The 72,089-nt window shown below is 39.2% G+C and overlaps 1 protein-coding gene and 1 non-coding gene across 2 annotated transcripts; both read left to right on the top strand.

Moving 5' to 3' along the window:
• The first annotated feature begins 48,656 nt into the window (after positions 1–48,656).
• On the top strand, positions 48,657–49,382 carry LOC145557537 (uncharacterized). The gene has a single exon (XM_081618711.1). It carries the CDS (start codon positions 48,657–48,659, stop codon positions 49,380–49,382), a length of 726 nt encoding a protein of 241 aa, XP_081474837.1.
• Positions 49,383–61,366: 11,984 nt separating this feature from the next.
• LOC145561058 (small nucleolar RNA R71) lies at positions 61,367–61,473 on the top strand. The gene has a single exon (XR_014093642.1). It is a non-coding gene; the product is annotated as a small nucleolar RNA R71 (small nucleolar RNA).
• The last annotated feature ends 10,616 nt before the right edge of the window (positions 61,474–72,089 follow it).

The raw sequence follows: 72,089 nt of genomic DNA, 5'->3' as shown, positions 1-72,089 counted from the left end.
ATTTTAATTAAAACTCTGAAAAGTCAACAAAAGTCAATTTTATCAATGCTAATTGAATTAGGAATGAAAAGAACCTTCTAGAAGAATCTAGAAGACTAAAACCATTCCTAATTGCATTAGGAATGATAAATCATATTAAGCCCTCCCCTAGATCATTGGGCCGCATATAAGGCTCAAACCGGGCTCAGTTTAGTAAATTGGCCATAACTTCCTCAATATTCATCGGAATTGGGCTTATAATATATCGTTGGAAAGCTCTTGTCAGGCCCCATCCAACTACACTACTATTGGACCCATATCATGGACCAACCAAACTGGGTTGGCTATTTTATTAAAATAAGTTTTCAAAAATAGAGAGAAGAGGAAAGAAATTAAAACTATCCGCAACACTAGACTTTCCACACTTTCACTTCATTCGATTATGATTCGACGTGAAAGGTACTCATCACCGGGTTTGGTTTTGGGGAGACACAAATGGGTGTCTACAAATACGGCGGTACTTAAAAAGTATTATGTGTAAGTAGTGTAAAATCATTTTGTAAACAATGAAACTGACATTAGTAAGAACAATATCAATGATGAATATTAGAAAGTTATCAGTCTGAAATTGTGTCATCGAAAAAGGCATTCTCTACTTAACAGATCGCCGTTAAGTGGGACGAACAGCTAAAAACTGCTTCCGTGAAGTTAATGCGCTTACAACCTGATCAATTGTGATCATTAGCTCGCGAGGTTGCTGGTTCAAAATATATTATTGGTAGAATCAATTCAAGTATATGCCAACAAGAGGCATAGCGTTTATAATGATCACCGAGAGGGTGCCTAATTGACTATGAAATAAGTGCAATAGGTGACCGATATTGTACTCTGAACAAGCAAAAGAAATTCCGACCTAGTGCATATAATTGTCTAACAAATATATACACTAAGGGGGCAGGAGATAACATATTATCCTTGTTTTAATTGAAAATCTAAGGCTAGAAAAAGCAACAGTTGATAAGCTTGTGTGTAAAATTGAGTTAGGGCATTAAATCCAGTAAGTTATGACCTTGTAAAATTAATTTGATAAGTTGAAGTGCAAAACGTTAAAATTTTTTATGCGATAATTTGAGTATAAAATTTGTGATGGAAGGCAAGAATTGCAGATAACTAAGATACAGGTAATTGATCGTTATGATACTGAGGCAGCATGAGCTATTAAAATTTAAAAACACTACATGTTTACAATAGTAAAAGATGACAATCGACAGGCACCACCACAAAAAGGGTATATGCCGATAAAAGAGCATTGTCAAAAAACAGTTCAACAAAAACAAATGATAAAACATTTCACATTAAAGCTGATAAGGCCCAATTACACAAGACCCACAAGAAGATGTCGGTGATGACTGTCCGCCCCTTCAAGCTTGTCTATTCTCAAGCACTGGAGAATTTAGGACGCTAAGATCTTAGGGGCCGTCATCGACGGTCTGCTCATAGTTAAAGATATCTTCTTCAGCAAATTGCTGCTGCTCAAAGCCAGAAAGTATTTTGTAGGCTTCATTGTTAAAAGCTTCCTCAACCTTAACCCAGTCCTCTTTTTTCCAGCTGGCAGCATGGGAAATACATCTCTGAGCAGCTGTCCAACCCCCGTCAAAACGATCTTGGAGTCGTGTATAGAATTCTTTGGAAGCCAGGTAACAACCAACAACCCTTTGCCGAATGCCAAGCTTGTCAGCCTCCATCTTCTGAACCTTTTCTTCAAGGTTTTGAATTTTGGCCTTGACATCATTGAGATCTTTCTCAAGGGAAGGAAGACGCTCAAGGGCAAGGTTCTTCTCAGCAATTTGATCCTTTAACTGCTGAACTTCCCTCTCGAGTCCCTCAAGTTTGACAGCTTTGTCCTTGAGAGTTGCCATCTCTAAGTCATCTCTCTTTTTAGCCTCTTTCAGCAAATTTAGATCCCTATCAGCATTGTCTAAGGCTGTTTGCAAAGCATTCTGGCTGGAAGAGGCTTGATGATGTTTCTCTTGGTAATAGCGGTACATCTCAATAAGCTCAGTACCAGACATAATAACCTGCATAAAAGAATAATCCAATTATAAGGGCATAAACGATAACATAAATGAAACACAACATGCCTGTAAAAGATGAATAGAAAACAACATTTATAAAAAGATGTAACGATAATGATAGAAGGAGTAAGTAAAATACAGATCAAGTACCTTCATCATGTTGTGCATATGAACGACAGCAAGAGGGTCGATTTCACCAACAGGCCTGTCCATGGGGGGAGCCAGGTTGCACAGAAGATGGTAACCGAGATTCCCGACTTGCATGGGATCATCGGTGAAGAGTGACTCATTTCGGTACACATCAAGATCGGGCCACCATCGATCTCAAGAATGGCCAGGGGGGACAGAGAACCCTCTTAAAACTACTTCAGGAAACCTCCCTTCAGGGCGCTCAATCCATTGATTAGACCGGTATATGAGCCCAGGGGCGCTGGTGTCAGAACCGCCAGCAGTGGTGGGGCCGCTTTGACCAATTGGTTGGCCGGTTGCATTAGGTTGAGGAGGGCAAGATTCAGGAATATGAGTGAGATTTTCAATCTCCACTCCTTCAGTCATCTTTTTGGTAATTGGCTCAGAACTCTGAACCACTGTCTTGTCTTCAACTTCAGTTGTCTTTGAAGACGGAGAAGAACGCTTGGCCTGGTTGTCATCCTCCCTTGATTTCTTCTCAGCCCGGGTGTCGGACTGTCTAGGGTTGACAACTCCGACATTCCCACCCCGGTAATTTCTCTGTGCAGTCAGTTTTCTCTTCTTTGATTGATCATCAGCCATTGTTTCGGCTTTCCTTTTAGGATTGACCGGGGAAGCGCGGCTACAATAAGAAGCGAGTGTGTCGTAACTGGAGCTGAGAGCTCTGGGACACCTCCAAATAAATCTCTTCCCGTCAGAAGACAACCCAAGCTGTTTATTGTCTGATTTGTCAGCACCTGGTATGAGCAAAGAAATGAACCATAAAAAGATGATTAAAATTTTGAAAGACAATAATGCTGATATATAAGACGGCGGAAAATATAAAAATTAAATAATGATGGTGGATTAATACCATAACAATCAGTCCAGCACAGACCAATATGTGATAAAGGGGCATTGCCGAGAATGTACCCCACATTAGGTACCCACACCTTTGGAGCAAGGCGGGATCTACCCTCATCGTCCTTGGATTCGACGATGTCAAAATGGCTGACAGCCCTAAGTTCATGACGGCCAAGTTCTCTCTCAGGAATTGTGTCGAATCGAAGGTGAGGCCGATAAAAAGTTCTTCGAATAGGAAAATCATCAGGAACAGATAGATAAAAAGAAAAACTTATCCTGCCACCCATTACAGCTAGACAATTTGGGATGAACTTTATATTTCCGAGAAGTAGTATATAAGGACCACCACCCCCCTGATTGACCATCTCTCTTTAGGGTCATAAGCTTCTGAAAAGCGTTAAGTGTCAAAGGAAAATTTCTATACAGCATAACCCACACAAGGGCAATAACGGCACGAATAATAGGGTGGTTATCTAAACTAAGCACACGTTCCAGGCCCTTAAAATTTTTGCCACAAACTGGTGAAGAGGAAACCGTAACCCAAAATCAAAATGCTTGGCATATACGGCGACATGGCCAGCAGGACAATCCAACACAGAAGATCTAGCGGCTGGAAGATGAAGGTCATAACCATCAGGCAGATTGTAAAATCGCTTAGCTCGACGGCAATAATCTTTCTCTATTGCAGTTTTCCTGAACTTGTTGTTTATTATAGCTTTCGCCACTTTAATGTTCCCTCGTAAAACAAGCGGCTGCCGAAAGTCAGCATCATCGGTCTTGGAATTATACTCCTCATCCAAGCTCTCCTCTTGAATTACCTCTGCCGTTAAATCAACAACATCGTCCCTGCTCTCGGCATTAATACTATCACCAGTCTCATCGTCCTCATCCCCAAGAACCTAGTTCACTGCAGATTTGTGAACAGGAGATGACCGCTTCTCTCGCCGAATTGGGGGACGCTCCTCATTACCAGAGTCAGAAGAGCTAGGGCTCACAACTTGGCCTTGCGCATGCTTTTTACTTGACTCCGCAACTTCTCTAGCGGTAACGTCGGGCTGATAACTAGTTTGCTTCATCCTCGGCATAGAAGTAGTACTCAACGTTTGAACCGATTGATCAAAACGGGTATTAGCAAAACTTCTCAGATGATAACGGACATTAACTGGTTCAATATCAAGAATTTCAGCGTCTCCCGGAATGCTAGGATTAGTGGGACGAGTAGCCTTCTCACAATCGGCTAGTAATTTATGACGATAAAAGGCTTTCTTTTGTTCCTCTAAAGATAACGGCTAAAATGGATCGTCAATATTGTCAGAAAGGGAAGAGGCAGTCCCCCCAGTTTGGCCTAGATCCTTCCCTAACGATTGTCTAATAAGGCGACACCTAACAATGCAAAGGGTGGGTTGTTCTTCCTCAATACTACTATTGGAAATCTAATATCTTAACCTAGAAACTTGAAGAAAAAACAAACGAAATACAAAACATGCAAATTCTTTAAGAATATATATATACATATATATATATATATACATATATATATATGTATATATATATATATATGTATATATATATATATATATGTATATATATATATATATATGTATATATATATATATATATGTATATATATATATATATATGTATATATATATATATATATGTATATATATATATATATATATATACATATATATATATATATATATATACATATATATATATATATATACATATATATATATATATATATATATATATATTAAGATATTAGATGTCCAATAGTAGTATTGAGGAAGAACAACCCATATATATATATATATATATATATATATATATATATATATATATTAATTACAGTTTATAAATAGCTTAAAGCTATTCGCCAACAGTGCAGGACTTCAGTAACTCGATTGTGCTTTAGGAATAAACTGAAAGACCAACGATTGCTCATATATGACAGTAATGGAAGTTTAGATGAAAATCCCTTTTCTCTAAAATTCCCTCTTTTAAACCGTTTTTTCTCTTATTTGTAAATGAGAGTGAAATGTAAAAATGAAGGGGAAGGTATTTACAAAAGGAGACGATTGATGTGACGATTGAGTCAAAAATCCAACGGCTAGGGAAATTTTAAAAATTAAAATGTAAAACCATTAGATTAGCAACACGTGTCTCACCCCAATCCATATATCCCGCTCTTTCTATTAAAACATAATAAATGTTCCATCTCCTAAACGACTGCGTTTTCAAAGTAGACCTTGTGTCCTATCCGCACATAAGGTCACTTGGGGAGGGAAAACGGAGTTTTTTTGCTCCCAGTTCATTTGTTAAGTAGACCTTGTGTCCTATCGGCACACAAGGTCACTTGGGGAGGGAAAACGGAGTTTTTTCGCTCCCAGTTCATTTGTTAAGTAGACCTTGTGTCCTATCGGCACACAAGGTCACTTGGGGGGGGGAACGGAGTTTTTTTGCTCCCAGTTCATTTCTTAAGTAGACCTTGTGTCCTACCAGCACACAAGGTCACTTGGGGGGAAAAACGGAGTTTTTTCGCTCCTAGTTAATTTGTTAAGTAGACCTTGTGTCATATCGGCACACAAGGTCACTTGGGGGGAAAGGAGTTTTTTTCGCTCCCAGTTCATTTATTAAGTAGACCTTGTGTCCTATCGGCACACAGGGTCACTTTGGGGGGAAAACGGAGTTTTTTCGCTCCAGTTCATTTGTTAAGTAGACCTTGTGTGCTATCGGCACACAAGGTCACTGGGGGTGTAGGCGTCGTTCGAAGTGCGCCTACGTTAAAGCATGTGTGAATATGCTTGGCACTCATAGGAAGTGGGAATTAACATATACGATTAGGGACAAGGAAAGTAGGGAGCCTCCAACAAGATTTTTAGGAACATGTAAACTGTTCACGGATCATAAAAGGCAACCACGATAAGGGACAACGATAGGCAACAACGATTACCCGTGAAGGTTACACCCCATTCATAATCCATGAGATTACTAACTCCATATGGTTCGGAACCACGAAAGAAGGATCGGGGATGATGGTACGAACTGAGTCATGGAGTCACATTCGCCCGTATTGGCCTCTACTCGATTCTTATAGCGAAAAATGATTCATGCGATCTCAAAGGCTTACAAATAGAGATTCAATTTGCTCCAAACTATTATTAAGCTAAATTGGTTGAATATTAATGCAACATATAATTCTAAAATATTTGTGATCACTTGAATTAATAACATGATTAAAAAGGAATCTAAACCGGTTGTCCAAATTATCTTATTAGGCGTGATTTTCAATTACATATTCCCTTTAAACATGCAATATAGTGATCAATAATAACAATAGAATAAACATTAATATTGAAAGCAATTTAATAATAATAATAGAGTTAGTCAAATCAAATATAAAATAACCCTAATCATGATACTAGCAATATTAAAATAAAATAAGAGTAATTAAATTAATTAATTACTCACATTCCGCACGTTCCTTCAAATTGCTACATCATGAATAAACTGTTAATAACTTCAATAAAAAAAATATAAATTAAATTAAAATTAAATTAAATTAAATAAAAAGTAAAGTTGATTTGGTCCAAACCCTCAGTTATTTGTACCTTTCACGCCTTGGTTTAAGGACGGAACCTCGGGTTAAGTATAGACTCCTTGGAGTGCTTAGGGGAATTATTATGGAAGAATAAGGAGGCTAGAAATTAGGTTAAAGAGGGAGAAGAGAATGATTTTTGGTGTAAGGTGAGAGAGAATGATTATTGATGCCCCGAACTGCAGAAAGGGGGGTTCTATTTATAGGGAAAATGAGCAGAGTGAACACGCGGAACCTTAAAAAATAACACCGTGTCACGGCAAAGAGCACTGTGACACGGTGCCGAGCACCGTCAGATGTGGGAAGATCCCGTGACGCGGGAGAAAACTGAGTGACGCGGGAAATAATTAGGTTACGGGAAGTGAAAACGCGTTTAGGGAGTAAGCGGAGAAAACACAGAGCAATCCCGTGTCACGGGATGTGCACCGTGACACGGGAAGAAATGTCGTGACACGACATTGTCCACCGTGGCATAATGCAGTATGCCATGTCACGGTGTAAAAAGTACACGGAAATTACACGGAATATCCCCGTGTCACGGAATGGGCACCGCGACACGGGAATTTTGCACCGTGACACGGGAGAAAACTGTGCAGAATTACACCAAAGGGCACAGTGTCACGGGAATAAGCCTCGTGACACGTCAGCATTTGCCGCGTCGCGGCGTTTTAGCTGCTGTGCGGTAATTTTAGTTTTTTACCCGTTTTTAAAATAATCATAACTTTTGATCCAAAACTCGGAATAAGGCATATAATATTCCATTGGAAATATTATCAAGTATACTTTCCAACCCAATTAGAATCATGTCAAAATGATTTGTAGATTTCAAGATATGGTCGTTTTAGTGGAAGGGTGTTGGTTTTTGGCCAAGTTTAGTGTTTTGCTCAAATCTTTTTTGTTATAGCTCGGAATTGGGCTTATGATATATGGTTGGAAAGCTTATTTAAAGTCCTGTCCAACAAAATAATAATTGGATCAAAATTGTATAGCCATAAAATCAGTTTCTCTCGGTTTTGCGATGTGGACACGAAAAGTGGAAAATAGGTTATGGTTTAGGGAAATGATCTAGAAATTGGATTGGTTCATGAAATATATTGGATAGAACATGGATTTAAGCACTCCAAAGATTAAATACTCAATCCGACCAATAATGGCGGTGAAAGGTGTTCATCAACGGGTTTGGTTTTGGGGAGACATTTTTAGGTGTCTATAGAAGCCCCCACTTTGACTGAGTTTGTAGAAACGTCAGTTTCGAAAACGATAGTCAAAGTAGTCTATAGGGATGGAGAATGCTTTAAGACGTTCTGCGATCCTAAATCACTCTGTGTACGCCGATACCTGCAGAAAAATGTTAGTTCTACAGATAAAAGAGTAAAGGGACAGAATGTTTATCTAACACCAGTGTATCGGTGGAAAATGAGCTTGGTAGCTTCCTATGCTTGAAGGAATCCACCGAATGACGTTCTGTTGAAATACTTTCCATGCCTGAGGAAAGCCAACTGACGAGTTTGTTAGCTTTCTATGCTTGAAGAAATCTACCAGATGATACTTTCCATGCTTGAGGAAAGCCGACATATGAATTTGGCGGTTTTCTATGCTTGAAGAAATCCACCAGATAATACTTTCCATGCTTGAGGAAAGTCGACAGATGATGAGATTGCAAGTCTCTGTGTATCGAGAACCTTGCGTTGTGAAATGATGGTGGTCCGATTGTCCCCGAACGTGGGCTGTAGTTGGTTCGCTTGTCCCCGAACGTGGGCTGTAGATGGTCCGCCTGTCCCCGGACGTGGGCTGTAGATGGTCCGCTTGTCCCCGGACGTGGGCTGGTTGTAAATGATCCGCTTGTCCCCGGACGTGAGCTGTAAATGGTCCGCTTGTCCCCGGACGTGGGCTGTAGATGGTCCGCTTGTCCCTGGACGTGGGCTGTAGATGGTCCGCTTGTCCCCGGACGTGGGCTGTAATTGAGACCTACAAAATAAAATCTGCCAGGGGACTCGTATAGACTATGATTTACTTGACCAACTGACTTGACCAAGTTTGACTTGACACGACATGACATGACATGAGTATTACTTGTGATTGTGTTTGTATAGTTTGAGTGTGTGTGTGCAGACACAAGCAACAGAAGATGCAAAAGCAAAACTTTTCCATCATTTTTGTCATGAGACGAGTGGAGGGTACAGACTTTCTTCCGAAAAATAAAGACATGAAAAATGAAATTTTATTTTCGAACTTCCCTCGATAAAAATTTTGAAAAAGTTTTTGAACTTCCCCAAAATAAAATAACGAAAAAGGGAAGAAGTTTTGAACTTCCTCCTTGAGCAAGACGAAATGAATCGTATAGATTGAATTGCTTGTCCTGAAAATAATGTATGCATGATGCATGTTCTTAGGCCAGGAGGCTAAGGACAATTACATCATGTGACACGATAGATGAATGAACTTAAGTCATGGAGCTAAGTATCATATATGGTGTAAAGAAGCGATCTTGAACGTCACTTAGGTCTGGAAGCTACGAACGTATATAGATGAAGTGATTATGAACGTTGCTTAGGTTAAGGAGCTAAGAACGATATGCTTTGTATTATTACAAATCATTGATATAGAAATGTTACTCAGCACATTATGCGATGCATGAAACAATGAACATTGCTCAGGTCAAGAAGCAAAGCAAGTATACAACGATTCTTCTGATGAATGTTGTCTTGAAAGATGATGAAGCATGCGCGGTAGGGAAACAAGATTTCATGATAAAGGGTTCCTAACGGAAAGATGATATGGATATGTATATGTGAAAGAAGTGTGTGAAAGTGATACTAAGGTGAGGCTGCAAAAAATATGGTGATGGAAATATATGTGTGAAAAGTCAAAGATGATGACTCTTTAGGCTGGGTAAGCTAATGTGATGTGGGTTTAAGCCCCCAAGTCTAGCTCTAAATAGGTAGGGATATAGATATAAGCATTGAATATTCTTTGACTCGATCATGCATAGATATGAATATGAATGTGGCCGCACCTCAATGTGAGGTTTCCTACGTATCCGTTAGGAATCAGGTCGAACGTAGCTCTAACCGAACTTTTCACAAGTGTATGTACACCTCAAAGAGGTCTTTCAGGGGTTGTAATATGGTTAAGTTAATGGTTTAAGGAAGAAAGGGGTAAAAGGTTCAAGACCCGAGAGAAGCCCCCAAGATGTGTAATTGTGAATTTGAAAATTGTGAATTTTGCAAGTTTATTTTCAACATTTTTTTTTTGCTTTGATTTTTTTTTTTAATTCTTTTGAATCAATGTAGGAAATATTCGATCATGCGGTCCATCACTCACTTAGCATTCTTGTTTCTCAGGCACGGTCCCGAGCACTCGATGAGAGACGCAATTTGAGGCGTGTTCATATCAAAGACATTGGAACACTTGCCTTTAGACATTGTTTTATTGTTGCTTTGCTACTTTCTTTTTTTTTTTACTTGCTTTTTGAATGTTATAAAATTACACATCTTCCAATCCCAGGGTTAAGTAAATGTGGGTTGAAGAAATGAAGGCCAAACGTTAGACGAGTCTCAAAATGGTTGATGAAGAAATGGAATGTGATTGAACGGTTAACAGGGAACTGACAGGGTTGCAAAGGTGCCTCAAGTCATTGGTGTACCTTGGGTTTAGTTTAGTAATTGATTTTTTTTTATTCTTTGAGAATGAATGATTGAATGAAAAATTCTATGATCGAGATGTAAAGGAAATTTGCTCATTTTATTAATGGAAAAGGTGAACGAAACACATGAAACATATAAAAATTCAAAATGGAAAACCTATGCTAGACATGAATGGGGGAATGGAGGTGAATGATAAAGAAGGAAATCATGAAATCTTGCACGAAGGATCTGTTGTGCGCCTTGTGTTCATTACTTCTTGCCGCCTGGAGGGACAGGAAGTTTGTTTGTATCCACCAAGTCTTGAATGACGTCCTTCAAATTCCAACATTGCTCAGTAGTGTGGCCCCTTCCTTAATGGTACTCGCAATGGGCATTGGGAGTCCATTTGGCGCTCCTTTCTTCAGGTTTTGGCTATGGAAATGGCCCGATAGGTGTGATCAAGCCTAAACCGTAAAGGCGATCAAAGGCCGCATCATAAGTCATTCCTAAAGGAGTGTAAGTTCTTTTCTTCTTGAGCAATGGAGCATCAAGAGCTAACACTTCATTGAGATCAAATTGTCTTATATTGTTGGTAGTATTTTCGTGCTTAGAAGACGAAGAAGAAGGATGGTCGTTCTTCTTATTTTTCCAAGTGTTACTATTGTTACTACCAGCAGTCTTTATTAGCTCATCCTCTATATTGATGTCGATGTCGTATACTGCTTCGAAAGTGTTCAGTGGAAGAAATTTGAGATGTTCCGTATATTTATGAGTCAGATTTTGAATAAAGAGGCGAACCATCTCTCTTTCTTTGGGAGGATATACCAAGAGTGAAGTTGTTTCCCTCCACCTCTTCAGGTAAGCGGTGAAGCCTTCATTCTCATTCTGTTTGAGAATGGAGAGTTCGCGTTCAGAAGTTTTAGTTTGAATGTTACACTTGTAACGATTCATGAAACTGTCGGTGACATCTTGCCAAGTCGCAGTATGCTTGGCATCTAGGGAATAAAACCATTGTTGGCAAGCATGTTCGAAGGAGAGAGGGAACACCGTAGGGAAGAGTGTTACGTCCAATCCCTTAAGAGCCATGGTTCCAGAGAACGTCTTCAAATGGAATATTGGATTGTCAGTAGGCTTGAACTTTGGAATATCAGCAGTGGAGAACTTTTCAAGGAGTCTGTCCTTCACATCCAAAGGAGTGGGAGGTCGTTCCACATAAGTGAAATCCTCATAAATCTTACTCATTTGTTCCTTCAGTTTGTCAAGGGTGGAAACAGTGACCTTGTTTTGTTCCATGGTAGTGACCCTAGAGGTAAGGGTTTTCATCATGGAAGACAGTGCCTCGATGGATTTGTTGATGTTCTCAATCTCTTATTTAGTGGCCATTGAAAGGTGATAAGTAATGTGGAGATGGCAAAGTTCTCTTTGAACGCCTATTAGATTTGAGAGATTGTTGCGGTAATGACTCGAACCGTATTAATCTATCCCTGTTCCTTGACCGAGTACTGTGAAATAAAATAATTCACTTAATTGTTTGACTCATTGCTCAAGATAGGAAAGGAAGGAAAAAATAGACATTTGAAAACAGGTGAGAAAACTCCACTCATTTTTTTATTATGACGAAAAAAGGGTGCATGAACCTACTATACGATCATTAATGACCTGGTGCACGACTCAAGTCGGAACATAAAGAAAGTGTGTGGACTATATTTGACTCGTGAGTGAATAAGTGATGTTATAAGACTCATGGTATGATCGAAGGGCTAGACATGTGAACAATAACCAAAATGACTGACGCGAGGACCAAATTAACACGGAAGACTAAAAAAAACTGACTGGACTTATTTCAAGGGCACCGTGACACGGAAAATTGTAGCGTGTCACTGTACAAGCTGTCGTGACGCGGTGGTTTTTTTTTTTTTTGCTGGAATTCCACCGCGCCACGGTGGAAACTGTCGTGACACGGTGAACTTTCCCGTGGCACGGTGGATGCTGACGTGTCGTGGGAAAGTCCACCGTGGCACGAGATTTTTTTTTTGCGCTAATTACTAAGTGAGTACGGTCCATTGGCAATCGTTAGTCATAAAATAATCCACCATAAACAAAGAAAGATCGTTACGGTTAGGATCAAAACGACCAAACATAAAACACATAGGCACAATGATGCAGCAAATAGTTTGCAACCTAAGGTCAAGTTCTATGTTCGACTATGGTCAGGTTTATTTGGTGTCAATAGGGTACCATGGTTAAGAGTTTGGACGCGTTAGCAAGGAAGCCTCCCTTGAGGGTGTACGCCAACGGGCGGCTCCGTAAGTTCGTGATGAAATCGAACTCAACTCCATGGTTTAGGTGGATTTAATAACTAGGAGGAACCCTTATTGCCATGAGCATTTTTGGGTTGATAGATCTTAAATCCCCCGGGGCTAAGACGCATGTAGAACACACACGTTTTTTCATAAAATTCGAAGGAAGTTGACTGTGAGAAGATTAAACAAGCCACCGGACTGATTTTAGGACTGCCGTGACACGGCAGAGAGCACCGTGCCATGGTGCTGCACACCGTCAGATGGTGTACTGCACCGTGACACAGAAGATTATGTCGTGGCACGGCAGTCAGACAATCTGACTGGTGCCCTGTTTTCCTTCATACGCAATCAAGTTATTCAATTTTTCCTACGGGACAGACCTAAATGCGACGTTAAAACGTCTATGCTTATGCAACAATGCCAAATTAATCACAGGAATATTTTTCAAGAATCTTTTAAGTCTCATCCACTCATCTTAACTAAATACAGATCACTTAAATCGATAAATAACCAAGAATCCTCCCCAGTGGAGTCGCCAAATTGTAGGCGTCATTCGAAGTGCGCCTACGTTAAAGCATGTGTGAATATGATTGGCACTCATAGGAAGTGGGAATTAACATATACGATTAGGGACAAGGAAAGTAGGGAGCCGCCAACAAGTTTTTTAGGAACTTGTAAACCGTTCACGGATCATAAAAGGCAACCACGATAAGGGACAACGATAGGCAACAACGATTAACCCGTGAAGATTACACCCCATTCATAATCCATGAGATTACTAACTCCATATGGTTCGGAACCACGAAAGGAGGATCGGGGATGATGGTACGAAGTGAGTCATGGAGTCACATTCCCTCATATTGGCCTCTACTCGATTCTTATAGCAAAAAATGATTCCTGCGATCTCAAAGGCATACAGATTGAGATTCAATTTACTCCAAACTATTATTAAGCTAAATTGGTTGAATATTAATGCAACATATAATTCTAAAATATTTGTGATCACTTGAATTAATAACATGATTAAAAAGGAATCTAAACCGGTTGTCCAAATTATCTTATTAGGCGTGATTTTCATTTACATATTCCCTTTAAACATGCAATATAGTGATCAATAATAACAATAGAATAAACATTAATATTGGAAGCAATTTAATAATAATAGCGTTAGTCAAATCAAATATAAAATAACCCTAATCATTATACTAGCAATATTAAAATAAAATAAGAATAATTAAATTAATTAATTACTCACATTCCGCACGTTCCTTTAAATTGCTACATCATGAATAAACTGTTAGTAACTTCAATAAAAAATATAAAGTAAATGAAAATTAAATTAAATTAAATAAAAAGTAGAGTTGATTTGGTCCAAACCCTTATTTATTTGTACCTTTCACGCCTTGGTTTAAGGACGGAACCTCGGGTTAAGTATAGACTCCTTGGAGTGCTTATGGGAATTATTATACAAGAAAGAGGCTAGAAATTAGGTTAAAGAGGGAGAAGAGAATGATTTTTGGTGTAAGGTGAGAGAGAATGATTATTGATGCCCCGAACTGCAGAAAGGGGGGTCCTATTTATAGGAAAAAATGAGCAGAGGGAACACGCGGAACCCTAAAAAAAACAACGTGTCATGGAAAAGAGCACTGTGAAACAATGCCAGGCACCGTTAGACGGGGGAAGATCCTGTGATACGGGAGAAAACTGAGTGACGCGGGAAATAATTAGGTCACGGGAAGTGAAAACGCGTTTAGGGAGTAAGCGGAGAACACACGGAGCAATCCCGTGTCACGGGATGTGCACCGTGACACGGGAAGAAATTTCGTGACATGGCATTGTCCACCGTGGCATAATGCAGTATACTCTGTCACGATGTAAAAAGTACGCGGAAATTATACGGAATATCCCCGTGTCACGGAATGGGTACCGTGACACGGGAAATTGCACCGTGCCACGGTGCAAAATCCCATGACACGAGATAAAACTGTGCAGAATTACACCAAAGGGCACCGTGTCACGGGAATAAGCCCCGTGACACGTCAGCATTTGCCGCGTCGCGGCGTTTTAACTGATGCGCGGTAATTTCAGTTTTTCACCTGTTTTTAAAATAATCATAACTTTTGATCTGCAACTTAAAATAAGTTATATAATATAACATTGGAAAGCTTATTAAGTCTAATTTCCAACCCAGTTAGAATCAGGTCAAAATAATTTGTAGATTTTAAGATATGGCCGTTTTAGTGGAAGGGTGTTAGTTTTAGGCCGAGTTTAGTGTTTTGCTCATATCTTTTTCGTTATAGCTTGGAATTGGGCTTATGATATATGTTTGGAAATATTATTTAAAGGCCTATCCAAAAAAATAATAATTGGATCAAAATTGTATATACATAAAATCATTTTCTCTCGGTTTTGCGATGTGGACACGAAAAGTGAAAAATAGGTTATGGTTTAGGGAAATAATCTAGAAATTGGATTGGTTCATGAAATATATTGGATAGAACATGGATTTAAGCAATCCAAATATTAAATAGTCAATCCAACTAATAATGGCGGTGAAAGGTGTTCATCAACGGGTTTGGTTTTTGGGAGACATTTTTAGGTGTCTATAGGGGGGAAACGGAGTATTTTCGCTCCTTTTTCATTTGTTAAGTAGACCTTGTGTCCTATCGGCACACAAGGTCACTTGGGGGGGAAAACGGAGTTTTTTCGCTTCTCCCAAGAATAACATCTTGTGTACACAATACAATGTGCCAGAAGCCATCCTAAATATTCACTAATAAACTAAAAGAAAAATGCTCGACAGAGTGCAAGAAACGTTTAACAATAATAACATTATGTACCTCGAAGTGAGAACGTCGGTATTCAGCGTCCTCACTTGGGGGGCTAGTTGTATGGGAAGATACAGATATTAGGCCGACAAAGAGTTTTTGGGCTGGTTTCTTAGCCGGGTTCGGATTATTTACTTTTTGACATACCGGTATTTGTGAAATCGGCATACATATTGGCTTGTCAGCGAGTGACATGTGTCATCAGTAATTTGACACTTGGCGCAAGGTGGTCTGCATGCCATGCAGCCACCTGTCACAAGGATTATTATAAATAGTAGGTTAAGCTTCATTAATGAGTTTAGCATTTATTACTCTTTCTCTCTCTCTCTCTCTCAACTTTCTCTCTCTTACTTCTCATCTTAAATACATTCTAACTTTATCATCGGAGTGGTTATCCCCGGATCACCCCGGGGCTAGCTAACTTCTGCTCATTGTGTAGATTCTCAGCTTGCCGATAGGAGTATCAAGATCTCGGGCTCGGGTTCTCGGGTAATCGGATCCATACAAAAACAATTTCCACATTTGTTAGTTTTCTCCTTGAAAAACTTATTTGCAGTCGATGGGTCTTTCACTCTTTATGTAAATTAATCAAGTTTCAAACATGATTATCAAACATGGAGTCTATCTTGGATTTTTATGGCCTCTAACCATTATTCGGAATTTGGATTTGTCTTAGCTATCTTACAAGACATTATTCCTTTACTATATAATAGTAAATAGTATGCTTGTAAGTCTTAGGTTTATTTCTAACTTAATAGAAATTTATAAGATTCAATCCAAGGCTTTGGTGAATTCTATACCTATACAGGGAAATCGCATCAACCACTGAGTTTCAAGGCACTTCCAAAGCCCTTTTATTATGTTGATCTTACTCCAACATATGTGATGTTTTATAAGTAATGAATTCTCTTTTAAGGCACTTGTAAAGTCCTTTTGAGTATTCTTGATCAAGCATTCTCACGAATTCCTTTTAAGGATTTTCTGAGATTCTATGTTCTTGTTTGTTGCTAAGCTCGATTGTCATCGAGTTCATTTTCCTCCGACTTGTCGTTTTGGAAACATGTTGCTTTCCAGAAAGACACCACTTAGAGCAACAAACACTATGTTCTCAATTAGGTTGTGGAGGTAATGCCCGTGGTCTCACTTGAATGCTTACAAAGAGACATGTATATTGTCTTTGAGAAAAAGTTCGTTGTAAAACAAACAGTTAGCTCCCACTTGAGCTATCTTATCCTTTAAGGAGCCATTAAGCTCCCACTCAACCATCTAGCTCTTGCTAAGCCGGTGAGCTCCCACTGAGTCACTTAGCTCCCACTAAGCCAGTGAACTCCCACTGCGGCTAAGAGTTTTAGACATATACTTGAAAAGACAGTTAGAAGTTAATTCTATCCATAACTGAATATGGCGTCCTTTCTTAGCTTCGACATTTTGTTTAGTGTAACGTTAGTCCTTCGTGCAAATCTTAAGAAATTTATAGGAAAGGATGTGATCCATCATTGTTCAGGTCATTTTTAAATGGCATTGAGGTCTCCGTGAAGACACACTATGTTCTTTGTGGAGTTATTTATGAAAATTACAATTTCATAACTTTGTGATGGTCACGCTTGGCTCAAGCAAACATCGCTCAATCTAATCTAGACGTTTTGATATCTTGCCAAGTCGATTTTGTACTTCACTAAACTCTTGAACTATTCAAGGTCAAGTTTGTTCACATTTGATGAATACAGCCATATTCTTCAAATTCTTTGTGAAACGTTGAAGTAAATGACTCCTCTTTAGCTTTCGGAGTCAATTGTTTATACCAAGAACAATAGCTCTTTACTTTGTCGGTTTCAACAAGTAAGACTTTGTTGTCTTAGAACGATTTCGAATTGATCAACTATCAAGAGCCTATCTAATAGAGCCTTAAGAATGTTCTTGTCGATGTGACATTGCTAAAGATGTTTGGAACGCAAATCAAGCCCATTACTTGAACTTAATGAGTTTATCATGTTAGGGAAATGTTTGTTTATAATCAAGCATTCTTGAATCAACGCTTGGATAACCATGGCATTGCAACTATTGCTTTTACTTTGAATGTGAGTCTTTCCGTGTGTAAACGGAGCAATTGCTAATTATGGAACATCATAATAACCATTACGTGTTCCAGCCTTTTGCTTAAAAGGTCTTTAAGTAAAGCATACGACCTTACAACTTATGTAGCTCTCCTTGATTCATTCTAAGCTTATAAGTCGATAACTTAGCTTAACTTCAATAGTTTGAGGTCACTTTCAAAGTGGAATACTCAAGAAGTATCCTATACATGTGAAGATAACGAATTGCTAAGTTAACTACAATAACATGAACTCATGGGTTGAAATGGAATCTTATTCCTTCTCTTCGTTCCTTGTTTCCTATATTTCTTATTGTACAATATCTCATAACCTTACTTTAAGAACCATTTCTTTACGTGCCTTAACTTTTACACTTTGTTGGGCATGATCAGGCACCTAGTGCGCCGTAAAACAAAGTTCCATCTTTTCCTTTAATTCACGCTTGAATTACTACATCAATGAGTCCTACTCATCTATGTATTAAGTGAAAAAGATATGTTGGTTGTCAATATTGACAATTTGAGTTTGTAACTCAATACTTCATGTTTTATCAAAACTACCTAGTATTTTGAATACATGATGTACAACCGTCCTTTCGGACTTTGTTATAAAAGTCATTTATGAGAATTGTATTTTTAAAAATGCTTTACTTTTCTTTGAGAACCATTCTCAAAGATTTCCTTTACCAATCATGGAAAGCAATACAGTTTGATTTGGAATTCTATAAATATAAGTGCAAAGTATAACCATTTATCAAATAAATAACATAATAAGTTTGAAAATTAAAAAGTATTCATGCATATTTTCAATCTTTTTTAACGTCTTATCCACGCATTAAAATTGTCCCCATTTGGCGAGAATAAGTCAATTCCAAAATCCAAAGAAACAAAGAGTGGTTACGCATGCTTTGGCTTGTCTGAACACTCAATCTCCTAAAGTAAGCAACGCTTTGCTAATGGCTTTAAGCCACTCTTGGTTGAATAAATCATCGCATCTAATGCTCTCTCAACAATTTATCCACTTTACCACGACATGTTAGGACTCCATCACTCATATCGTTGAGTACAACCAAAACCAACTTGCATACCCGGTATGCCTTACGTTCCTTGGAGAAGTAGTGATGCCTCGCTTTAGCGTAGCCCACCACTACCCTCATTCGGTTGGTAAGTGTTGTTTTGGAATGGCAAGTTTTACTCAATATTTAGGGACCTAGGGTTTCTATGTTGGTTGATTTAAGTGAACTTAATTAATCATCACAACATTCAAAATCCTGAACATGCATCTAACATATAATTCATATACATAAACATATATATATCGAAGACGAAGCCATAAATAGAGATGCATTTGGCAACTAGCATGACCCCTTGAGATCTTCAAATCTTCCAAGACTTCCAAGACGAAGTCTTGGAAGACGAAGCCATAAATAGAGATGCATTTGGCAACTAGCATGACCCCTTGAGATCTTCAAATCTTCAAAAGTTCTTCATTTGCAACTTCATGGCTTCGTCTTCCAAGACTTGACCAAAATAAATGCAACTGCTAGTTTCTACGATTAGGACTAATCTAAATATTAAGGTACAAAAATACTCAACGGTTCGCAGACCGTACTTAGATTTACAAAAATACATCACGGATCAAAGTCCGTATTTTCTATCTTAATTGGGCCCCACTAGTTGCCTTTTCATAAAACCTGTGAGAGGATATAAATTCCATTCATCCATTCACTATCTGTGAATGGCCCATGCATTTTACAATGATAAACAAGTAACAATGCATAAACACGCGATAACTAGTAACTAATCTAGGTGGTTAATCCAATTAACATGCCTAATTAAAACTTGTCGAAGTTGTTTTAACCGATTATGTAAATAGGCACAATGAATATTTGAAGCTCCCACTAAATTCCGCATCCAACTTAATTAATCCAATTAATTAAGCCGATAAAACCCAAAATTTGTCAAAATAAATTTTGCCAATGCCACTCAAAAAACCGAGGCCTAGCCTCCAAAATTTATTAAAATAATTAAAACCAAATTAGATTAATAAAATAATTAAAACGGCAAAATAAGCAAACACGAAGCCAACCGTACTCAAGTGGTTCACGCACTACATACGCGCCACATGAAAGTCAAGGTTGTCTTAACAACCTCGCACTATACGGCTTGGTGCACGTGCCTTCACCACCCCACGTAGCACTAGCTAGGTACACCCTAGTAGCGTTTGCTACGGGTTACAAGGTGCTAGACACAAGGCCACGGCTGCTTTCCTCTTTACACCAAGCACATACACGCACTAAACGCTCGCACACCCCGCGCACATGGCCGCACGCATCGAGCATGCCCTTGGCAGCCACATGCGGGCTGCTATGCAGCCCGGCTAGCCAAGGGAGGCTTTGCCTTGATTTGCGTGCCATAGCCTCGGGATTTTAATCCCAAATTTCGCGTGACAATTTATTAATTCTAAATTAATTTTAGAACTAATTTTCGTGAGCAAAATTGAAAATTTAAACAAGTCTAACTTAAATAAAAATTCATCCAAGTGCATGAACCAAAATTATTTCCAAGAACCATTCTTTAATAAAATTGGTTTAACTTGGTGCAACAAAAATAAGAGGGAAATTACTCACTATCAATTTAATTAATTTAAATTAATCTTGAGTTTTTGACAAAATAAAAGGGAGTTGAAAATTGAACATAAGTTCAATAAAGATTCCAACTTTAATACTTGTGAATTTTTCAATTATTATATCTTGCAATATGAAGATAAACAAATTTCTATCACAAGTTTCAAACTTTATGATTCCAATCAACTAAAAAATTATAAATCAACAAAGTCCAACAAAAATTCATGGAATTTTGTAACTCAAAGTTTCAATCACTTAACATAATTAAATTAAAGATTGAATCTTTAGTACTTAGAAGCCTCAAAGAACAACAATTTCACTCTTAATGCAATTAATTTGCAATTATGTGAAAAATAAAACCAAGCTTTCAAACACAAGTTACCACCAAGTAATCATGTCTAAAGAGGTTTAAAATTGCATATAAAATATGTATTGAACCAATTACATAACCACCATAAATATGCAATTAATTTTCAAGGTTAGAAAGACTTAACATTTTTCGTCAAAACGAAAAATCCCTCGAAAAGTGCATTTTGGGTCGTTTTTTGGCTAAAAACCGAGTCCTATAAGGGTAAAACCATTTCCAGAACGCCTTTTTCACTAAAAATTCCCTATTTTTTGGTCGAAATCTGGGTTCGGGAGCTGAAGTCAGCTCTAATACGAGGTTAAAATAGATCAAACGAGCTACTAATTTAATTAGCAACTTAATACCAAAAAAAATTAAGCCATAAAAACACCTTGAAAAATATGATGATGTTAAAATAAACGAGCGAGGCTCTGATACCGCTGTTGGGGTTTGGTGAGTCTGACTCACCGCGAAAACAAACCCAAATACAACACCGCACTCACAATAATTAAAACCATAAACATAATTAAATTAATCACAAGATTAAGATAAAATGATTACCTTTGGAGCGTGCTTCGCCCAACCGAAAGGGGCTCTTACTTTGAAAGCAAGCCTCGAAATTACGACGGCCTCCAACGATAGTCCACCCACAACTCGACCACCGAAAACGGTCCAATGCCTTGGGGTTAGCAAGGCCCGACCAAAAACCGAGTAATTAATGAGTACAAAGGTTTTCACAATGGTGATGCCTTTTTCAACTCTTACTCAAGTGCTTTTCCCAATACCCCAACTTGGGTATTTATAGGGAAATGCATGAGTGTGAAAAGCTCTCCCATCAATGTGGGAGAATTTGATTTTCCCATTTTATTTTAAAGCTAAAATAAAATTAATAATCAAACTAGTAATAAATCAACAAGTGGCAAGCTCATGTGAGAGGTTATGAGGACCATTTGGAGGAGGGGGGGCCAAACTTTCTCCCCACTATCTCCCTCACCTTGCGCCACTTGGAAACTCCCACTTGGGCACCAAGGCACCCAAGTGGGCTTCCCATTTGCTGCTGCCCTTCTCTCGACCCAGCCATCCTCGCAACACAAAATGCGGGCTACTGCTCGCACTCTCGACCGGCACCCCCATGCACTTGCGTGCGGGCTGCTGCTGCCGAGAGCTACTACTAGCATGCCGCGCACCTAGTGCGGACTGCTAGCTGCAGCATGCCAGCACGCCACACACTAGGTGCGGGAAGCTAGCCGCATCCTCCTAGCAAGCCCTGCAGTTGGTGCGGGCTGCTAGCTTGGCTATATCCCCTAGCACTCGGTGTTCCGATGCTAGGGGTATTTTGGTCTTTGTTGATTTATTATTATTTTCACGTCTCGTCTTTTACTATTTTTCGACTCGACTTCCGACGTTCGGTTTTGACGCTCTAAGCTCAAATTCCTGACGTCTAAATATTAATTACTCGATCGACTTATTAATGAATTCCTAATTAATTCGTCGCTTCGGTTCGTTAGTTTCTTGGGTGTGACCCGAAGGGTTCAGTCAAGATTAAGGTATAATATTAATTATGCATTAATATTACTGATCAGAAGCGGCCTCCACCCAAGCATTCCGATCACTTGACCTTACTGAATATATTAGCTTTCTAATAATTCTGAACCCACTAACGGAATAGTTACACTTGTTCGAAGGACACCATTCCTTTCAACAAGTTCATCATATCATGCTCTAATCCAGTCGACTTCATCTAGTTGGCTTTCCAACGCGATTCGAAGAGAAGGGATTTCGAGCTCTATTGGTTGTACAGCTTCAACTCCATAGACCAAAGAGAAAGGGGTATCCCCTGTTGATGTACGAACAGAGGTTCGATAACCCCAAAGGACGAAATGTAGCTTACTTGGCCAATCTTTGTAATTTTTCGTCATCTTTTCAATGATAGTTTTCACATTTTTGTTGGCCGATTCGACCGCACCATTTATTTGTGGTCTGTAGGGTGATAATCTGTGATGCTTGATATGATATATGTTTAATAGGTATGCGCACTCGGCTTGGAAATGCGTCCCATTATCACTGATCAACTCATAAGGTACCTCATAGCGGCATATGATATTTTTCTCAATGAATTGAGCTACATGTTTTGCTGTTAACTTAGCATATGAGGCAGCTTCGACCCATTTGGTGAAATAGTTGATTGCTACGAGGATGAATTCATGCCCCCCTTGTCTTGGTGGCGTTATTTTTTCAATGATGTCAATACCCCAAGTAGAGCCATGAGGAAATATATGTGTAGAGAAGCGAAGGTGGAACGTGCTGTAAATTTGCATAGACTTGACATTTCATACATTTCTTGAAGTATTCGTGAAAATCTCTCTCCATGGTAGTCCAATAATAACCTTGTCGTTGAATCTTCTGGACTAACATCTTAGCATTCATATGCGTTCCACATATGCCGGCATGAAGTTTTTCCATGGTTTTGTGTGCTTCTTTCTTGGCTATGCATAAGAGATTTCTCCCTTGAGCAGTCCTCTTGTGGAGTTCTCCCCTAATGAGCACATACTGTGAGGCCAGGAGCCTCAAAGCACGGTGTGCCCTTTTAACAGTATTAGGAGGATATTCTCCCTTTGTCACATAAAAAAGGATATCTGTATACCATGGTTCTGCATCTTCTTCTCGTGCTTCTTGTTCATCATCAAGTGCGTGAACATAAGCCGGTTCATATCTTCTTTCTATAGTCAATGGCATTCTAATTGTGTCTGTTGGAATTCGCACCATTGATGCTAATTTAGCCATTGCGTCGGCAAACTGGTTTTCTTCTCTAGAAAAGTACGTATATTCCACTTCATCTAGTTGCTCCGTGAGAGTTTCCAGATGAGCTTGATACGTAGCGAGACTTTCACTTATCACCTTCCATTTCTTAGAGATCTGGTTAATAATTAGTGATGAATCACCAAAGATTTTGAGCTTCTTAATTCCCAAGGCCACAGCTATTTCTAATCCCAAGATGCATGCCTCGTACTCTGCGGCATTGTTGGTGACATCAAAGTCGAGCTTCATGAAAATTGGGATATGCTCTTCATTGGGTGATACGAGCAAGACCCCTACACCTGAACCTTTTTGGTTTGAAGCTCCGTCAAAGTAGAGCATCCAGCTATCATCTTCGGTCATGAGTAAATCTTTGTCAGGGAAATCGTACTCATCTTCTTCTTTCTCAACTTCTTCTAGCGAAAAATTTGCTAAGAAGTCAGAAACCGCAGAACCTTTGATGGCTTTTTGTGGTACAAATTTCAAGTCAAACTGAGCAAGGTTGACTATCCACCTTGATAATGTGGCATTGAGTGTTGCTTTTTCGAACAAGTATTTGAGAGGATCCATCTTGGACACGACATGCACTGTATGAGTGAGCATGTAATCTCTTAATTTTTGTGCGGCCCACACAATTGCGAGACACAACTTTTCAAGCGGTGTGTACCGTGTCTCATATCCTTGAAGCTTCTTGCTCAAATAGTAAATTGCATTTTCCTTGCTTTCGATTTCTTGTGCTAGCATCGCCCCCATCGTTTCTCTTGTGACTGTAAGGTAGAGTCGAAGAGGAAAGTCAGGCATTGCTGGCGCTAGCACGGGTGGGTTTGCCAGGTACTCTTTGATTTTTTCGAAAGCTTTTTGGCAGTCATCATCCCATGTAACTAGGACATTTTTCTTAAGCTTCTGGAATATAGGTTCACATATTGCCGTGAGTTTTGATATGAACCTACTTATATATTGCAGCCTTCCAATGAAGCCTCAAATTTCTTTCTCATTCTTGGGTGGTGGCATGGCCATGATCGCTTTGACTTTTGTGGGATCTATTTAAATCCCTCAAGAACTGATCACAAATCCAAGTAGATTGCCTAACGTGACTCCGAATGCGCACTTTGCTGGATTTAATCTAATGTTATACTTGCTGAGTCTTTCAAAAAACTTGCAAAGTGCAATGATGTGGCCTGGGCGAACTTTTCACTTGACGATCATATCATCAACATAGACCTCCACCTCTTTGTGCATCATATCATGTAACAATGTTGTGGCTGCTCTTTTGTAGGTGGCACCCGCGTTTTTCAACCCGAATGGCATTACCGTATAGCAATATGTACCCCATTGTGTGATGAATGTGGTTTTCTCCATGTCTTCCTCGCCCATTAATACTTGATTATATCCGGCGTAGCCGTCCATGAACGATAGGAGTGCATGGTTTGGTGTGTTATCGACCAGAATGTCAATGTGAGGTAGAGAGAATCCATCTTTCGATCTTGCTTTATTGAGATCCCTGTAATCAACACACATTCTGACCCTTCCATCCTTCTTCAGAACTGGAACCACATTTGCTATCCATTTTGGATACTTGGATTCTTTTATGAAACCTCCAACAAATTGCTTTCTGATTTCTTCTTTGACTTTGAGAGCCACATCCGGTTTCATATGACGCAACTTTTGTTTGACATGCTTCATACCTGGAATGAGCGGTATTGTATGCTGAGCTATATCCCTGTCAATTCCTGGCATATCTTTGTACAATCAAGCAAATACATCAACAAATTCAGAAAGCAAGTTAACTAGCTCTTTGCGTTTGTCTTGACTTAGTGTTAATCAAATTTTTACTTCTTTGATAGTCGTATCATTGGAAATATTAACTGTTTATGTATCTTCAATGATTGTTGTTTTATTTTCGTGTTCTTCCATTGCTTTTATTATTTCTTTGTCATTTTTATCATTAGCAAAGAAATATTGATCAGGGTTAGGGGAATGACACGCATCGTAAGAAAAGGTACTCTTTTCATTGAATTCATGGGTCATTACATCAAGGAGGGCAAGGTCAGCTGCGACCTCGCCGGAATTATTTGGGATAGAAAGAGGAGACTCAGGACTGGACTCTATAGCAGAAAGAGGGTCGGTCTCATATCCTAAAGATTCGTCTACAGACTTAGACTCAGACTCAGACTCGGACCTAGATGACTCAGATTTATCAAACATAGGACCTTCGCCAGCGGTTACTTCCAACTTCTATCCACTTGGCATAGTGATCTTCACCGTCTTGCGCCATCCCTTTGAAATATTATCAGCCTGGACGATTAACTCAGAGGAGTCAAAATCCTTGCTTGATATAACATATTGAATGAGCTCGGAATCGTCATTGCAGACAGGCTTGGATTCATTCTTTTCTAGTCCCAAAAGAAGATTAATGTTCAGATCATCAGAGCTTGGACTAGCTAGTTTCTCAGTTGTGAAGAGTTCATCGCCTTCATTGACGAAGTCACAATCAAGGAACATCTTGAACCCTGGATCACGGTTTCCATCGTGGACGAAAGGCTCAGGGAATTCATAGCATGGGAAGTCTTCCCCATTTTTGATATACTGGCCATTGAGAGTGAATGGATATGGGTCCATGGCCATTTCCGTCTTCATGATTCGAGCATTATTGCGAGCCTTCATTTTCAGGAGAGCTTGTTTCACATCTTCCTTTGTTGGCTTGAATACCAAGCCAAAGGTATCTTTCTTAAGTGCACCAGGATGGCCCCAAAGTTCAGCCATTTTCTTTTTGAGTCCGAGGGTCATTCCAGGGAAATGACCTTGCTTCTTCATAATAGCATTAACATTGGTATTTGAATAAGGACCAAAGTCGAGGTGACACTTCTCCTCTTCTTCGATCATGAAAACATCATCCAGCGAAAACCCTCAGAGATCTTCATCTTCCTCATCATGCTCGACATGGACGATGGGAGTATCGATAACTTGAATGCTCATGGAGGAGGCATCAATGGTGATTGGAACCCCTCAAACTATGGCTTTCACTTTTTGGTGCAACGACGATGGGATCGCCTTTAGCTCGTGAAGCCAAGGACGACCTAACAGTAGATTGAAAGAAGCCTTAATCTCCAACACCTGAAACTTGGTGCGACGTTCAATGGCTCCAGTAGTTATATTTAGCATGATAGTACCCACGGCTTGACGGCGAGTATTATCGTAAGCACAAATCCCTTGAGTAGAGGGAGTCAATTCTTCATTTTTTATGCCCAACTTCTTTGCAGTGTGGAGTGGGCATACATTCATTGTAGAGCCATTATCAACAAGGCTCATAGGAACATTCATCTGCCTACATACCACAGTGAGGTATAAGGCCTTGTTATGTTAGTCCCCTTCCGAGGGCAGATCCTTATTAGAGAAGGAAATCAGATTGCTAGTACTTGGCAATTCAGTAGTGAGAAAGTTGACCAGTCCTTGAGGAGTCATATCATCATCAACTCCTATTTTCACCAGAGCATTCATCACAGCCTTCCGATGCTCGTGAGAGGTGGCCAAAAGCTTCCATGCATTTATTTCCACCTTGATCTTTTGTAATTGTTTAACCACGTCGTTGTTCACAGGGTCGATGAGATCAACTATAGGTTGTGATTGCGGTGGAGGTGGAGGTGGACTAAGCTGTTGCAACTGTCCACTTCTGGTGAGAACCTTGACCTCAAGGTCTCCCCAAACATCCTCACTTTTGCCAAGGGACAAACAGTCTATATCTTTGATATAGAAGTCTTCATCGTCACTATCCCAAATTCCATTCACTTCTTCATAATTCGAGACAAATAAAACTTCCAGTAGTGGTTCATTCACATATTGAATGAGTATTGATGGATCAAAGGAGACTTCATCTCCCATGATAGCCAAAGTATCAAAAAGAGGACTTGTTTGAATATTAAGCTTCTTGCCCCCTAGAGGGACAGGAAGTTGATTAGCATCAATCAGGTCTTAGATCGCATCCTTAACCTCCAACACTTCTCAGTAGTATGACCCTTGCCTTGATGAAACTTGCAATAAGCATTGGGGTCATAGCTAGCAGTTCTATTCTCTGGTCGAGGTTCTAGAAAAGGTCCAATTGGCATAATCAGTCCTTGACTATGCAAGCGATCAAAAGCAGCATCATAAGTCATTCCCAAAGGCGTGTAAACCCTCCTTTGCCTTTGGAATCTTTGAGGGGGAGCATTAAGAGCCAGCACATCATTGATATTGACATTATTAGTAGCATTATTGGGCTTAGAAGACGAAGAAGAAGGAGTGTCGTTCTTCTTGTTTTTCCAAGTGCTATTGTTATTATTTTTGCTACTAGTAGTCTTCATCAGTTCATCTTCGATATTGATTCCAATATCGTACACAGCTTCGAAGGTACTTAAAGGCAGAAACTTCAAGTGTTTCTTGTACTTATGAGTCAAATTTGCAATAAACAGGCGAACCATCTCTTTCTCCTTGGGAGGATCCACCAAGGGCACAGCTGTTTCTCTCCATCTACTTAGGTAAGTAGTGAAGCCTTTATTCTCCTTCTGTTTGAGAATGGAGAGTTCACGTTTGGAAGTCTTGGCCTGGATGTTACACTTGTAACGATTCATAAAGCTTTCATTAACGTCCTCCTAGGTCGCAACATGTTTGGATTCTAGAGAGTAGAACCACTGTTGACAAGCATGCTCCAAGGAAAGAGGGAACACAGTAGGGAAGAGTGTCACGTCTAATCCCTTAAGAGCCATGGTCGCAAAAAAGGCCTTCAAGTGGAAAAGCGGGTTATTAGTAGGCTTGAACTTGGGAATATTAGCAGTGGAAAACTTCTCAGGAAGTTTGTCCCTTATGGACGAAGAGGTGACAGGTTGCTCCACATAAGTGAACTCTTTAGAGATCTTACTCATCTGTTCCTTGATCTTGTCCATTGCAGCAGTAGTGACATTGTTTTGATTGTCTTGCTCTACCGTGTTGACTCTAGTGGTGAGTGTTTGCATCATGTTAGACAACATCTCAATTGTCTTGTTGATGTTCTCGATATCTTCCTTAGTAGATATTGGTTAAAAGTAAACTAGAGATGGATCTTGTGGAGATGATTGTGGTGGTTTCCTTGTACGCCTCTTTGGTATAAGAGGTTATTGAGGTATTGACTCAAACCGTAACAATCTACTCCTGCTTCTTGACCAAGTGCTGTGACACCGAACAAACACACCTTTAATGACCAAACTTAACCTTAACCCATCCGGAAATATAAAATTAAAAAAAAAATATTAAATTTTGAAATTTTCTTTATTTTTTTTTTAAAAAATGGGAGGATACTTTAGGGATTTTTAATTTTGAAATTTGCTTTATTTTTTTTACAAAAAAAAGTATGGGAGGATACCATCCGACTTACTCCGAAAAAAACGACACAAGACCACCCTAAAATACGGTCATGAAATGGTGCACGACTAACAGAAAAGTGTGTGAACACGACATGTGAGTGATTAAGTGAAGGTTATGGACACGTGTTATGACCGTACAACTAGATAAGACACTAAACCAGACATACGAACCACATAAGCATGCACGAAGACCAAAAAAAGTTGACCGGACAAACCTCTTAGGCACCGTGTCACGGTGCTGACTGTCGTGACACGGTACAGAGCACCGTCAGACGGGGCAATGCACCGTGCCATAGCATTGCTCACCGTGGCGCAGCAGACCTGCCGTGACACAGTGCGAAATTCTAGGTCTAAATTTGTGTAATTTCCATATTTTAATCAATTTTTAGTCCGTACTAATTACTATGTGGAAATAAAAACCCTCGGTCATGGGTTAAACCAAAATAGCAAACACATGAGGGTTAGCACCAAATAAACCACGTAGCATTTATTCACGATGAAGTAAAAAGAGTTCGCAACCTAAGGTCAAGATCTATGTTCAACTATTGGTCAAGCTTTGGGTGTCAAAAGGGTACCATGGTTAAGAGTTTGGACGCGTTAGCAAGGCAGCCTCCCTTGAGGGTCTATGCCAACGGGCGGCTCCGAGAGTTCGTGATGAAATCGAACTCAACTCCATGGTTTGGGTGGATTTAATAACTTGTAAGAACCCTTATTGCCATGAGGGTTTTTGGGTTGATAGAGCTTAAATCCCTCAGGGCTAAGACGCATGTAGAACACACACGATTTTTTCAGGAAAAATCGAAGGAAGTTGACTGTGAGAAGAGAAAACAAGCCACCAGACTGATTTTAGGACTGTCGTGACACGGCAGATATAACCGTGCCATGGTGATGCACACCGTCAGACGGTGTACGGCACCGTGACACGACAGATTCTGCCGTGGCACGGCAGTCAGAAAATCTGATTGGTGCCCTGTTTTCCTTCTTACGCAATCAAGTTATTCAATTTTTCCTACAGGACAGACCTAAATGCAACGTTAAAACCTATGTTTATGAAAAAATGCCAAATTAATCACAAGAATATTTTTCAAGAATCTTTCAAGTCTCATCCACTCATCTTAATTAAATACCGATCACTCAAATCGATAAATAACCAAGAATCCTTGCTAGTGGAGTCGCCAAATTGTAGGCTTCGCTCAAAGTGCGCCTACGGTAAAGCATGTGGGAATATGCTTGGCACTCATAGGAAGTGGGAATTGACATTATGATTAGGGACAACGATTATGGACAAAGCAAAGTAGGGAGCCGCCAACAAGTTTTTAGGGAACTTGTAAACCGTTCACGGATCATAAAAGGAAACCACGATTAAGGGACAACGATAGGAAACAACGATTGACCCATGAAGTTTACACCCCATTCATAATCCATGAGATTACTAACTCCATATGGTTCGGAACCACGAAAAGAGGATCGGGGATGATGGTACGAAGTGAGTCATGGAGTCACATAAGCCCGTATTGGCCTATACTCGATTCTTATTGTGAAAAGTGATTCTTGCGATCTCAAAGGCATACAAACAAAGATTCAAATTTCTCCAATCTATTATTATGATAAATTGGTTTAATATTAATGCAACACATAATTCTAAAATATTTGTGATCACTTCGATTATACAACAAGATTAAAAAGGAACCTAAACCGATTGTCCAAATTATCTTATTAGGCGTGATTTTCAATTACATATTTCCTTTAAACATGCAATATAGTGATCATAATAAATATAATAGAATAAACATTAATATTGGAAGCAATTTAACAATAAATCCAACAATATAAAATCGTTAGAAAAATAATGAAAATAAAAGGAACATAATTCTTACTTTGATTATAAGAAAATAACCTTTTCGTAGCGATTATTTTAACCTTTAGTATCAATTGTAATTGCAACAAAAAGCTTTCCCAACGAATGGTGATTGGATACAATATCCCCCGTTGCCTTAGCCTTTAGTAGTGGTTTTAAATATCGCTAGGGTTGGGCTCAATAATCGATACGAAAAACTACATCCAATCATGGTGATTATAGTAGCGATTATAATTGCTATAAATGGTGAACTCATTTTCTTCAAAAAAAAAAAATCATACATATGATCTTTACGAGATTCGAATATGCAACCTCAAACTCTTATATTAAATGTTTCACCAATAAACTATGACATATTTATGTATTCTTTGTCAAACAATATTTATATATCTAGTGTAGAAAAGGCTTTTTGTATCGATTTTTGGGATTTAGTGGCGATTGTAAATGATATGATTTCTCATAATTTTATAAATGTGCAAAATTAGTGTGGATATGTATTATTATGTTTTCCGTATCGATTTTATATGGGAAAACCATGGCGATTGTAAAATGATACGATTTAATTAATTATTTAACAAACATAATTGCATATTGTAGCGAATGTACAATCGCTACAAAATAATCGCTACGAAAAGCCAATTTTCTTGTAGTATTCTGTTTGCTTGCAACTATAAAATAATAAATGAGTTAGTAACTTCAAGGAAATAATAATAATAATAATAATAATAAAACGATAATTAAATTAAATTAAATAGAGTTGATTTGGGGCCAAGCCCTCAAACAATTCTACCTTTCACGCCTTGGCTTAAGGACAGAACCACGAGTAAAATATGGACTCCTTAGAGTTCTTGAAGAAGGAATTTTGAAAGAAGAAGGGTTAGGTTAGAGCATAGAGGAGAGAAAAATAGAGAATTAATTGATGCCCCGTACATCATAAATGAGGGGGTATTTATAGAAAAAATGTGATGAGGGAACACACGGAACCCTAAAAAGATAAAAACCCTAAAAAATTTCACCGCGACACGGCAGAGGGCATCGTGACACGGGGAAACCCACCGTCAGACGGGACAAGTTCCCGTGACACGGTGGATAGCTATGTGGCGCAGGCAATATTTAGAATACGGGGAATAAAACGCGCGAAGGATTTACGCGGAAAGGACACGGAATTGCTCCGTGTCACATCAGGGGCACCGTGTCACCGGAAATCCCACCATCAGACGGAAAACATACCCGTGACACGGTGAACTACTACCGTGACACGAGAGCCTGCAGTCCAATTTTCCGTATAAATTCATTTTAAACCCTAATTTCGTTCAGCATTTTTATGTGTCGATTGATAATTTCGGGCTATTTCTGATTTATTATATAAATAAATAAGTAAATAAAATAAATAAAAGGTTTGAGCCAAAATAAATAATAAAAAGGTTTGGGCTGAAATTTAAAAAGAACTATGCTTTGACAAAACATCAAGACTGATCCATGGACTTTTCAAAAATTGAATTTAACGATTTTTTTAAGCACTCTCGGGATTAAATACTGAACCCGACCAATAAAGGCGGTGAAAGGTTGTTCATCATCGGGTTTGGTTTTGGGGAGACATTTTTAGATGTCTACAGAAGCCCCCACTTTGACTGAGTTTGTAGAAATGTCAGTTTCGAAAACGATAGTCAAAGTAGTCGTTAGGGACGGAGAATGATTTAAGACGTTCTGCAATCCCAAATCACTCTGTATACGCCGATACCTGCAGAAAAATGTTAGTGTCACAGATAAGAGAGTAAAGGGATAGAATACATATTTGGCACCAGTATATTGATGACAAATGATTTTGGTAGCTTCCTATGCTTGAAGGAATCCACCGAATGACGTTCGTTGAAATGCTTTCCATGCCTGAGGAAAGCCGACTGATGAATTTGGTAGCTTTCTAAGCCTGAAGAAACCTACCGGTTGATACTTTCCATGCCTGAGGAAAGTCGACGTATGATTTTGGTGTCATTCTATGCTTGAAGAAATCCACCGATAATGCCTTCCATGCTTGAGGAAATCCGACTTGGCGGTTTTCTATACTTGAAGAAAAATCCACCGATAACACTTTCCATGCTTGAGGAAAACCGACTTGGCGGTTTTCTATACTTGAAGAAAAATCCACCGATAATGTTTTCCATGCCTGAGGAAAACCGACTTGGCGGTTTTCTTTACTTGAAGAAAAATCCACCCATAATGTTTTCCATGCCTGAGGAAAACTGACAACTGATATAATTGCTGAAATTTGCAAGTGCATGATAGTTCGATTTTCCCTGAACGTGGGTCGCAGATGATTTACCTTCAAGTCGACTATCCGACTATATTAGGCGCTTAAAGTGTCGAAAATACAACCCTAATGCTTGTTAGGATAAGTCGCTAATTTTGACACCTTTTAAATACTAATTAAAAAATTTTCGCGCAATCCTGGTGAGAAAATAACTGACCAAAAGTTGCGAAAAATTGCTCCAACTTGGTCAAAGATGCTAGAGTATTTTCCAAAAGATCAAAAGAAGTGTGCAGAAAAAAAAAAAAAGACACCGTGCCACGTGGATGTTCCCCGCGACACGGTGCCTGTCCCCGTCAGACGGTGGGAATTGCCCGTGACGCGGGATTTTCATCTTCTTTTTTTTTGTTTTTGAAATCTTACCATTACCTAGTAACGGGGTACGTGGAACGGGACGGAGGAAGATAACGGCTATTTTTTTTGGCTTTAAATTTGTTGCTTCCTTCTCCATTTTCTCATTTCTTATTCACCATTTTCATTCTTCTGTTCTCATCTTTTCTTCTCAAAATTTTTTTAATTTTTTTTTCATTTCGGCGTCCCCAGCCACCGTGCCACGAAGCCCAGCACCGGCGCACTGTCAACCATCACTGTGACGCAGCTCCAGTCACCGTGACACGGTGCGCAAAAGCTCCTTTTTTTCATCTTCGCTGCTTCTGCCTGAGTTCTACTGCTGCTGTTGCTGCTGCCGGAGCTCCGCCACCGTCCTAGAGTCACCGTGACATGGGAAACGTTCACCTTGCCACGGCTTTTAGCCACCGTGTCACGGTGGTTGCTGCTGCCTTGTTTCGATTTTTTCGAGCTTTTTTAGCTCAAATTTCCACCAAATTCACTCCAATTTTTTGCTAACTTCCTCATTTTTTATTTCTCACAAGGATCTATGTAAGTTTCCTTTGCTTTGTCTCAAAATTTATTGTAAATTCCATATTTGCTTGAAACCCTAAAAAATCAAATTGGGGGTTTTTAATTTTGAGCTTCCATGTCAAAATTCTTGCTATGAATTGACTTGTATATGGATGTATGTGTGTTTATGAGAAATTTGAGACCAAGTATGTGGCTTTTGGTGAGAAATTGAGCAAATCACCATTTTTGGTACTACTTGTGTGAAATGGTGTTCATGTTGTTCTTTTGCACTTAAAATGATGATATATTGGTTGTAGATTTTGTAAAATATGCCATGATGTGCCAATTTATCGTTCTTGTGCAATTTTGAAACATGTTTTGTTTTGTGTATGTACTACATTGTCACGGAGAACATAGTATCATGCAATTAGGAGAACATAGTATTAGTTCGTCATGGAGAAACTAAATACTAGAAATAATTCCATTATTTTGCTAATTTTTAGCCTTGAGGTAAAAATTTTGCGTATAATAGAAAATGCCACTTAAGGTAACTATTAAGCCGCTTTTGAATAAATAACTAAATAACTTAGAAAATGATGTTAAGCATTTAGATTTTTATTTTTGTAATAGCATGCCTAGACAACGGGATCGCGATCTTTCGACTCGTGGCCGCCGTCAGACTTTTCGGGAGGACACTCCCACATTTCTAGAGGGTATGGACGATGATGCCCTAGAGATCGAGCCTCGCCCTTCTTCAAGTAGGGGCAAGTGGGTTCCACCTCCATGGTCGCCAGATGAGTTGGTTTTCTCCCGTGAGAACCACGTTTCTCACCGTCCACTTGCGGGCATAGTCGATGGCACGCTTCGCCATCATAGATCCGAAGCTGGAGATTTGGTTCCTCAACTTCATGGGATTATCACGAGGGATCCTGTTATGAACACCTTGTTGGAATCTGCTAGCTTAGTAGACTTTTATTTGGCGGTCGTAGGCTTTCGCAGCCCCCGGGGTTGTGGCCCGATAGTTGTTTGCGCGTTGTTGGAGTATTTTTGGGATACTACCAACACTTTTCACTTTGCTTAGGGGGAGATGACAGTGACCCCTCTTGATTTTAGCATGATCAGTGGTCTACGCTTCACCGATCGGGTCGTTCGGCAATTTTCTTACCTTAGTTGAGGGGCGGCCAAGGTAGCAGATTTGTTAGGTCAGGTCATTCAGTACATCAGGACTCAATCGGTGCCTCGAGGTGGTCCTAAAAGCGGGCGATCAGAGTTGGCTTCTATTCTGGCCCGTGGCTTTAACATGGATGAGACATCACCTGAGCAGTGAGTGCGGATCTTCATTTTGATTCTCATTTCCATGACTCTTTCTCCTGATAGGAGTTCGCGTACGCGTGCGCTCGTTTGCTACCTTCCTTCTTTTGTCAGGATCAGTTAGATAGGATCCTTTAGTTGGGCCAGCCTTGGATATGTCGATCTTCTCTTGTCGCTACGTCATGGCTGTAGGCAGCTGAATGACCAGGCCCCTGTCACTGCCTACGGTTTATGGAGAGTCGTAGAGGTGACGATCTTTCCTCTTCTTGTTTTATTTTAATCCGTTTGACTCATGTGCATAGGAACTACTATTCATTGCAGCTATGGTTCTATGAGTACTTTTCGGGATTGGCCACTCGACAGCGTTGTGGAGAGGTCCATGACTTCCCTGACGGAGCTAGCTGGCATGACCGAGGCGAGTCACGAGTGGAGTCTGTCCCTATGCTACGCGGGCTGCTACGCCGAGGCACCTCTTCTGTTGGTGTAAGAATTGATTTGCAGCCTGTTATTCTCTACCTTGACATTATTTTCGGCGTTTTATTGCAACTTTTTATGGTTTTCAGGTTCCTATTGATATCCAATATCGGCCTTGGGCTGAGATGACTAATCTTTACGAGGCTTGCAGCTTTCGGCATACCGTACTATTTTTGTTGGTACTGGACGCTTTGTTTGGTATCTTGGTGAATGTGTTGTTCGTCAGCACAGTGATAATTGCTTTGTGGTGCCCTTGCCTTCGCCGGAGTCGATGCTGGACTCACGTATGCTTAGGGAGTTGATAAACAGGGGAGAGCACTACACTTTTCCTTGGTAGGAGCTTGTGCGTATGGAGGGCGATTATTCGCAGGACTTACTTCCCTCTTTGGCTCCTCCACCCCGTCTTCCTGAGGTATGATTTCTTTTGAGAATTTTGTCGCTAGTCTCTGTTTAAACCGTCGAATAACCTAATTATTCGATCGTATTTTCAGACGACTGTTCGCCGTGTGGGGAAGATTGAGGTCCCGCCTCAATCCGTTCGCTACCCGGGGATGATCGGTTTTACTGAGGACCATATTGCTGACGTGCTAGAGGGTTTCATACAGGCGTAGGAGTCTTTGCCTGATGTGTTTGAGCCGGTAAGCTTTTTGACACATTATTCATCCTTTTTAATACCGCTTGTTACTGATTTTTCTTTGCTTTGTTCTCAACCTACTCACCCGGAGATGATGGGATTCATGAAGCTAGTTGACGCTTTGAAGTACTGCATCATCAAGCTTCGGCGTGGTGCGAGTTGTCGGGGTGTTTCTAGCGATGTTCTTAAGGTATGTTCACTTTTGATTTTGTCCATTTGTTTTATCTTGCACCATTGACATATTTTGATTTTGTGTCTTTCAGGAGTGACGGAGGTCTCGCTCGCGCTCAAGGCATAGAGACTCGGACAAGGGGGGGCCTAGTCATGGCAGAGAATCTCCTGAGGTTCGTCGGCATTCTCTGTCTCAGTAGGAGCCTCAGCTTTCTCGGCCGTTTTAGGAGTCTCAGTGGCAGCAGCCTCAGCCTTCCCAGCCATTCCAGCACTTTCAGGGTCAGTGGCAGCGGCATTAATCTTCACAGTCTTCACAACCTGAGTTCAGGCCAATCATTACTCCTGTGGATCAGGGTTTATACTCAGCTCCATTGTCTAGGGCGCTTCCTCCACCGGTTCCTGGCTTGTTTTCAGTTCCGGTGTCTGGGACAATGCCTCCACCAACGCTTCCTACTTGGAGTAAGTCTACGCCGCTCGCCAGTTGGACGGGTCTTACTTTGAGCTTGACTACTACTGGAGCTACAGGGACTAGTAGGGATACTACTCCTCGTACCAGAATGATGGCGGGACTCTTTGGTTCACCGCTCCCGTATTCATAGGCTGGAGATGACACTGATCCTCACTTTTCTAGTTCTACAGATTTTTGACCGAGGGTCTTTATTTGTTCTTTGGTTGATGACAATTGACACTGCTTATGCATCATGATTCACTTTGTACATTATTCACAGTTTATGCATTTATTAGTGTGTATTAGTGTGTGCTTGAGACTCATTGTGTGTGAAAAAAAAAACGTAAGTGGAGGGTATCGACCTTCCCTAAAAGAAAAAAGAAAAAAAAAAGGGGACAAGTTTTACAACTCCTCCAAAAATAAGAAGGAAAAATAAAAATAAGCGTGGAAATGGGACAAATTTTACAACTTCCCCAAAAGAAAAAATAAAATAAGAATAATAGAAATAAGAATAAAGTAATAATAAATAATAAAATAAAATAATAAATAATAAAGATAAATATAAATATAAATAAGAATAAAGTAATAATAATAAAATAAAATAAAAAAATAAAATAAAAAAGATGGAGAATTTTATTAGAAATGTGACACTCCCAAAAAAAAGAATTAAAAGATAAACGGTGAAGACAAAACAATAAAAATCCGGATAAAAAAAGGTAAAGGATAAAAAAAATGAAAACGCGTGGGCACTGCGACACGGCACCATACACCGTGTCACGGAAAAGGCTTCCGTGTCACAGCATAAATTCCCGTGACACGGTGGAAATTCCCGTGTCATGGTGCGCGTATTCTGCAACGGTGTGGTTTGTGCGTATAGAAAGATAGATTTTGAGTATTTCCAAGCGTTTTTTGCTATAAAATAGGACCTGTATATTCGTGATACGCATAATTACGAAGCATAAAATAATTAAAATTTCATATTTCAATAATAATGTCTTAGAATTTTGATAATACATTGCACAACTAGTCTTATTCTTTGACCAATGCTGACAAAAGAGAGCTGGAATTGTTTCATGTCAAAGGCTTATTAGCTTTGAGACATGTAGCGATTGAACATGATTTTCTTAGGGAAGCTTTAGACTATTGGAGTCCAGAAACGCATTGTTTTAAATTTGATTACGATGAAATTTGCCCCCCGCCGGAGCAATTCGGTGCCATCTTTAGGTTTCCTGCCATAAATCTCATTGCCATGCCTACCCTACGTGAGTATTATTACCAGGACTTTGAATGTCATCTTAATCTGACAGGTCCAGATTTAAATAAAATTGTGTGTGGTAATGAGGTAGATTTAGAAAAACTTGCAAATTTGTATTTCAATCGCCCTGTCTTTGAGTCTTATCATGTATACCATAGAAGGGCTTATATTTTTTGCATGTTTAGCAAGATTTTATTTGCAAACGATAGGGTAGGACATGCTTGTTTAGCGTCTATGATTGAACATGTTGAATCTGGGAGATCTCCTATGCCTACGTGCCTAGGAGAAACTTTGTGCGGCCTTGACGAAGCAAAAGCTGACCGGAAAGCCGTCAGCAGGAAGGGCTCTCTAGTACTGTTGCAGGTAAAAACACTCTCTGAGTAGCCCCCGTGAAACAAAACAGGCACCGTGTAACGGTGCACCTATGCCGTGACACGGTGCATTCTGCTGTGTCACGGTGGGTTTCTGCAATTTTTTTAAAAAAAAAATTAAAAATTCTTCGACTGATTTTTTAATTTTGCATATTTGGTTGATGGAGCGTTTAGAACTTTTTGAAGCCCCCGACGATATTGAAAAATATGGTCCCAACGATCTAGTCCGCAGGAAGAAGAATTACTCTGTGAACATGTCGTATGAAGATTGGAAGAATTTCTTTGCAAAGAGAGAATTTTCCATTCGTTGGGTGGTGCCTTGGTGGAGGCTTACTAGGATGGTTGGCACAAATGATACTCCGTATTGTCGCGTTCCTAGTATTTAGAAGCTGACTTTTTATTGTCCTTCTCGATTGATGCGACAATATGGACTTGAACAAGTAGTTCCACGCTATCACGATAGTCCTCATGAAGTATCGTTGCATGAAAGTAACGTTCACAAGTACGAGGCTTATTGGATTAGAAGACCTTTGTTGACCATTTATGCAAGTAACCAAGCTCCTCCTCCCTTATCTAGTGCATACAAGGCATGGTTGAATCCTAGAAGTAGAAGGGATTGAGTCGGATCACGCAACTTTGATGTGAAGGGACGTCTTAGAAGTAAGAAGGCGCCTCCTAAAGATCGTCTAGGTCCGAGAACACAAGGAATTGAGTTTAAGACTCCTATAATGTTTAAAAAGAAGAATTATATGAAAGGAAAGGGTAAGGAGAAAATGGTTTATAGAGAGAAGCAATCAAAGAATTCTAAGAAAGGTGAAAGGGGTGAAAGTTCGACTAGGGGTGTGACGGTTCGGGCTACAAAAGACACATTAATGGTGAAGGCCGACCTAGTTGAAAAGGAGAAGAAGGTTCCTAAAGTGAAGAAGGATTAGATCAATATTGCTTTGCTTATATGATTTTTATTTTTAAAATAAGGCGCATGATGCCAATAATTGTAGTCATATTTATTTCAATAATAATAGCATATTTCTTTTCGCCTTAAATAAAAATTACAATGACTTTTTTTATTTTATTTTATATATCCTAGTCAAGAAGTCGGACGCAATGGAAGAATAACAAACATCGAACAAATAATAGAATTCGCAAAATATGCGCTACGGAACAATTCGCAAAGTCTGATTCCTTTTTTTCTTTTGGAAATCCACCGTGCCACGGTGGAAACTGCCGTGACACGTTGGAACACCCTGTGGCGCGGCAGATTTTTTTTGTTTTTTTTTTGCTGGAATTCCACTGTGCCACGGTGGAAACTTCCGTGACACGGTGGATTTCCTCGTAGCGCGGCAATATTTTTTTTTATGCAATTCCACCGTGGCACGGTGGAAGCTGCTGTTTGACGGTTTAAGCTGACGTGTTGCGGTGGGTGTGGAACTGGCGCAATGTATGATTTTTCTCGCTTTAGCTCCATTTTGTTGTTTTGTGTGTTACTTTATCGGCGGAGGAAGGATTTTACTTTTTAATAGTGGTCGGGCCCCCTTGAGGGCCTGCCTACGTATCCTTAAAAAGAATCAGGCCAAACGTAACTCTATCGGGTCATGAACCCATGCAACTAGGCATAAAATTTCTTGAGTTGATCCAAGTTGGTTAAATTGTGGAAACCGTTACCATCCATATCTACCAATTGTGCCGCTCCGCCAGACAAAATGGATTTAACAATGTACGGACCTGACCAGTTTGGTCTAAATTTTCCTCTTGGATCCAACACAATTTTTTCGAAGTGCCTTAAGCACCAAGTCACCTTCCTTGATGTTCCTAGTCTAGACTTTTTATTGAAATGTCGTGCCATACGCTGTTGGTAGGTTTGCACATGATGCAAAGCTGCCAAGCGTTTTTTGTCAAGTAAGACCAGTTCATCATATCTTTCTCTAATCCAGTCTACTTAATCTAGTTGGATTTCCAACGCGATTCGAAGAGAAGGGATTTTGAGCTCTATTGGTTGTACAGCTTCAACCCCATAGACCAAAGAGAAAGGGGTAGCCCCTGTTGATGTACGAACAGAGGTTCGATAACCCAAAAGGGCGAAATGTAGCTTACTTGGCCAATCTTTGTAATTTTCCGTCATCTTTTCGATGATAGTTTTCACATTTTTGTTGGCCGATTCGACCGTAGTGGTCTATAGGGTGATGATCTGTGATGCTTGATATGATATTTCTTTAATAGGTCTGCGCACTCGGCTTTGAAATGCGTCCCATTATCACTGATCATCTCATGAGGTACCCCATAGCGGCATATGATATTTTTCTCAATGAATTGAGCTACATGTTTTGTTGTTAACTTAGCATATGAGGCAGCTTCGACCCATTTGGTGAAATAGTCGATTGCTACAAGGATAATTCATGCCCCCCTTGTCTTGGTAGCGTTATCTTTCCAATGATGTCGATACTCCAAGTAGAGAAAGGCCATGGAGAAATATATGTGTAGAGAAGCGAATGTGGAACGTGCCGTAAATTTGCATAGACTTGATATTTCATACATTTCTTGACGTATTCGTGACAATCTCTCTCCATGGTAGTCCAATAATAACCTTGTCTTTGAAACTTCTGGACTAACATCTTAGCATTCATATGCGTTCCACATATGCCGGCATGAAGGTTTTCCATGGTTTTGTGTGCTTCTTTCTTGGATATGCATAAGAGATTTCTCCCTAGTGCAGTCCTCTTGTGGAGTTCTCCCCTAATGAGCACATACTGTGAGGCCAGGAGCCTCAAAGCACGGTGTGCCCTTTTATCAATATTAGGAGGGTATTCTCCCTTTGTCACATAATTAAGGATATATGTATACCATGGTTCTTCATCTTCTTTTTGTGCTTCTTGTTCGTCATCAAGTGCGTGAACATTAGCCGGCTCTTATCTTCTTTTTATAGTCAATGGCATTCTAATTGTGTCTGTTAGAATACGCATCATTAATGCTAATTTAGCCAGTGCGTCGGCAAACTGGTTTTCTTCTCTAGGCAAGTACGTATATTCCACTTCATCTAGTTGCTCCGTGAGAGTTTCCAGATGAGCTTGATACGTAGCGAGACTTTCACTTCTCACCTTCCATTTCTATGAGATCTGGTTAATAATTATTGATGAATCACCATAGATTCTGAGCTTCTTAATTCCCAAGGCCACAGCTGTTTCTAATCCCAAGATGCATGCCTTATACTCTGCGGCATTGTTGGTGACATCAAAGTCGAGCTTCATGGAAATTGGGATACGCTCTTCATTGGGTGATACGAGCAAGACCCCTACACCACAACCTTTTTGGTTTGAAGCTCCGTCAAAGTAGAGCGTCCAGCTATCATCTTCGGTCATGAGTAAATCTTCGTAAGGGAAATCGTACTCTTCTTCTTTCTCAACTTCTTCTAGCGGAAAATCTGCTAAGAAGTCGGAAACCGAAGAACCTTTGATGGCTTTTTGTGGTACAAATTTCAAGTCAAACTGAGCAAGGTTGACTATCCACCGTGATAATCTGCCATTGAGTGTTGCTTTTTCGAACAAGTACTTGAGAGGATCCATCTTGGATACGACATGCACTGTATGAGTGAGCATGTAATGTCTTAATTTCTATGCGGCCCACATAAGTACGAGACACAACTTTTCAAGTAGTGTGTATCGTGTCTCATATCCTTGAAGCTTCTTGCTCAAATAGTAAATTGCATTTTCCTTGCTTTCGATCTCTTGTGCTAGAATTGCCCCCATCGTTTCTCTTGTGACCGTAAGGTAGAATCGAAGAGGAAAGTTATGCATTGCAGGTGCTAGCACGAGTAGGTTTGCCAGGTACTCTTTGATTTTGTTGAAAGATTTTTTGCAGTCATCATCCCATGTGACTGGGACATTTTTCTTAAGCTACTTGAATATAGGTTCACATATCGCCGTGAGTTTTGATATGAACCTACTTATATATTGCAGTCTTCCAATGAAGCCTCGAATTTCTTTCTCATTCTTAGGTGGTGACATGGCCATGATCGCTTTGACTTTTATGGGATCTATTTCAATCCCTCAAGAACTGATCATATATCCAAGTAGTTTTCCTGACGTGACTCTTAATGCACACTTTGCTGGATTTAATCTCATGTTATACTTGCGTAGTCTTTCAAAAATTTGCGAAGTGCAATGATGTGGCCTGGGCAATCTTTTGACTTGACGATCGTATCATCAACATAGACCTCCACCTCTTTGTGCATCATATCATGTAACAATGTTGTGGCTGCTCTTTGTTAGGTGGCACCCGCGTTTTTCAACCCGAATGGCATTATCGTATAGCAATATGTACCCTATTGTGTGATGAATGTGGTTTTCTCCATGTCTTCCTCGGCCATTAATACTTGATTATATCCAGTGTAGCCGTCCATGAATGATAGGAGTGTATGGTTTGTTGTGTTATCAACCAGAATGTCAATGTAAGGTAGAGGGAACCCATCTTTTGGGCTTGCTTTATTGAGATCCCTGTAATCAACACACATTCTGACCCTTTCATCCTTCTTCGGAACTGGAACCACATTTGCTATCCATTCTGGATACTTGTATACTTTGATGAAACCTGCAGCCAATTTCTTTCTGATTTCTTCTTTGATTTTGAGAGCCACATCCAGTTTCATACGACGCAACTTTTGTTTGACAGGCTTCATACTTGGAATGAGAGGTATTGTATGCTGAGCTATATCCCTGTCAATTCCTGGCATATCTTGGTACGACCAAGCAAATACATCAACAAATTCACTAAGCAAATTAATTAGCTCTTTGCGTTTGTCTTGACTTAGTGTTAGTCCAATTTTTACTTCTTTGATAGTCGTATCATTGGAAATATTAATTGTTTCTGTATCTTCAATGATTGTTGTTTTATTTTCGTGTTCGTGATGAAATCGAACTTGACTCCATGGTTTGGGTGGATTTAATAACTTGGATGAACCCTTATTGCCATGAGCATTTTTGGGTTGATAGAGCTTAAATTAATCGGGGCTAAGATGCATGTAGAACACACACGTTTTTTCGGAAAAATCGAAGGAATTTTATTGTGTGAAGAGAGAACAAGCCACCGGACTAATTTTAGGACTGCCGTGACACGACACTGCACACTGTCAGACAGTGTACTGCACCGTAACACGACAGATTCTGCCGTGGCACGACAGTTAGAAAATATGACTGGTGCCCTGTTTTCCTTCGTACGCAATCAAGTTATTCAATTTTTCTTACGGGACAAACCTAAATGCGACGTTAAAACGTCTATGCTTATGCAAAAATGCCAAATTAATCACTTTTCAAGAATCTTTCAAGTCTCATCCACTCATCTTAATTAAATACCGATCACTCAAATCGATAAATAACCAAGAATCCTCCCTAGTGGAGTCGCCAAATTGTAGGCGTCGCTCAAAGTGCGCCTACGTTAAAGCATGTGTGAATATGCTTGGCACTCATAGGAAGTGGGAATTGACATTACGGTTAGGGACAACGATTAGGGACAAAGCAAAGTTGGGAGCCGCCAACAAGTTTTTAGGGAACTTGTAAACCGTTCACGGATCATAAAAGGCAACCACGATTAAGGGACAACGATTGACCCGTGAAGGTTACATCCCATTCATAATCCATGAGATTGCTAACTCCATATGGTTCGAAACCACGAAAGGAGGATCGGGGATGATAGTACAAAGTGAGTCATGGAGTCACATTCGCCCGTATTGTCCTCTACTCGATTCTTATTGTGAAAAGTGATTCATGCGATCTCAAAGGCATACAAACAAAGATTAAATTTGCTCCAATCTATTATTATGTTAAATTGGTTTAATATTAATGCAACACATAATTCTAAAATATTTGTGATCACTTCGATTATACAACAAGATTAAAAAGGAACCTAAACCGGTTGTCCAAATTATCTTATTAGGCGTGATTTTCAATTACATATTCCCTTTAAACATGAAATATAATGATCATAATAAATATAATAGAATAAACATTAATATTGGAAGCAATTTAACAATAAATCCAACAATATAAAATCGTTAGAAAAATAATAGAAATAAAAGGAACATAATTCTTACTTTGATTATTCTGTTTGCTTGCAACTATAAAATAATAAACGAGTTAGTAACTTCAAGGAAATAATAATAAAACGATAATTAAATTAAATTAAATACAGTTGATTTGGGGCCTAACCCTCAAACAATTCTACCTTTTACGCCTTGGCTTAAGGACAGAACCACGAGTAAAGTATGGACTCCTTGGAGTGCTTGAAGAAGGGATTTTGAAAGAAGATGGGTAGGCTAGTGTTTAGGCTAGAGCATAGAGGAGAGAAAAATAGAGAATTAATTGATGCCCCGTACATCGGAAATGAGGGGTATTTATAGAAAAAATGTGCTGAGGGAACACACGGAACCCTAAATAGATAAAAACCTTGAAAAATTGCACCGCGATGCGGCGGAGGGTACCGTGACACGGGGAAACCCACCGTTAGACGGGACAAGTTCCCGTGACACGGTGGATAGCTGTGTGACGTGGGCAATATTTAGAATACGGGGAATAAAACGATTGAAGGGTTTACGCGGAAAGGACACGGAATTGCTCCGTGTCACAGCAGGGGCACCGTGTCACGGGATATCCCACCGTCAGACGGAAAACATACCCGTGACACGGTGGACTACTACCGTGACGCGGGAGCCTGTAGTCCATTTTTCCGTCTAAATTCATTTTAAACCCTAATTTCGTTCAGCATTTTTATGTGCCGATTGATAATTTCGGGCCATTTCTGATTTATTATATAAATAAATAAGTAAATAAAATAAATAAAAGGTTTGGGCCAAAATAAATAATAAAAAGGTTTGGGCTGAAATTAAAAAAGAAATATGCTTTGACTAAACATCAAGACTGATCCATGGACTATTCAAAAATTGAATTTAATTAAATACGATTTTTTGAAGCACTCTTGGGATTAAATACTGAACCCGACCAATAGTGGCGGTGAAATGTTGTTCATCATCGGGTTTGGTTTTGGGGAGACATTTTTAGATGTCTACAATATGATTGACTGGCCTTTGTTAGTTCTACCACTAGTGAGAAGATATTGGTTAAGCATGCAAAAGAGAAAAGCCCTTCTTCTATAAACATGAAAAGATTCAGAATAAGGTCTATCGAGGTAATGGCGTGCAAATTCTTTCAAATTAACTATGCTACTCTCTACAATATTTGTTAGATCTTTGTCTCTTAAACTAAAGAAGCGCTCAAAATCTTTATAATAATATTCATTTATTCTAGGGATTACTGCAAGATCTAATGCAGGGAAGCCTAAGATAGCACCGAATTCTTTCGGTAAAGGGCTAATTTCATCACACCCTAGTCTAAAAAATGAGTATATGTATCCCAATATTCTAAGGCGGTATGAATGAAGTCTATATCAAGATCTACCCCCTTAACACCATAGATACCCCCCATATGAAAATAGTCTAAGTCTTTTCTCTCTTTGGCAGTTAAAGACCGACACCATTCATGAGTGAAGTTGGTAAAACTCTTAGTAATTAAAGGCAAGGTTTTTTTTTTTTCAAAAGCTAAGACTATGTTTAATTTGCTGAAATTATGAAGAATATCGGCAGACCAGAGGGCTATTTATACACAACATCGACACAGTTTTAATCCGGAAAGGATTCGGAGTCAGCGCTCTACAGCGCCAAACGACGATTCTGTCGTCTAGCGCCAAAGTCTAGCGCCGAATGCCAGCAGCAGTGCCTGGCGCCAACGCAGAACGCGTGGCGCCACGTGGCGCTGACGTGTCTTATCAGCGAACTATTCAAAAACCCCTTTTTTCGGCTATGATTCAAACCTGTACAATGGCTTTACGATTTTATCCCTTCTTATACCCTTATAAATTAATTTCATATATTAATTTCGATTTTTCTTTTTGCGGATTTTATTAAGACTTTTTTTAAGTTTGTTGTAAGTCCAATTTTTATTTTTCATTTTTTTCTTTTTGAGGAAGAAAGTCGGATACCCTCCATCAAATAATAAAAGTGACAGAATTTTTTTTGCGGTTAGTTTTTATTTCTTTTCTTTCTCTCTGTTTTTGAAAACTTATTTTAAGAAAAAATCCAATCCAGTTTGCTTTGGTCCATGGCAAGGTTCCAATAATAGTGTAGTTGGGTCGGGTTCGAAAAGAGCTTTCCAACGATATATTATAAGCCCAATTCCGATGAATAATGAGGAAGTTATGGCCAAATTACTAAACTGGGCCCGGTTTGATATTTATGTGCGGCCCAATGATCTAAAGGAGGGCCTAATATTGGTTTATCATTCCTAATTTAATTAGCATTGATAAATTGACTATAGTTGACTTTTTAGAGTTTTAATCAGAATAAAAGATGTGTTTTTAAGGAAAATACGATTTTGCCCTCCTGTACGGCGTAATTTTATCAAATTAAGAAAACGCGTGGAAACTGTTTTCTAGTGTCTGACGATAGGACCAGCGCCTGGCGCCAAGCTTGGCATCTGGCAATAGCCCTGGCATCTGGCACTAGAGTCCAGAGTCTGGCGCCAATTTGTTTTATTCTCTTCGAAACTCTGATTCGTTTTTTTTATCCATCCAGCTGATTTTCTCTATAAATAACCTACTAAAACCTCCGTTTTCAATCATAAAAAATCACCAACTCTCATCAAGATTCTCTTGATAACTCTCTCTCTCTTTTCTAAACTAGCTTTTGCATACAAAATTCCGCATTCCCAAGATCTAAAAACACCTAGCCAAGTTCGAAGTTGCCTTCGCCCTAGCCGTGAAAGGTTTTAATTTCTGAGGGTTTGGTCCCAAATCTCTATTTCAATTATTTAAATTAATTGTTTAATTTTATATTTTCCCTGAAGTTACTAACGCGTGTATTTTGTTATTAGAAAGTGATACGAGGCATCCAAGTAAGTGCTTTAATTGATTTGTTGATATTATGATATAGAAATCATGTCTAGGTTGTCATTATGATTCCTAGTGTCATGTTAGGGCGTTTTGATCTTCCTAGTATCATGTTTAGGGTAAAGAATAAGTTCCTTAGATCAATTATGATTTCTATGATGCCTTTTATTGTTCTTTCTAATATTCATGTTAGTATCATGGTTAGGGTTAAAGCTTTGATTTTCATTGCTTAGTGACATGCTAGGGTTTGTTATTAATCTTGTTAGTATCATGCCTAGGATCTTGCTATTATTATGCTTTAGCGTTGATATGATTATTTTTATTATGATAATTGTTATGATTATTATTATGTTGCTTGATATTTATTGTTATTGCTTGATTATGCTTTTTATGCATGTTTAAAGGGAATTTGTACTTGTAATCACGCTTAATAAGATAATTAATAATCTTAATTGGATTAACATGATTATAATTCAAGTGATCGCCAATAATAGATTTGTTTGTGCATTAATATTCAACCAACATAGATAAACAGGTTTAGGGTAAACCTATTGATTGCATGTTAGTCGGAAAGCGCACATGAATACGATCAGAATAAAGTAGAGACCTATTATTAGGGCAGGTTCAATCTCTTTTAGGTTGGATTTGTACCTTCATCCCTGAACTACCAGTTATGGTTCCAATCCTATTGGAGTTGTCGATCTCCTGGATCGTTAAGGGGTGTAACCTTCACCTCGTGAACCGTTTACATGTTCCTAAAACTTGTTGGCGACTCTTTTTCTCTATCTTCTTTCCCTTTGGACGCCACCGTACTTTAGTGTATGATCACAGTGGGGTTCAAGTTTGGGGTAATGCTTAAAATATTCCCTACATTAGTACTAGTATTTTATTTTAAGGACGATTTTCATTCTCTTTTGGTTTTTTACAATAAAATAATTTTTATTAACATATTTTCTATTTTATTATTATTAATTAAACGTAATAAAATCATTTCATTTTTCTATCTATTGTTTCTATATAGAACAAAGATCTTATTTTCTTATGCTTACTTTAGTCAAGACTAGTAATGACATGGTGGGTGATAGCGAAATCACAAAAATATTGTGCGAATTTGTTGTCTAATGCTAAGTTGATGCATTATTAGGTTTGCAATTTTGGCCGACTGTATGAATGCTATTGAGATTTAATAAATCGCTTAATTCTTGTCTATATGTGCTGATATGTTACATGAAAGAATGTGCATGATGATTTAATTTCAATTCACCTGATCTAAATAAGTCGTGTTAAAATGTGCATGGTGGTAACACCAGTGTTTAAATTTTGCAGACTGTGTATGCAAAATTACCACGTTTACACCAGGTCTCGTTGGAGAAGAATTACACAAATGGCTGAGACTGCTGAACAACTTGCTGCTAGGTTAAGAGCTCTTGAGCAAATGAACCAGAACCTTGGAATGTTGTTGCAAAACCAGCTGAATAACAAAAACAACAACCACAACAACAATGACAATGACCCTCAAGCTGCTATGGCTAAGAAACTTGCTGCATTAAAACATCCACTATACATGGGGAAAGAAGATCCCATGTTGGTTGAGAACTGGGTACGTGACTTTGACAATATTTTTAGTGCTGCTGGTACCCCTGATGCTCAGAAGGTGGATCAAGCCACTTTCTATTTACGTGTGGCTGCTAATATTTGGTGGGAAAATGAAGGAGCCACTATAAGAGCTCAACAGAATTTTAACTGGGAGACTTTTAAGAAAGCAATCAGGGATCGTTTCTTTCCTGAACACGTTAAGAGACAGAAGTACAGTGAGTTTAGTAGATTTAACCAAACAGCTGGTATGAGTGTGCAGGAGTATGCTGAGAAATTTAATGAGTATGCTAGGTTTTGTCCCAATGTAGTGCCTGATGAGAGATCCAAAGCTCAGAAGTTTGAAGATGGATTGACTTTTAGGATCCAAAAGAAGGTGATTGGGGCTGGTACTGCTTCTACTTATAAAGAGGCCTATGATAGAGCTTGTAATATCGAAAGGATTTTGAAATGTGAGCAAGAGATCAAGGATAGGCATAAGAGAAAAGGGAATGGTGAGAGTTCATTAAACCCTTAAGGTTATGACAAGAGACCACGCCTCGGGGGTAATAGCAATGGGAATGGTGGAAATGGTTAGCAAGGAGGCCATAACAACAACAATCAAAGCAATAACCACCTGGGCCAGGGACAACAGAATCAACCAGGATCTCGCAATCGACCATGCCGTAAATGTGACAAGAGCCATCCAGGACGCAACTGCAATGGAGATTTGCTTACTTACTTTGAATGTGGGGAGGTTTGTCACAAGAAATTTGAGTGCCCAAAGAAGAAGAATGGCAATAATCAGGCTCAGAATGGGCAAGGCAACAACAATGGCAATAATGGAGGTGGTTATGGGAGGAACTTAAACTACAGCAACCGTTTCAACAACAACAACTCTTAGGGCAAAAATGGCAATGCTCAAGGAGGGAATGGCAAGAACAACAACAATAGCGGAGGAAGCAACCACAATGGCAATGGTAGGACCGGTAATGGAAGAATTTATGTCATGAACCAGAGCGAGATTGACTCTAATGCTAACGTTGTGACGGGTACTTTTCTCGTGAACTCAAAACCTGCTTACTTACTTTTTGATTCTGGGGCATCTCATTCTTTTGTAGCTACTTCTTTTGTGAATAAGCATGCTTTAAAACCTTCATCTTTGTGTCAAACCAATATAACAATTCCTTCAGGGGAGGTAGTTCCTTGTAGATCCCTAGGTGTAAGTGGTTTGATGTATTCAGCGACGGAAGAGGGATTAAAAAGGACAAATTTGGGTCTACAGTTGTCAATGTTTCTCGTACATTGCAAACAAGTGAACCTTTTTCATTAGCTTTTCAGATTGAACAAGTATTCTATATCTCTTCTCATGAAGAGAGACATTGGAAATATGTAATTAAAGTCAAGCCACGTAACTTTTTTTATTTCCCTAATGATGAAGACGCTAAACAAAATGAAGATCTATGGAATATTGTGGAAGAAGGAGCAACTAACCTTGAAGAGTTTACTGCAGTTAGTGATGAGGAAATCAATATGGTAAGAGATGATGTTGAACCGGAGTTGGTTGATGTAGAGGTCATCTTAGAATGTACTAATAACAGTGTTGACATGGATAATGACGATGAGCAAGAAGAAGAAAGTGAAGAGGATGATGAAGACGATCTTAATACAAGCTCTAGCGTGCATGAGTTAGATAAGGATCTTGAGGATGTAGAATTTGACAGCGATAGTTCTACAGATTCACCTTCTTAGTTTTTGGTAATTGATGTTTTCTAAACTAAAATGAAGTAAATGAGTCACTTAAATCATTTTTTCTTTATTAATAAATATATTGTATTGGTATCATTGCAGTTACCTAGCACCCGCGGAGAATGTTGCAATTTTAGGCGCTACTACAATCTATAATCAAATCTTTGTTGCTCTTAGTTAGTATTTTGCAATACTCTTTTTATGCATTAGTGGTTTTCAGCTCATATGCTGACAAGTTAATCACTTGACATAAACTAGCTCTAGTTTTTTCTTTTAGTCTGTTCTTTGTGTTAGTTTCTTTGTTTTGTAACAGCTTTCTTTTTTCAATTTGTTTGCTTTTCTTGTTTTGTTTTCTCTTGTTTGGGGTCTTCCCTCCATTGCAATGCAACTACTAATTTGTTAAGTCTTTTTTTATATGTTACTTTATATAGATAGGATTTGGTGAAGTTTATTTTTTCATAATTTTATGTTGCTTTTATGCTTATTTGAATATCACTAATATCATGCATAAGAAATTATTATAGGAAAATGGAAATTGAGCAAGTGTAGCGGGATGCATCGCAGTTGCGTAAGACAAGGCAAATGTCAAATATAAGGCAGCATGTGCACAATATGCAACAACATCAGAATGCAGAGCAGCAACAACAATTACATAATACAGAGAAGCAGCAGCAACAATATAATGCAGAGCGGCAACAACAACAGAATGCAAAGCAGCAACAACAGACTGTCCAGCAGCAACAACGGCAGAATGTGCATCAGCAGCAACAACAGCAGATTGTGGGGCAGCAACAACAACCAAATCAGGAGCAGCACCGTGATGCAGAAGCATCAACTAATGATCAGTCCACAGAGAAAAGATTGACATATCGGGAGAAACGAACGCTTGAACAAGCTGAACATCGACTAAAATTTCTTGATCGTAAGAGGCGTGGGCCAACTAGGGGTAAGAAATATGTTACTAAAATGTGGAATCCTAATTTTGAAGAAAAGATTAAAATAAATTTCATGGATGAGCTTCGACGCGTGGTTGGTGAAAAGGCGGATGAATTCATATGTGATTGTAGCAATTGGGTAAAAGAATTTTGTCCCCTCAAGTCATTATATGTGCTTTAACTTATAAGTTTTTTGAATATATGTTGCTAAAGTTATGTTTCATGACTTTGAATTTACTTCATTCATGACAGGAATTGGGCTAAGATGGATTCGGGTGCAAAAGAAAGGTTGTATAAAAAGATTCGGGTTAGTTTTTAAGTATTTGAGACCATTAAAAATGTATGAATGTGTTTAGCATGGATGGATATTTATTATGATTTACGTTGGCAGAGTAAATATGATTTACCTGACAAAGTTGCTGGTGCTGATGTTACTGATGCTTTGAGCTTTCAGTGCTCCATGTTTTATAAACATTGGATATTCAGGCTTAAAGAGCAATACTTTAGAAACAAGTCTATTGCAGATGTTATAAACAACAGACCAGATAATATTGATGATAACCAATGGACATGGCTAGTATGTGAGTATTGGAATGATGAAAAGCAAAAGGTAAAATTCCCTCTGACTCTTTTTTTTTAACCTGACCATTAGTTGAAGTTATATTGTGATAATATGCTAGTGCCTTTTTTTTTATGGCTTGTAGCGTATTAGTAAATTTAACACCGAAAACAAGCTTAAGCAAACTGAAACTCCTGCAAATGGTGCAAGGTCTACCGCAAGAATTTTCCATGAACTGGTACAACCTCTATATTTTTGCAATGATTTATAATATAATTTTTTTAAAGTGGTGCATGTCTGCTTTAGGAGAAGCTCTGAAAATGTTTCTAAACTAATTTATGCTTAAAGGCGAATGAATTATTTCATGGTTGATCAGTTCTACTAGCTTTTGGATTGTTACTATCATTTTATAATTTGGCATTGCTTATCATAAATGCAGATGAATGTGCAACAAACTCAAGGTAGTCAAGAACATGAAGGATCATCAGATAATCCTCTTGAAACTCAACAGGATCCTCTGTACATCACCTTATTTGAAAAAACTAAAAAGTACTCAATGTTCCCTTGGTGGTTTTTTTTAGTATATTTTTATATAAGTTTTTTTTAAAAAAAAAATTTAAATTATTACATTAAGTTGTTTATTGTTGTGCCTGATTTAATATGCTAGGCATAAAGACAGGGGATTTGAACCTAATGCTGAAAAAGACTATGAAGCGCTTAGAAACCTTCATGAAAAAGAAGTGGAGGAGCATGGTGAAGATACACTAAGTGTCAAAGCAGCATACATGGAGGTTTTCAAACCAAAGTCTAGATATGTCAAGGGACTTGGTCCTGGAGCTCGTCCACTAAAGAAAAGAAGAGTTGAAGGAGAAACTAATGAAGTTAGAGTGGAATTATTGGCTAAGATTCAACAATTAAAAGAGGATGCCGCAACACGTGAGGGTGTACTTGTATCTCAAATTGAAACCGTGAAGGAATCTAATGAAGAGCTTAGAACCTCAAACGAAGAGCTTATAGCATCAAATGATGAACTTAAAGCAGTTGTATCTAGAATCAACATAGAAGCTCAAAAACGTGAAAAGAAGCTCAGAGATGATAAAATGAAAATGTTTGAACAACTTAGGTATGACACTTTCTCATCTTCTAAATGAGATATATATTTTAGCTATTATCAAAACAATATGTTGCTGCGTGTTGTTGCTGTTATGGTTCCTTTTAGTGTCTATTAGCTATTTATTTTCTAGTAGTGCACTAAAGATTAGAATTGACGATGACAAGTCACTATTGAACATCATAACTAAATTAGGACTGAAATTTAGAAATAATTAATGAATATTTGAATAGAAAATCCGAATTATATATGGATGAGGTTAGGTGACCTTAACTATTGAACTTAATAAGCTGAAGCAAACTCCCCACTATGGCTTGTTTGTATTTACCTAGGAAGCTTATAGGATCAGTCCATCAGAGGCAACTACCACCTGACCATTACCACCTGGTGTTAAATTAGGTTAACTAGCCTGCTAAGGCTAGGTTGAGGGAGATTACATAAGCTTAGTAGAGACATTGTTGCAATTATTAGGAATTAGTTGTTATTATTTACATTTGTTGATTTGAGGGTATTTCAGTTACTTTTCTGTTTATGAGAATTCATTCAAATAAGATTAAGTATTTGTTTAGCGGAAATAGATTAGTCAAAACTGAGGACTAGAAAGAGATAGCTAATCACTGGTTTATGTTTGATTATATTGATTATAAAACTTCTTGGTGAGTAAACTTGACAGGGTAAAGTCGTATCCCCTAATCAAAAGTAATTACCTAAGTCCTCTAACTAAAGTAGATAGGGAAGTAGGGTCGAACTCCACAGGGAAACAAGTCTTTCTATTCCTAATTAACTAATATAATCTAGATTATTAGGTAACCAATATGTGAATTTGAATGTAAAACTAAACTACGAAGATTAAGAATAAGGAAAGAATAATATATAAAAGGATCTAGGGCATAGGTTCACCAATAGATAATATTCCAGGGTAAAACATAATAATCAATCATCAATGCATACATTAATCAGATCATAAAGGGCTTTCGCTACGTATTACAATCACACAATTAATTTACCGATATTAAATCTCATCTCTCGAATCTCGACTTAACCATTTATGAATTAACCTGCCTATTGAAACTAGACCTAAACATCAATTCTCATCTGTCGAATCTCGAATCAATATTGTCAAACTCATGCATAAAAGATCAGGCCTAATCTAGTCACGGAGCATTAATTCAATCAATAGGAAATTAATCTAGCATTGATAATCAACAACAATAAATTACCCCTTCATATTATTTATGGATCTAGCATTGATAATCAACAACAATAAAGCAAGACATGATAAAAAGAATAAAGTAAATAACTGAGATTAAGAGAAGAGAAATCGTTACCAAAAATAAATCTGGAATTAAGAGTAGAATTAAGAACAAAGGTTTAGAGAGAGAATTCTAAAAGAACAATTAAGAGAGTAAAAGAAAGAGTAAAAAAAGAAAAGAAGATTCTAAAATCGTATTACGAAGGAGTATTTATACTCCGTACAAAAATCCTAAACTAAAACAAATTAAAATGACGTTAAGCGTCCACTAATAAATACACACGCCCGATCGGGCGAGGCAGCGCCCGATCGGGCGAGGCACCGCCCGATCGGGCGAGGCACCGCCCGATCGGGCGCGCCTTTTTTGCTCCCTAATACTAAACTCGCGCCCGGCCGGGCGCGTCACCAGGCGCCAGCCTAAGCTTCTCCCGCCCGGCCGGGCGCGCCTCCGGGCGCCAGCCTCTTTGGCCGGGCGGCTCATTTGGGCCAATATTTGGACTACAATTGGGCTCCAATTCTTCGGGCCAATCTGGATTTCCTCTTTCGGTCTTGAATACTCGGTCCAAATGCCCCGGTATCACCTATACCGAGCCCTTAATCACCGGTTCGATGGTTCTAACCGGTCCTAGGCTATAAAATCTGGTCGTGCTTCTCCAATGCTCGTGATTGCTCCAAAATATCTCGGGAAAATACTCCAAAAGCATAAATCCCGGCAAAAGTCAACTAAATCTACAAAAACACTAGAAAACACCAATTAGTAATAAAAGTGGCTCTAAAGAGCCAAAAACACTACTAATTATGACCAAGGGACGGGGGTAGAATACTGTATAAAATAGACACATCAAACTCCCCCAAGCCAAACCTTTGCTTGTCCCTAAGCAAAGATCTCATCAATGAATCAATAAATATGCTTCACCCCAAAATGTAAAAATCAAGCACGAACGATTCAGGGTAAATCACATAAATATGCTTCAAAGTCAACCAATCAAATCCATCCAATTACCTTTCTTTCCTAACAATTGTCAAATAGAGCAAACCACAAGAGCATATAGAATTCAAGACTAGTGCTCACGCACTCAACTCTCACTTTTGTGGCGAGTAAAAGATGTACTCAATCGTTCTCCATCCAACCCCTTTATGTGAACAATGCCCTCCCAACTCACACTCTCGTGTGTATAAAACAATGAACGCTCAATCCTACTAGTCGACTCGAAATATGTCAAATCATAACTTGCATTGATAAACAATACTTTCACATTCATACAATTCTATGCACAAAGGTCAGAAGGTCTTTAAAGCTTGTAATGTAAGGCTAGGGTAAAGGGTAGGATAAATTTAGGAATAAGTGAGAGAAAAGCTATGCTTAAAGGAGCCATATCCTAATAAAACCCATGATCAAAATAAATAGTGATCATACATCTACAACAACATAACCAACTCAAACACCAGCCAAATATACTCCAATCATAATAAATAATCCCAACACTTACAAATTCACTCATAAGATATGATAATGAAGAAGTAGAGTGACTAAACAAACTTTATTTTCCAAACTTGAATTTTTTTCATTGAAGCTCTTATTTTTTTTTTCTTTTCTTTTGATCAACCTCCAACTAGAACATTTGAACATTTTTTTCTTTTGAAGTTCACTTATTTTTTCACATTTTTTTTTCTTGAACTTCTCTCTTTTTTTTCATAATATCATGCTTTATTTTTCAAGAAAAAATAACTCTCAAACTCATCAAAAAATAAACATGAATAACAACAAACAACTTCTCAAATCCCACCCAAATTGTGCAAATAATAAGCACACTACAAACTCCCTCACCTCACTCACTAATAGCTCCCCCAAGCCAAGCTTGGGACTAGTAACCAATGGGGCAAAATAGGCTTGTAATGCGGCTAATAAACAACAAAAAGTCAAGGTAACAACATGGGTAGCAAGAACGGAATAAATGTATCTACATTATCTGGAGGCTACCTAAAAGAAAAAATGCCTTCGTCCTCCACAATGTGCATAATAATGAATCATATAAATATTACTAATAGTTGTAAACCAATACTCAAATTCATTGACATACCAGGAACTATGGAACTATCACACATTCCTTACCAAATCAACTAGTCAAGCACTATATTCACAAGTAGTTGGACAAAATTGACGCATGTTAAGGTTTCAAGGAAACCAAACATCAAATCATGGTCAACTAATCCACAATGCTTATCATCAAATACCAAGAATCAAAACAATTTTCTCAAGTAAGGGGCACAGGGAAGCATAATTCATAATTCATTGGAACGTATTTTTGATTTTTTTTTTTTTCAATTTTTTTTTTTTTTTTGTATTTTTTATATATATAAGAAAGCAATAAAACTAACCTAGAAAGCAAGAAATTTAACCTAAGAAAGCACACCAAAAATAAAAGAAAAGAGAAAAAGAAAATATACCAAACCAAAATCTCCCCCAAGCCAGAATCAGACAATGTCCTCATTGGCTCGGAAACTAGCCTAGCATAGCTAGTCCTCATCATCCTCATCCATCGAGCCGAAACCCGCACCTCCACTGCCACCTGCACCACCTGCACCAGAAGAGCTACCACCAAAATAATCAGCGTGAAAACTCCCCCCCCCCCTCGCCGGTCCCCCGAAAGGAATGTCCTGGTCGTACCCGAAGAAAGAAGAATAGTCGGTGTAAATACCACGGGCAGTGGGATCCCTATCGTATCCCTGGGGTGGAGTCTGAAACCAATCAGGGTGAATAGCGTCGTCGGGAACGTTGCCCCGACGAGCATAATCATCGTACATAAGGTAGAGAGCTCTACCCTGGTTCCTCTCTAGGTACCCTAACCTCTGGTCTATAGAGCCTACCATCCTCCTAAGGTCAATATGTGAATGCTCGATACGTCCGAGGGCCTGACCTATACTCTAAATATCCCAAACTGGGTCAGAGTCAACATGAGGGACGGAGTGGGACATACGAGGTGGAGAGAAAGCCACCTCGGGCTGAGGCTGGTGTGGTGGAACTGGTGGTGGTGGTGCCTGCCCCCTAGCGTTGGCAACTAAAACATCATAAGTGTAAGAAGGTTGCCCTGGGGGAAAGGCGGTCAAATCAGGACTGGGTAGGGGAAAAATGGGCAAAGATTGCTCGTTCCCAGTCCGAATATACCAAAAGGGTGTCTGCTCGCTATCCGGTCTAACCCACCCCACATCCTCAAAATACCTAGCAGTCATGTAGGTATCTGGTCCATAGTTGGTCAGCTGGTGGGGTCCGTCTACTACAAAACCGGCCTTTTTCACCGCTATTCGAGTGATAAAGCCACCTAAACGGATAGGGGTCTTGGAAGTGGTGCTGGCTGTGGCATGCCTACTCAAATGGTGAACTATAAACCTACCTATGTTCAATTTCCCGTACCCGTACACATAGTGTCCTATGACAGATAGTTCGTTAGATTGAGCATTATGAGGCTCGGCCCTACCTAAAAAACACAAACCCGCAAATCTTTGCCAGATTTTTGGGACAGGGTGGTGAATAGGTTTGGTACTAGCATGTAGGGGGTCGGGGGTAGGCAAACCAGTCAAAGCATAATATAAGTCACCCATTTTATAGTCTGCATGCCACTGGTGAGATAATTCAGAATTTAATTCAAAAATTTTACAAAATTCTACAAAAGTTAAACTAATATTTCTATTATTTAACCTCAAAAATAAATTTGGCCCATTTCTACTACTAACAACATGGAAAGTGGACAGGAAATCACAATTAAGTTCTCGGTATGTAGGATAGTGCATGTCAACAAATTTTCTCATGCCAATGTCATTCAAAAATCGTTTTACAAAATCATACAAACCAAATGATTCTAGGGTAGGGCGGTGTAACCACCGAGAAGGAATTACCTCACGACCGATTAAGTGCTCTAGCCGTTCCTTTTGTTCTCGGCTCACAATCCGGATCGTCGGCCAGTACGGGAGTTGCAAGTCTGGGTCGTATTCCTCCCTCGAACTGGAGCTCCTACCGAATATGGACCTAGCCCTCTTTGAAGCCATGTTTAAGAAATGGGTTTGAAAATTTATTGAATTAAAACTGAAAAATTTTTGTATGAAAGTGTAGAGGATGAAGAGAGGATCACAAATATGTAAAGAGTTTTGAATTTGGGTAAGAAATGGAGGAGAAATCTTAGAGAGAAGGTAGAGAGATTTTGAGTTTTAGAGAGAGAAAGTAATGGAGAAAGAAGAAAAGGAGGAAGAAAGAAGAAGAGAAAGAAGAAAAAGAAAACGGATGCAGCTCGCGCCCGGTCGGGTGGTGGGTCGCCCGGTCGGGCGATCTGGGGTATTTTCGTATGCTTTTTATTTGCGCCCGGTCGATCTAATTACCCTGATTTTGCATCCGTTCGCGCCCGGTCGGGCGCCGTTCACCCGATCGGGCGATCGATCCGATTTCTTCATTGTCTCGCGCCCGTCGCTCGATCGGGCGATCTATAGGTCCAAAAATTTTGCCCTTCTCGCGCCCGGTCGGGCGAGGCTTGCCCGATCGGGCCCGAGGCTAAATCGTCCAGTCGATATCTTCTTCTTTTCTCCAAAAATTGGCTAACTCTTTTCCTTCAAACTTGTACAAACACTTATAAAACTCATTAAATTCCCTCCTCTCTCCTCTCGTAAGAAAAAAAAAATAAGGAAATAAAAACTAGTCTAAAAAGCATTAAAAATACGGGTTGCCTCCCGCAAAGCGCTGGTTTATCTAGGTCCCGCACGACCTTCTTACCAAGTACAATATCTAGGACCCTTGGCCTAACGCTTGATCGGGTGGTTTATCACCCGGTCTAGTGGTGTTCAGGCTGCGACGCGGCTTCCTGATATACCCTGTGGGACGCCAAATCACCTTATCTGGTGAATCCTCCTTGACTTGGACTGGGGGATCTTCAATGCTACGCACTAAAAATCCTTCTTTGATCGAATGTTTCTTCAAATTGTCATTGCGTTCAACTCTTGCAACTCGATCTGGCGGAACACTTACCGTAGGCTCGATTCGCACAACTTGCTCGATTGGTTCCACCTGTTCATCCTTGAAACCAAGACCAACATTGTAGAGTGCTCTTTCTATTGCATCGACTTCCTTCTGCCATTTGTCTATCTCATCTGAAAAGGATGCAACACAAGATACCACCTCCAAGGGATCTTTTTCAAGAGCTTGGGGCTTGTTAGAATAATTTACAACCACATTAACACTGAAACATTTCTCCTCAGTCATGGAGCTTTTAGGGGCATTATTCAGATTAAAATAATTATTCAGATTAAACATTTCTCCCCTACTGATAATGTTAGCTTACCACTTCGTACATCTATGACTGCTCCTGCAGTGTTAAGGAATGGTCTACCCAAAATAATTGGGGTTTGCATATCCTCAGCCATATCAAGAACAACAAAATCTACAGGTATATAAAATTTACCTACTCTAACGGGGACATCCTCTAAAACACCTAAGGGGTATTTGAAAGAACGGTCGGCCATTTGTAGAGTTCTATTGGTAGCTTTTAATTTACCCATATTAAACTTAGAACACACAGATAATGGCATGACGCTAACACTAGCACCCAAATCACATAATGCATTATCAATCAAGAGATTTCCAATATGACAAGGGATAGAGAAATTACCCGGATCTTTTAATTTAGGTGGAGACTTATTTTGAAGTACGGCACTACACTCTGCAGTGAAAGCTACCGTCTCTACCTCACTAATAGACCTTTTTCTCGTCAATATTTCTTTCATAAATTTTGCATACGAGGGGATTTGTGTGATCAATTCAGTAAAGGGAACTGTTACCTTCAAATCTTTTACCACCTCCAGGATCTTACCAAACTGCTTATCCAAATTTGTCTTCAATTGACGATTGGGGAAAGGCAGTTTGATAATTGGCTTTGGAGCATTATTACTCTTTTCTGGAGTAGCCACCTTCTCTGGAGTTGTACCCTGAAATGTAGAATTAGATATGTTAGTATTATCCTTTAGCCCTGCAGGGCTATCAACTACATTGTTTGGTTTAACGGAATTAAGATTAGCATTATTTAACAAAACAGGTTCATCAACTCCGGGCATAGAGGGCCCTTCATAGTTTGAACCACTCCTTAGAGTAATTGCGAATGCTTGATCTGTAGGCCTAATCGGCTGTGCCGGCAGAGCTCCCTGTTGGCGGGCTTGTAGGGTAGCGGAGAGTTGCGCAATTTGATTATCTACAATTTTATTATGCGCTAGAATTTGATCAATTGTCGCATCTCTGCTCTTCATGTGCTTTTGCATATTATCCAACATTGCTCTAATTTCAACCAGAGAAGGGTCAAAAGACGAGGAGGGTTGTTGTGGTTGGTTCTTCTGGCTAGCATTGGGATGATAATATTTCTGCTGTTGTTACTGCGGCGCTTGTGGTTCTTGTGGTGGTGGATTTTGAACATTAGTGCTCCGGTAGGAAAGGTATGGATGATTCCGATACCCAGGATTGTAAGTGTTGAAGTATGGGTTATTCTGCCTATAAGCTTGGAAGGCATTAACTTGCTCCACAGAACTCCTGCAATCCTGCTCCCAATGACCTACAATACCACAATTTTCACAGAAAGCCTCATTAGAATTATTATTAATCGCAGAAACATTAGCTACATTAGCAGTGCTCAAATTATCTAATTTTTAGCAAATAGAGGTTAATTGAGCTTGCAAAAAGGATACAGAGTCGACACTATGCTTCCCCTTGTTAGCAAATCCTCTAGGGTTCCCATATTGGGAATTGTGTATCGCCATGTCTTCAATATCCTGACCTACATCATCAACATCAAGATTCATAAATCTCCCACTAGCCGCGGAGTCTAAAATTATTCGTGAAGAATTTCCAAGGCCATTATAAAAGGCTTGGATTAACTGCCATTGCGCTAAATTATGGTGAGGGCAATCTCTTTGTAGATCTTTGAACCTCTCCCAAGCCTCATATAAAGATTCATCGGCTTCTTGGGCAAAGTTCTGGATCGCACTCCGTAGTACGCCTGTTCTCTCTGCAGGATAATACTTGTTATAGAAATTCAAAACAAGATTTTCCCAGTTAGTTATACCAAGTGTAGTTCTATTTAAGCCATTAAACCACAATTTAGCTTTTCCAGTTAAAGAGAAGGGAAAGAGAATCTCCCTGATTTGGTCTTGAGTGACCCCGGCTTGCCTGATGGTGTTGCAATATTGACAATAGTCAGCAATGTGAAGATTCGGGTCTTCACCCTTGGCTCCACTGAATTGCTTCCTCTCTATCATCGTTATAAATTGAGGTTTAATTTCAAATTGAACCCCATCAAGAGCCGGAGTAGGGGTGAGATGTGGAAAATCCGTAAGCTTTGGTTGTGAATAATCACAAAGATTCTTTGGAGCCGTCATCTCTTATTCTGCGTCTGATGATGTCTCTGAATCGCTAGAACCAGTTGGAGGGTTTAGGTGATTATTATTATTATCACCAGAATCCGCCAGGATTTGCTTGTTGAGATTTTTCTGTCTATGGAAGGAACGTTCGATCTCAGGATCGAATGGGATGTAACCTGATCTGGAACATCTGGGCATAAACAAAAACTAGAAGCAAATGTGAGATTTGTCTCAGAGAACTAACGCTCTCTGAGACAAAAGGAAAATAATCTAGACTACAAAAACAATCAGAAATAAAAATAAAACCGTTTCCCCGGCAACGGCGCCAAATTTTGACAGGGTAAAGTCGTATCCCCTAATCAAAAGTAATTACCTAAGTCCTCTAACTAAAGTAGATAGGGAAGTAGGGTCGAACTCCACAAGGAAACAAGTCTTTCTATTCCTAATTAACTAATATAATCTAGATTATTAGGTAACCAATATGTGAATTTGAATGTAAAACTAAACTACAAAGATTAAGAATAAGGAGAGAATAATATATAAAAGGATCTAGGGCATAGGTTCACCAATAGATAATATTCCAGGGTAAAACATAATAATCAATCATCAATGCATACATTAATCAGATCATAAAGGGCTTTCGCTACGTATTACAATCACACAATTAATTTACAGGTATTAAATCTCATCTCTTGAATCTCGACTTAACCATTTATGAATTAACCTGCCTATTGAAACTAGACCTAAACATCAATTCTCATCTGTCGAATCTCGAATCAATATTGTCAAACTCATGCATAAAAGATCAGGCCTAATCTAGTCACGGAGCATTAATTCAATCAATAGGAAATTAATCTAGCATTGATAATCAACAACAATAAATTACCCCTTCATATTATTTATGGATCCCCATAAACCCTAGAAATAAAACTACTCACACATAGTAGAAATTAAACTAATCAAAGCAATAAAGCAAGACATGATAAAAAGAATAAAGTAAATAACTGAGATTAAGAGAAGAGAAATCGTTACCAAAAATAAATCTGGAATTAAGAGTAGAATTAAGAACAAAGGTTTAGAGAGAGAATTCTAAAAGAACAATTAAGAGAGTAAAAGAAAGAGTAAAAAAAGAAAAGAAGATTCTAAAATCGTATTACGGAGGAGTATTTATACTCCGTACAAAAATCCTAAACTAAAACAAATTAAAACGACGTTAAGCGTCCACTAATAAATACACGCGCCCGATCGGGCGAGGCACCGCCCGATCGGGCACGCCTTTTTTGCTCCCTAATACTAAACTCGCGCCCGGCCGGGCGCGTCACCGAGCGCCAGCCTAAGCTTCTCCCGCCCGGCCGGGCGCGCCTCCGGGCGCCAGCCTCTTTGGCCGGGTGGCTCATTTGGGCCAATATTTGGACTACGATTGGGCTCCAATTCTTCGGGCCAATCTGGATTTCCTCTTCCGGTCTTGAATACTCTGTCCAAATGCCCCGGTATCACCTATACCGAGCCCTTAATCACCGGTTCGATGGTTCTAACCAGTCCTGGGCTATAAAATCTGGTCGTGCTTCTCCAATGCTCGTGATTGCTCCAAAATATCTCGGGAAAATACTCCAAAAGCATAAATCCCTGCAAAAGTCAACCAAATCTACGAAAACACTAGAAAACACCAATTAGTAATAAAAGTGGCTCTAAAGAGCCAAAAACACTACTAATTATGACCAAGGGACGGGGGTAAAATACTGTATAAAATAGACACATCAAAACTATAGGAGTCGCTATTGAATAAACAGAAAAGGGATCAACAATGCTTGAAACTAAGGAAGAAGAGAAAACTAGTTACTTGCTTGTTTGTATTTGTTGTCCTGTTAAGTGGTGATTATCAATCTCTAAAAAGTATTTGTAGTTTGGTGGACCATAGGGTATCTTCATGATATAACACTACTAGAAAACAGCTTAATTCCGACGGAACCGTTCCGACGGACAAGAAAATCCGTCGTAAAGTACGAAATTTCCGACGGAATTAAAATCCGTCGTAATATATGGGCTTTCCGACGGATATTTCCGTAGGAAATTACTTTTTCCGACGGATTTTTAGTCCGTCGGAAATTTATGACGGAATTTTCCGTCGGAATTTTTTTTTTTTTTTTAAAAAAAAATCAACCCTAGAATAACGTAACACTCCTCTCTTTTATCCGCCTCTTATCCTCCTTATCTTTCCTCTTCTCTCTCCTCCCCTTCTCTTTCTCTGAATCTCACTCCCCTTCTCTTTCAATTCGTTCTCACTCCTCTCTCTGATTCTCTTTCAATTCGTTCTCTTTCAATTCGTTCTCCTTCTTTCGTTCTCTGAATCTCACTCGTTCTCCTTCTCTATCTCTCCTCTACTCTACTTTCCCCTCAAATCTCCCACCATAGCCGCCATCAACAACGAACAACGAACAACGAACAACACCAACATCAACAACACCATCGCCGGCATCAACATCAACAATAATATTCATCTATTTCGCCCTTACTCTCTCTCTTCATGCTTAAAACAAAGGTTTTTGGGTCAAATTCGACCATGAAAACTCTAGATCTAGAGTTTTTATGGTCGAATTTGGCCTCTTAAACCCAATTTCGAGGTTATGTGTGGTCTAATTAAGGTATGTATTTCGTTTTTTTCAATTTTGATTTTATTTTGTTGTTTTATTGGAATTTTTTTTTACAATTTATGGTGGTGGTGGGTGGTGGCTGTTGGATGGAGACCGTATTTGTGGGTTTTATTTTGTTGTTTTATTTCATTTTTTTTCAATTTTGATTTTAATTTTTTTTTATTTTTTTGTTAAATTCTGGATTGTGATGATTTTTGGTGGTGGCTGTGGTGATTTTTGGTGGTGGCTGTGATGATTTTAGGTGGGTGGTGGGGTGGTAAATATGGTTAGGTGGCGGTGGTGGTTGTAGGTGGGTAGTGGGGTGGTGGATCTGGTGTAGGTGGCTGGTGGGTAGGGTTCTGGTGTGGGTGGTGATACGGTTGGTGGGGTTGGGTGTGGGTTAGGTGACTTGGTGAGTTGCTGGTTGTGTGAGGTGGGGGTAGGTGGTGAGGGGTGACGGCTTGCGGTGGCGTTGGCTGGTACAGCGTGGCGGTGGCTTTTTTTTTTGTTTTTTTTAAAGCATTTTCCGACGGAAATTCCGTCGGGCATTTACGACGGAATTCAATTCCGTCGGAATTTTACGAGGGACTTTGCCATGCTTGAAAATGTTCTCGGCGGACTGAAATCCGTCGGAAATTCCGTCGGAAAACCCATTTACGACGGAAATTCCGTCGGAAAAGGGTGTTTTTCCGACAACAACTTTTCCGACAACCAGTTACGACGGAATTCCGTCGCAAATGGGTTTTGCGACGGAAAACAAGGTGTTTCCGACGAAAAATTTCCGTCGCAATCAACCTGTTTTCTAGTAGTGTAAATTGATGCATGGATTGATGCTTGCCTTCATAATGCCTTGTGGTTGAAAAGGCAAGGAATTAGGAAAGTTATATTATCATCAGAGATTCGCTTACTTTACGTAAGGTGGATGGAATCTGATTCCCTCTGTGGTCTTTACAAGAAATTGGAAATTTCCTAGCATTGTAGAAAAGGTGATTTGTTTGGATTTAGACAGCTATTTAGGGCTAGGTGTTGATAGCGTATGGTAAGAGTCAGTGTTCTAGCAAGCAGAAAATATTAAGGTCCTATATAAAATCACTCTGCAGCGTTCTTGATTTAGTGCAATTAGATCTTTGTATTTGAAACCCACCTAGGTCTAGGTTGAACATGAGTATCTTACAGTCCAAGTCCCAAAAGCTTACTCTTGATGAAGTGCATCTGAGGGAAATATTCAGGATACACGATATCAATGGTGATGGCCACTTGAATAAGGAAGAACTGAAGGAAGCCTTTCGAAGACTGGGTTCATTTATGCCTTATATATATACTCTTTTCTCTTCTAACACATTTTTTATTTCACTCTATAAATTGTTCATAGTACAGAAATTGAAATGGTTCATAGTATAGAAACTAAAATTGTTTCTGATGGGTTTTTCGTTTTATGAATGTAGTTAGTTGTTTTCAAACACAAATTTGCAGTAGTATGAGGGAAAATGAATAGTATATATTTTTGGATGCAGTAGTTTTAATACTTTTGTGTATAAAGTCTATATAAAGTTTGTATTTGTGAAAATTTAGGATGCTCTCAATAATTATTTAGATATTACTAACTTATGTTTTACTTACATAGGAATAACATGGGCTAGCAATGAAATATGGATGATCGCAACTATTGAAGGTGAAATATATGAGCAGCGTTGAGAAGGGGTCGATTGAATTAAGTCTGTAAATAGTGTTATGTTTCTGTTATTTAATGTTTAAAGGATCATGTACCTTGTTGACAAAGTGGGATTATCTTATAATTTGCACATTTCTTAGTATGTTAATATGTTATTTATAAAATAAACTATTTCATGTAGTCATTATTCAATATGTTTGGTATTTGAATTATTCAGATTAATTTGATTTTTAATAGGTTATACCCGTATTAAAAATATATATATATATAAAAAACCCATAAAAAAGCATTCTATGATGCCGACAAATATGGGCAACGAGTAACTTCGTTGCACAAAGTACTATGAGCAACGAGGTAGCACGTATGGAGCACAATGATGGGCGTCGAATAGGTTCGTTGCCCAAACAATTATGGGCAACGAAAAACACTTTGTCGCCCAAAGAATCAAGGATAGGGCAACGAACAAGTTCGTTGCCCAAAATATTATGGGCGACAAAATAGACAAAACATAGGCAACCAACTAGTTCATCGCACAAAATAACCTTTGTGCAACGAAATACAAATTCGTCGCCCAATATGTAATGGGCTTCGACCTTTGGGCGTCGAACCCATGTCTAGGCCCAATTTGTCGCCCAAGACTTTGGGCAACGAAATATTTGTTTTGGGCTTCGAGTTTAGTCGTTGCCCAAAGTCGAATTTCTTGTAGTGCCCCCTCCATAGTAGGATTAGGAAAATCCTAAAGGGGTATGATCTGGGAGTCTGGCAGCTCACCCCAAACTCGTGGGTGAACATTTTAAGGTATATTGCCGCCTGCGAGCTCCAGAACCTCGCTCCCAGTTTCTCTACCTTTGCTCATATACACTACTTGAGCAAGGCCCCAGGCGGTCATGGGGCATGGTATACTCTTACCACATTACCCCTGTATTTGATGACATTGGACAAGGTGTCCAAATGGTCCGGGTGGAAGGATAAATTTTATTTAATCTCCTCACCAACTTTGAGACACAACCGGACACTACGCCGGTATAATTAGGAACCGGTTCTCCTTGGCAGGAAATGCCCTCTCCCGACGCTCTCTACTAGGGCCCGAGAGCAAATAATGGAGCCGGGTTTCTTTGAGACCACTACTGAGCCCTTGGGGGATGGGACTCATATCATTGTACCAAAGAATTGGATCCCCCACCCGGGCTATTTCAAAGATGAATGTTTCCTGTCCGCTTATGGGTTAAGCCCCATGTTTCCCAAGGGTAGATCCACTTGCATCTGGCTTTTCTGTAGTTTTTATTTTGTACTTCCAACTTTTTATGATTTTCTCTAACTGTTTGTTTTCTCCTTGCAACCGACGCCTTGAGAATGGTTGACCTAGCTAAGACTCCGGCTAAATCAGCAGCGCAGATGCGCAAGGAAAGTGCGCTCTCTAAGAGAGCAACTATTGAGGCCAAGGAGGCCAAGAAAGGCGGTGTAAGACCGCCTGACTTTAGTTTTTCTTTAAATTTCTTGCAAAGGTTTTTTCCGGCTGATAACATTTGGTTCTTGATTTGCTGGATGCCGCTAAATGTGTTCCACGCTCCGTCTCCAAGCTTTTCAAAAGGAAAGGGGAGGAGCTAGACAAAACTCCGGCTGCCAAGGCCGCCAAAAAGAATCCTTCCCAGATAACTCCTGCTGCCAATCCGGATCGTCCTACGACCGGTGGAAAGTCCCCTTCTGCCATGAAAATTCTGAGTGAAAGCTTAGAACGCTCGCAGAAGAAAGCGTTGGATGCGTCTAAGGCATTGAAGGGTAGCCAGCCACCCAAAGTTGCAACCGGTGCTGCAACAACTGGGGAGGAGGATACCTCTAAGCCCCATCCGGAGACCCAAGGTAAGAACAAGATTGAAATACCTTGGCCACTTGACTTTATGAGAGTAAAGACTAAGGTTGACCCTTCAGGGGGTTCAGTCAGCAGCCGACAACGAATGAATGCCAACTACGCTGCATCCCTCTCACCAAGTACTTCTTTTGGTGCATATCTAACATCCGACGAGCCGGATCTTCCTAGGTTTGCCAAGCGGATAGTGAGGACCCTCACCCAGTTTGAGAAGAATTCCATACCTGATCTGCAGGTGGTGGACTTTGACTGGCTAATGGGCCAACTGGCTGAGGTAAAAGATTCTTCAACTCAATTCTGATATTTTTTCTTCATTTTTTATTAAGTGTTTCATAATCCGGCTGCCCTTTTCTTAGGTAATGCTGAGGGTGGATGGGCTCCGGGGCCCCTTCAGGCGGAAACAAGAAGAGGTAAATGACACCAAACGGAGGGCCCTTGAAAACCTCAACTCTGCTGAATATGCTAATTATATGTGTGATTTAGATATTAAAGCAGTAGAGTTGAAACAGGAGGAGCTGATCTGGAGTTTGACGGCTGCCAACGACAAAGCTAATAGCCGGGCTAATGACCTTGATCAGAAACTAAATGATGTTAAAGCCGAGCTCAAGGCATTGGAAGACGTTGACAAGGAGAACACGAAGCTCTGGGCAGATGTCTCCCGACTGGGGGTGGAGATCGTCAACATGCGGAACCAGCATGCAGATGAAATCGCCAAGGAGCAGACCCGGCTAATGGAGGAAAAAGAGCGGGACAATGTATCCCGCCTGAAGATAACTTGGGGTCTCCTCTATCCGGATATAGGCTTTGAAGTTTCTAAACTTAGGTATGATTATGCCACGGCGGTGTATGATGCCCAAGTGTTGGGAGAGGCAGCTCCACCTCGCTTAAAGGAATGGGCTGCAGAGCTGGGATATGTTGTCTCAGATAATGAGGAGGAGCCGGCGGAGGATGAGCAGAATGAAGGCAGCCAGCCTCAAGCAACTGATAACCAATCAGAGACCCTCTTAACCGGTCAGAACCAGCCGGATCAGCAGCCTCCACCTCAGCCTTAGGCCAGCCTCCCCAAATTAAGCGCAATATGCCAAGTTTCCTTATTTTCCGGCTTGTAAGCTGAGTATGTTGTATTTTTCCCAACTGTGGAGTTGGGTTAACAATTATTTCTTTGCTTCCTCACCGAATGTGATTTCGGTTAACAATTATTATGGCCTTAGTGCCATTTTTAATAATTATATGAAGTATTTCGACTCAGTCGGTTGTTTATACATGTTTGTGTTTGAATTTTTTTAATTTGAATTTTGTGTATATACTGCAATTCTTTGATATTTTGCCTAACTTAAAAAAGCATGTGGCAATTTGCATTCCGGCTGTTCTTGCCCCTGGACGACCGTGTTGTTGGTTTCAATTTAATAATGATTGATTGGCTTGAAAACACTTGATACTTGGAGAAGTATGAGGTGTTTTAAGGCCAATCAATCACAATAATGATTGCCCCAAACCAAGTGTACAGCCGGCCATTTAGACGGGTGCTTCGAGCCTCTTACCCTGGCGGTAATATTCCGTCTAGGATCATTGCATAGCCATTACACAGAACTCTTTTGCCCCAATTGGGAGAGAGTGTGCAATTTTGGAATAAATAATCTAAGTAAGAACTTCATCCGGTAACCGACTAATGCCTCAAGGCATCCGGTATTCGGAAACTTAATCGTTCTTGTAGAATATTCTGGCCATACGGCTATGAGTTGACCAATTTGGTCGTTCAATCTTTGCCGTCTGCATAGGTACGTAGAGTTGACAAAGAGTCTGCTCTCTACGACGATTGCACCCAGAGGGGTGTCGCCGGACGCCATTGTCCATATCAGGACAGGCGATTTTGTAAATTAAGCAACCATACGGCCATTGGCCTCTGGTCTTGTTTAAGACCGGTTGTATAGCTACTAAGCGTTTTTGTGCTTAGTTTTTTTAATCTGGCCATTGGCCGCGTGTTATTTGATCATTGAATTTAACACTAAGTATTGAACTTAGTTGGTTAAGCAAATAAGTCGTTTGGGTATTACCCAGACGGATAAGTAATTATAAAGATAACAAAACAAATTTGAAAACAAAGCCTGATTTCTCATTAATAGACTCTTTGTTTACAAAAATTTACAATTCTCAAAAGTAGTACTTTTTTAAGTTATCTACATTCCAAGTTCTAGGTATTCGTCTGTCGTTTGGGGTTTCCAGACGGTAGGTGCCATCCCTGAATTCTTCATAGATCCGGTAGGGACCTTCCCAATTGGGGGTTAGCTTTCCAAGCTCATTGGCCCTACCGGTTGCCTCCATTTTTTGTAACACAAAGTCGCCAGCTTTCAAAGGGTGCTTGTGTACTTTCTTGTTGTAAGCTCTCGTCATTCTCAGACGGTATATCTCATGATGCAGGGTAGCATTGCCCCTGCGTTCTGGGAGGGAGTCCAATGCCAGCCACATGGCCTCCCAATTTGCCTCTTCATCATAAAACATGACTCTAAGAGTCAGCTCGTAATGTTCAATGGGCAAGACGGCTTCAGCACCATACACCATGAGAAATGGGGTTTTACCGGTTACCCCTTTGGTAGTTGTCCGAATGGCCCATAGGACATGAATCAGCTCTTCTACCCACAAGCTACCTGTAATCCCCCATATTTTTAAATATATTATAAATGAAATTATATATTATTTATAATATTTATTTGTATTTTTCCGGAATTTAATTTCAAAAGTTTCAAATTATTTTTGGGGTTGATAAACGATTTTATTACAAAGAACTTTTTATGAACCTTCCTTCTATAATTTATGTCCAACAAACAAACCAAACCCAGTTTACTTTCTTAATTGACCCATTAATTTAATGAGGCCCAATATCCCTACTTACCCTACTACCCTCTCTCCTATAAATACCCCATACATCCCCAAAAATTTCCCCACACAAAAGGTTAGTCTTATTTTCTTTCTCCTTTATTTTATTAATTTGTGTAATTATAATTATTGATTATGAGTTTTGATTTTATTGTTTGAAATTAATTTAATTAGTATCAAATTGTATTTTGATGATTAAACTTTATAATTTCAGATTTTATAAATGTTATAATTTTCAGATTTTGTAAATTTAATAACCTAGGGTTTTTAATCATTGAAAATCATGATTTTAGGGTTTTTATGAACAATTGATTTAGGGCTTTTATAGTAATGATGTTTCGAAATTTTGGTGATTATACTACTAATTAGTTTAACTTAATTCCAGATTATTTTAAACACGTAAATTCGTGTTTTAATGTTTAGATTTTGGTTCGTTAATATTAATCCCGTTTTAATCCCGATCAGGTTCTGAACTCATCCGATTTTGACAAAAAAGTAGTGTTTTCCATGTGGAAACAATGTTTTAAGAAGTTTTTTTTAAATATGATTTTCGGGCAGTTTTTGATTTTTAACGAAGTTTTTTTTATGCTTAATGTTTATGATTAGTTTTGGGTTTTGATTTTATAGTATAAAGTTTATATTTTTAGTATCAAAATCATGTTTTTATGTTTTAAACTAATAATTTCAGATTATAATTGTTGTTATAATTTTCAGATTTTATAATTTTAAAAACCTAGGGTTTCAATTTATTTAAATTGGGATTTTAGGGTTCTTATGACTAATTAAATTGGGGCTTTTGTTCCTATTGTATTTCAAATGCATAATTAACCATAAAAACATGTTTTTAATGAAGTTTTAAGGAGTTTTAATCTAAATTATATTGCTGGAAATTTGGTTAAGTATTAATTTATTATTGTTGCTTGTTTTCTAGGAAGTGATTATTTCTTAGGAGACTTTTAAGTGATTAAAAGTGGCACAAAGGATTGTTTATACGAGGTACGTACATGTCTACTTCGTTATAAGTAGTATCATGTTTAGGTACCAAAAGGAAAGAACTTAGTTTCATGATTAGGGAACACTTGGATGGAAATTGTTTGGTTACACATTGAATTAATTCATGTATTTATGTTTATGAGGCATGTTTTGGTGAATTAATTATGCTTGTATGGAATTATGGATGCAAGTATGTGGAATTATATTGGATTAATTT

The sequence above is a fragment of the Chenopodium album genome, chromosome 9 (genome assembly GCF_948465745.1).
Source record: "Chenopodium album chromosome 9, dcCheAlbu1.1, whole genome shotgun sequence".
Classification (NCBI taxonomy): domain Eukaryota; kingdom Viridiplantae; phylum Streptophyta; class Magnoliopsida; order Caryophyllales; family Amaranthaceae; genus Chenopodium; species Chenopodium album.
The sequence above is the reverse complement of the archived record's forward strand: the minus strand, read 5'-3'. Positions and strand labels throughout refer to the sequence as shown.

Bases quoted from the DNA above. Each gene is read 5' to 3' on its own strand.
- LOC145557537 (XM_081618711.1), top strand. From the start codon at position 48,657: ATGGCTGAGACTGCTGAACAACTTGCTGCTAGGTTAAGAGCTCTTGAG.